The sequence below is a fragment of the Rutidosis leptorrhynchoides genome, chromosome 11 (genome assembly GCF_046630445.1).
Source record: "Rutidosis leptorrhynchoides isolate AG116_Rl617_1_P2 chromosome 11, CSIRO_AGI_Rlap_v1, whole genome shotgun sequence".
In the NCBI taxonomy this organism is placed as follows: Eukaryota; Viridiplantae; Streptophyta; class Magnoliopsida; order Asterales; family Asteraceae; genus Rutidosis; species Rutidosis leptorrhynchoides.
The window spans coordinates 291,754,856-291,826,944 of NC_092343.1; the positions used below are offsets into that span (position 1 = coordinate 291,754,856).

A 72,089-nucleotide genomic window follows, 5' to 3' on the forward strand; every position below is an offset into this window, starting at 1 on the left:
TCTATGATCTGATACCACTTGTAACGACCCAACCCGTTATCCAACCAATTACATAGCAATTGTTTTTTATATACAAAAGTGGTGCGCGACGCGCAGCCCCATATGTGCGCGGCGCGCACATGGCCTGACAGCTTGTTGTCCAAAATTTCCATTTTTTGTTTAAAGATCTCCCACTTCCCGACACTTTTTGATGAAACAGTTTTCACAACACGTAATATTAGATAAAACTAACACGATCCAATAATAAAACGAGTTTTATGACACCGGGCCCACATCAGCCATTTTACGACTTTCGTACAAAATACAAGTTTCCGACCACGTGAGTTTTAACACAAAAATAAAGACCGAGCATGGTGATTGGGGATACGCTACCCAATCCTAATCAAATCCAAAAGCACATCTTCTAAGTAACTACGCGAGTCCACTAGTTCCCACGCTTACCCGAGCCACAGCCTCCGTGCGAATCTATAAAAATGTAAACAACGAGAGGGTAAGCTAATGCTTAGTGAGTGCAATAGTTACACACATACATATATAATTTACCTACTTGCACTCCCTTACCCAAACCACGAGATAAACCCACATGTCAATGTATAAGTAACTAGCATCGTCAATCTTACCACAATAATCTCGTATATCAACGCGTAAAAGCTAGTAACATCAATCGCACCATAATTACATCGTTTATCAATTCGCACAAGCTAGTAACATCAATCGTACAACTAGCATAAACCTTAGCATATTTTCGCATATCATCGTAACAAAAGCTAGCATCGTCAAAATCGTACAACTAGCAACATCATTAGCATAATAATCATAATAACAATTAAATGCTATCATCAATAATTATAAACCATGGTTAACCAATCATACAAGAGAATGGTACTCGAATTTACCACCGGTGTTCATAACAACCGTTAGTGTACAACGAAATATATCACTAACCCCTGGGTGGTTCGGAAAACACATATACATTCATAACAACCGTTAGTGTACAACGAAATATATCACTAACTCTTGGGTAGTTTGGACAACGCATATCCATTCATAGTATCCGTTAGTGTACAACAAAATATATCACTAACTCTTGGGTAGTTTGGATAACGCATATCCATTCATAGTATCCGTTAGTGTACAATGAAATATATCACTAACTCTTGGGTAGTTTGGACAATGCATATCCATTCATAGTATCCATTAGTGTACAACGAAATATATCACTAACTATTGGGTAGTTTGGACAATGCATATTCATTCATAGTATTCGTTAGTGTACAATGAAATATATCACTAACTCTTGGGTAGCTTGGATAACGCATATCCATTCATAGCAACCGTTAACGCCCAAAACGACTATGGTATGCTAAACCCCAAGGTGTTCCAAAACAGTTATGGCATCACCCCCAAGTGTTCCAAAACGGCTATGGCATCACTTAATCATCATATTAGTATAGATAAGCTAGTACTAACACCATGTGCACAAAACGGCTATGTGCACAATTATTAAATGTGGACAAACGGTTATGCCTCACATCTATAGTCATGAAACGGCTATGTAACTCATGGTCAATTAATAGCATTATAATAAATATATCGGGTCCACAAACCTTATGTCACATGTAGTGCACAAAATCCGGCTATTGTGTCACTATTCCCAAAGGTGTCCAAACGGCTATCGTCACATCGATGTGCATCAAAACTCGGCTATTGTGGACATCACGCACAATGATATGGTCGAAACGAACGGTTTTTATTTGCGCGGTGTCGTTAGGCCGCGGCTCGCCAGGATCAGCCTCTCGTGGGAGAAGGTACTGTTTTAAATTTATATTTAGCAGGGCCTAAATCTTACTACTCCTTATAAGTATGGGAAGTATGACCTAGAGTCGTATTTTTGAGATATCAGTAACATCGAACCTATATTTTAGCCTAAGATAGTTAGGGAGTAGTGAATATTTATTTTGGGATTTTCTAATTTATAAGATTGATAAAGTAAATGCGATAATATTTTTAATTCAGATAAGGTTAAAGTAAGTGCATACTATGACTTCATCAGTTATTCTACCGAGATTATGGAATGCTGGCTCATGAATAGGCAGAGGCCCTGTTTCATTACACTGGTCCTAAACGCCCCTGTCATAAGACATGTCACTGGGTACTGCGTTAGGCTTGAAGATTCTGAATAGACAGCAACGTCCCTTACCCACGACACCCGTGCAGTCTGACTACAGGCATACACGTTCAGACGGCTCATCCAATTGAGCGACTCGGTTGGGTGACGTATTAACATTCCAAAATGGTCTAAACTTTCTTAAGCATAATAGAATACATGATTTACCATATCCGAGAGACGTGATGTGTTTCAATGCTTTCGTTAATGATTGGTAAAAGATAGTTAGGCCCTTAAAAAGAGTTCAACCATAAAGAACACCATGGCCAAGTCAAGTCTGACTTCCATGAACACGTTCGGTTATCCTAATGGTCCAATCCTTTATGTGTCTAAACAAACAGTTCCTTAATTAACTAAGAATCCCTCAAGCAGGGTGCAATGCTTGAGACCGCGTTATGGTGTAGTGTACTGTTCAATACTAACCGTGTTCCATGGCCTTACTTAGCAGAGGTACAACTTACAACAATCGCTGTGCTTCAGCGTGCACGTACGAAGTTTATATGCTTGGTGACTACACTAGCATGGTCTAGGACCGACAATGTAATAAGGGTCTAGTCAGATGTTTCACTACGAAAGAGTCCTCAGTCGGAATCCAAAGCTCGATAGACTTACTACAACCGGTGTGCCTCGGTCGATCTTACGTTGTATCCGATAGACTTCTCTTACCACGGGGTGACACAGATAGTGTACTCTGGATCAGGGTTCGCGACTTCCCAATAACAGAGCCTATAACTACGTTCTATTAGTTGAAAAAGCGATCGAGTTTAAAGCATAATCGGAAAGCATTTCGACAACATACATAGACCATAATATTATTTTGACATAATAACTGCTTACATCATAGCATACACTAAAGATAACTACTCGGAAATCATGGCAATAATATCATAAAACATTATATAAGATAAAGGATAGAAGTACCAGTAGATTAAACGAGTTTCGAATACAAAAGTGACAACTTCAAGACTCCAGACCGCTCCTAATACAATCTTCAGTGTTCGTCTCCGGGTACTTAATTTCCTGCTCGGAGGTGAGAAGGCCTTGAAAGTATGACTAATATTGTACAAGAGAGAGAAAGAAGTGAATTGAAGTGTGTGTTGGAATGAATGACAAAGACCCTTTAAATAGACTTGAAAACTGCCAAATACGCCTGGCAGGCCGTTTGGCAGGCCGTATGGCAGGCCGTTTGGCAGGCCGTTTGGCAGGCCGTTTGGTGGCTCGTGTGGTGGCACATTTCTGGCAGGCCGTTTCCATACTGGTAGGCCGTATGGCAGGCCGTATGGCTTGCTGGTCAGCCTGAATTCCCTGGATCGTAACTTGATTTCTTATCTTTCACCGTTTTCGCTCTAGAATCTTCGTTTTAGCTCCGATTCTCTTGATTCTTTTTGCACCATCTTCGTAATTACTTGTTCTTCAATTCTAACCAATGAAGTGGGTATTTTGCCGACAAAGTTCGAATCTTTCTTGTTTTTGGGCCTTAATACCGGGGTGAAAACGTGACTTTTTAGCCGATATCAAATATCCCACACTTAGACTTTGCTTGTCCTCAAGCAAACTCTTATTTTAAAGAATCTTTTCGGCGTTTCTTTTCTAATAGCCTAAGCGGTTTGCTTTTATTATAAGAGCAAAAAGATAAGGTGAGTCATCTATGTTAGGATTGAAATTATCTCTGCAAGCATGCGAGGAGGTTACATGACATAGGCTAGCTTTCACGGGTCACTCAAATTACTCAAGTGTTTAGGGTTCCCTATAGATCTAAGAAATGAATACACTCATAGTCAGTCATGCTGCTTCCATCGTCATAGGCTTGATAAAGACTCAAATCCTTGCTGCTAACGCGAGAACGGTAGTAATCTCAGCTTTATGGGTTATTTGTCAATGTTGGAAAGGAATTTTGGAGTGGTAGTGAAGTTGTTTTTGAAAGGTGAGATAAAAGGGTAATGTAGTCTTTATACAGACTTTTATTCGGATAGATAGGAGTGCTGAAGTATTTTGAGAAGCACTTTTGAACTTTTCTTCGTTTGATAATCATTTTCGGTCGAGTTCTCTTCGGCATTTCTCTTATTTAGTTCTGCTCCTTTTTCAATTTTTTTCTTTTTTTTTTGGAGACTTCATCTCGAGAAACTTTTTGCCGGTAAACTTTTTCAAGACCTTCGCCATGATACTTGAGAGGTTTATAACATTGGGTTTTTGGAAGGAATCTCATTTTCTGGGTTTTCAGAGAATTAGTAAAGGTGATATAGATGTGGTGGTAGAGTAGAAGTAGTGGAGGTGTGGAAGGCTTATGTTTGACAAATGGGTAGCTATTTTGATTACAACCGAACCACGCTTTGCTACTTGGAGATGTAGATCTAAAGCAAGTTCTGATTCTGAGCACAGACATCAGCACTCTCAACGGAAAATAGTGAAGCATTAAAGATGAATGTTGGTCTTATTTGGGGTGCCTCACCATAATCAATTTAGATCGATAATGCCTTAGTCATGCAATGCTCTATTAGAGATTTCAATCTAACAAGATTTTCACCTTACTTAAGCCTTATTTTTAATGACAAACGTTTTAGGTTTTCAAAAATGCTTTTTCAAAAAGGGTTTCTTTTGCAAAAAAATTGAAATTTGGCTTAAGGACTTGGAATCTTCGTAATGGTTTATTATGATATAGCATAAAAAGATACCAACATCCTACACTTAGACAAACACTGTCCTCAATGTTCCTAGTGTATCCTGTAGTGACCCGAACTTTTCCATGTTTATATATATTAAATGAAATTGTTATTTATATGATTAAGTGTTTCCAACATGTTAAGCAATCAAACTTGTTAAGACGTGATTAATTGAAATAGGTTTCATATAGACAATTGACCACCCAAGTTGACCGGTGATTCACGAACGTTAAAACTTGTAAAAACTATATGATGACATATATATGATTATATATATAGTTAGCATGATATTATGATAAGTATGTATCTCATTAGGTATTTTAACAATGAGTTATATACATAAAATTGTGTTTATTGAATTAAGAAACTCGAAACGATATATATAACGATTATCGTTATAACAACATCTTACTAATTACATATGAATCATATTAAGATATTGTTACACTATGTTTAATAATGATAAATGATAAGTAAACATGTCATTATATATATTAACAATGAACTACATATGTAAAAAAAAGACTACTAACTTAAGGATTTCGAAACGAGACATATATGTAACGATTATCGTTGTAACGACATTTAAATGTATATATATCATATTAAGATATATTAAGATATCATAATATCATGATAATATAATAATTTAACATCTCATTAGATATAATAAACATTGGGTTAACAACATTTAACACGATCGTTAACTTAAAGGTTTCGAATTAACATTTACATGTAACGACTAACGATGACTTAACGACTCAGTTAAAATGTATATACATGTAGTGTATTAATACACTTTTTAAAGACTTCAAGACACTTATCAAAATACTTCTACTTAATAAAAATGCTTACAATTACATCCTCGTTCAGTTTCATCAACAATTCTACTCGTATGCACCCGTATTCGTACTCGTACAATACACAGCTTTTAGATGTATGTATTATTGGTATATACACTCCAATGATCAACTCTTAGCAGCCCATGTAAGTCACTTAACACATGTGGGAACCATCATTTGGCAACTAGCATGAAATATCTCATAAAATTACAAAAATATGAGTAATCATTCATGACTTATTTACATGAAAACAAAATTACACATCCTTTATATCTAATCCATATACCAACGACCAAAAACACTTACAAACACTTTCATTCTTCAATTTTATTCATCTAAGTGATCTCTCTCAAGTTCTATCTTCAAGTTCTAAGTGTTCTTCATAAATTCTATAAGTTCTAGTTTCATAAAATCAAGAATACTTCCAAGTTTGCTAGCTTACTTCCAATCTTGTAAAGTGATCATCTAACTTCAAGAAATCTTTTTTATTTACAGTAATATATCTTTCTAATACAAGGTAATACTCATATTCAAACTTTGATTCAATTTCTATAACTATAACAATCTTATTTCGAGTGAAAATCTTACTTGAACTTGTTTTCGTGTCATGATTCTGCTTCAAGAACTTTCAAGCCATCCAAGGATCCTTTGAAGCTAGATCTATTTTTCTCATTTCTAGTAGGTTTATACATAAAACCTGAGGTAGTAATGATGTTCATAACATCATTTGATTCATATATATAAAACTACCTTATTCGAAGGTTTAAACTTGAAATCACTAGAACATAGTTTAGTTAATTCTAAACTTGTTCGCAAACAAAAGTTAATCCTTCTAACTTGACTTTTAAAATCAACTAAACACATGATGTATATCTATATGATATGATAACTTAATGATTTAAAACCGGAAAACATGAAAAACACCGTAAAACCGGATATACGCCGTTGTAGTAACACCGCGGGCTGTTTTGGGTTAGTTAATTAAAAACTATGTTAAATTTTGATTTAAAAGTTGTTCTTCTGGGAAAATGATTTTTCTTATGAACATGAAACTATATCCAAAAATCATGGTTAAACTCAAAGTGGAAGTATGTTTTCCAAAATGGTCATCTAGACGTCGTTCTTTCGACTGAAATGACTACCTTTACAAAAACGACTTGTAACCTGTAATTCCAACTATAAAAATATACTTTTTCTGTATATATTCATAAACTTAAGTTCAATATGAAACCATAGCAATTGGATTTACTCAAAACGGATTTAAAACGAAGAAGTTATGGGTAAAACAAGATTAGTTATTTTTTCTTGTTGTAGCTACGTGAAAATTGGTAACAAATCTATATTAATCATATCCTAGCTAACTTATATTGTATTATACATGTATTCTAATATATTATGTAATCTTGGGATACCATAGACACGTATGAAAATGTTTTGACATATCATATCGACCCATCTATATATATTATTTGGAACAACCATAAACACTCTATATGCAGTAATGTTGGAGTTAGCTATACAGGGTTGAGGTTGATTCCAAAAATATATATATTTTGAGTTGTGATCTAGCCTGAGACGTGTATACACTAGGTTGTGGATTGATTCAAGATAATATATATCAATTTATTTCTGTACATCTAATTATGGACAACTAGTTGTAGGTTAATAACAAGGACAGCTGACTTAATAAACTTAAAACAGTAAAACGTATTAAAAATGTTGTAAATATATTTTGAACATACTTTGATATATATGTACATATTTGTTATAGGTTCGTGAATCGGCCAGTGGCCAAGACTTACTTCCCGACGAAGTAAAAATCTGTGAAAGTGAGTTATAGTCTCACTTTTAAAAGCTAATATTTTGAGATGAGAATACATGCAGTTTTATAAATGTTTTACGAAATAGACACAAGTAAATGAAACTACATTATATGGGTGAATGATCGAAGCCGAATATGCCCCTTTTGCTTGGTAGCCTAAGAATTAGTAAATCGATCTACTAATTGACGTGAATCCTAAAGATAGATCTATTGGGCCTAACGAACCCCATCCAAAGTACCAGATGCTTTATTACTTTGAATTCGTTTTTATCATGTCTGAAGGATTTCCCAGAATGATAGGGGATATTCTTATATGCATCTTGTTAATGTCGGTTACCAGGTGTTCACCATATGAATGATTTTTATCTCTATGTATGGGATGTATATTGAATTATGAAATCTTGTGGTCTATTATTATGATTTGATAATATATAGGTTAAACCTATAAATCACCAACATTTTTGTTGACGTTTTAAGCATGTTTATTCTTAGGTGATTATTAAGAGCTTCCGCTGTTGCATACTAAAATAAGGACAAGATTTGGAGTCCATGCTTGTATGATATTATGTAAAAACTGCATTCAAGAAATTTATTTTTGATGTAATATATTCTTATTGTAAACCATTATGTAATGGTCGTGTGTAAACGTTATATTTTATATTATCATTATTTGATAATCTACGTAATGATTTTTAAACCTTTATAGATAAAATAAAGGTTATGGTTGTTTTAAAAATGAATGCAGTCTTTGAAAAACGTCTCATATAGAGGTCAAAACCTCGTGACAAAATCAATTAATATAGAACGTTTATAATCAATATGAACGGGAGATTTAAGTTGGTATCCGAGCGTTGGTCTTAGAGAACTAGAAAATTGCATTAGTGTGTCTTACCGAGTTTGTTAGGATGCATTAGTGAGTCTGGACTTCGACCGTGTTTTTGTTCATCTGTGTTTCTTGCTATAACGATGAACACGATGTAATGCCAGCGATTTAATTTTTAAAATCTAGATTTGAACACGATGAACACAATGAACACGATGAACATCAATTTTGGGGACGGGGTTTGAATTCAAGTTTCAAGAACATCACTTTATATTGGACTCATAAATCTGCATCTGTGAGTGTGTAGATGGAAGGAGCTCAAATGTGATGTTTTAATTGATAAAATGAACACCAATTTATATTGGACTTATAATTTAATTTATAAATCTAAATCAAATAAATGATGGTGGGGAGTTAACGAAAATTTGTCCCTTACATCCCAAGCTGATCACTTAACGAAATTTCACTAACGATCATTAATGAATTTGACAATATTACCTTCAATTTCACACTTTTTCAAATCATAATACTTTTCGGGCAAAAATTGAAACACGTTATCCTTTTCGGGAATCTGGAAAAGTCATATTACCTTTATTGGCAAATTTGGTAAAATAGGTTACCTTTTCGGGCCATTTGCCCATATTATTAACATGTAAATATTATGTGATATATTAATCTCTTAACGTGTTTGATATTGTGTGATATATGTCTACCTCTAGTACAAATCCCATTGATTCACCTAATAATAATGAAGAGTCGAATATATTTTGAGAAGATTCACAAATTCCCGAAGAGGAACCGGAAGAGGAGGAATCGGAAGAGGAGGAACCGGAAGAAGAGGAACCAGAAGAGGATGAATCGAAAGAGGAGTAACCAGAAGAAGAAGAGGTTCCGGAGGAAGAAATATTAATACCTATAGTAAATCGATTAAATAAAAGAAAATCCTCAACCAACAGACCAAAGTTAATAATGGTCAATGGTGTTTCCGCCGAGGAAGCAAAATATTGGGAAGATTACCAATTTTTCGATGAATCGGATCCCGATGAAGATTCCGATGATGTTATAAAAATTACCTCGACCCAATTTAATAAAGCGAAAGAAAATAATAAGGGAAAAGGTATAAAAATAGAGAAACCCGATTCCAACCCCGATGAACTTTATATGTATCGACAACATCCATATTTCCTAAAATGTAACAATGACCCGGGAACCTCTAAAGCACCAGGTTTTTCTAAAACATTATGGAAAACGACGGCTCGTATTAAAGGAACACCATATATTTCTAGAAAATTAGGAAAACGAACCAAGTCCGAAGAAGAAGAAACCAGTGATTCAGATTAGAGGGTTGTAATCATGTTGTGTATTATATGTATTGTAGTGTGCTTGTACTTTTATGTTCTATGTAAAAATTGCTTGTATTGTTTGTTAATTATCTTTTACGAATCTAATCCTTGTCTATTTTACAGTATAAAAACAAAATGGACGTTAAGGGTAGACAACCGAATATTTTAGAAGACCTACCATAGGATATGATTGAGAAAATCTTGTCTAGAGTCGGTCAGAATTCATTAGCACATTTAGTTATGGCGAAATTAACTTGTCAAACATTTGAAAGACTTTCCAGAAATGCCTTAGTTTATAAAAGGCTTTCCTTTGATAGGTGGGGTATATCACATTGGGGAGACCGTAAGTTACGCCGTGTTTTCTTTAAAGCGTTAAATGCGGGGAACCCAAATGCAATTTTACGCTACGGGTTAAGAACCTATTTTGACTCAGCATATCCCAACATAGGATTTCATGAATTAGAAAGAGCTTCTAACATGCAACATAAAGAAGCATGTTATGCTTACAGGTTAGTGATGTTCGCTTCTTGCCAAAGTGAGAAAAAGAACATTGGATTGCAACTTTTAAATAAAACCTTCCCACAAGTGATGGATTCAGTAGTTGGGGTGAGAAACAAGGTTTTTAGATTATTACGGGGCTGTTGGACATTACGAAACCCTCATCCTTTTGACGACATTACAACATGCTGCCTAGTCAATGGTTATAACGGTTGTTTTTCACAAGACCAAGGATGAGAAGTCATCTTAGTAAAACCAGAATGCATGACTTGTTTCTGGACTTATGAATTACGTGTCTTTATTTCCTTTGCTGAACAACTTGCGTATTAACTAGATTTATCTTCAAAACTGTCCTGTATCAAAGTGTACTATATTTCATGTTATATGTAATATAACGATGTTGTAAGTTTGAAGAATATTTATATGTGATATATTATTATAATCAGTTTTTCATATGAAATTGTAGTAGTTGAATTGTATATTAGCTACTAAGTATGAACTTAACGGGTAGGTAGTACCCGAATTTAAACTTATAAAATGATAATATGAAGAAAAAACTTTTATAAATGAGTTCATATTATGCTACAAAATACTATTGACTACTCTTAATATTCTGTATGATTAACTCGATTCAGTTGGCTATTTTGAAGGAAATGGCACCGACTATGTGACAACCCGTAAATTTTCGGCAAAATTTAAACAAAAATCTTTATATGATTTCATTTAACCTCGACTAATTCTAACGATTCACGAACAATTATTTGTAAATAATTACGCATTAATTTGATATATTAATATTATTATTATTAATATCCTTTTTAAACAAGATATCAATAATTAATATCTTTATTATCAGTATTGTTATTATGAATAAAAAAAATTGACAAATATTCTTGGAAAAGTAGTAAATCAATTTGTTTATTTAAAAAAAAAATATATATATATATATATATATATATATATATATAAATCCTTAAAATAAATGATTTTTTTAATAAAATAAATAAATAAATTACTTTTTAATTAAAAATTATAATGGAAAACTACTTTTATTATTTTATTTTGTGCATTATCTCATGACTTAACATTTAATACTTTTGAATTTTAAAATCTCATTAAAAATTAAAATATTTCTTTTTCTTTTAATTATTTTATTCTTTTTACCTAATTTTTTCAAGTATAAATACCCCTCATTTCTCATTCAAACTCACACCAAAATTTCTCTCATTATCTCTTTGAAGAATTACTACTAGTAAGTAATCTTTTCTTACTTTTTACTTTTTACTTTTTACTTTTTACTTTTTACTTTTTACTATTTACTTCGGTTTATTATTTTTTTACCGAAACATGTAAATAATGTTATAAATTATATGCAATTAAAATTAAAATAAATAACATGTTATAATTAGTAATATATGTTACTAAAAATTATAAAAGTATTTTTATGAATTAATATATAGGAGTTATAATTAAAATCGAATTAATGAATATATATGTATATACGCACCTAACGTGAAGGTTATAATTAAAGATAGCGTACAAAGACTACAAACATCACCGCTACTTGTGGCCTAGGATGATCCTTGTTACCATTATGGGACGCTTGTGGATCTCGAATGCCAAGACTTAGATTCTGGTCAAGAGATCCTGGGTCGCTCGGTAACAATAGATCATTCGAGTGACTTGCATGTTAGCGACGAAGTTTGGGCGAGATTGTACAACATCTTTGTTAAGAATTATAACCCGAACATTCTTAAACTAGAAGCTTACTATAAGTGGAAGTTTTTCATAAATAGTAGGTTTCCAAAAATAGAAACTTTTGAGAAATAGGAACTTTTTTCGAAAACCGTCACTGTCAATATAGTTGCTATATTAATAAACATACTTTATGTCAAGTTAGACATTAACTAATCAAACGTTATACCTCAAGGTTGATATCCAGATCACTTACTTGCTTTACTTTCCTTCTTGCGTTGAATACTTCAACTGCTATTTAATGTGATTTTCATATGATCCCTTTTACTCTTTACATTTTTGGGCTGAGAATACATGCGCAACTTTTATAACTATTTTACACGTATCAACTATTAAGCTGTGATATGTTGGGCTATGACCAGCAAGTCCCCAACCGACAAGTATAAATGATAACTTGTACGGGGCAAACTTGAAAGTCTAGTCTAAATACAAGTACCAACTATTAAACTGTAATATATTGGGCTATGACCAGCAAGTTCCGAACCGACAAGTATAAACGATAACTTGTTACAGGGCAAACTTGAAAGTCTAGTCTAAATATCAGTACCAACTGTTAAAAACTATGTTATACCCGGCTATGTCCGACCAAGTCCCTACAGTGATATTTTTAATTGATGCGGCATTCTTAATTATTGGGGGTAGGCCTATCGGGAGTAACGTCCCCGATACATTTGACTAAGTCTTTGTATTACTTAATAATGAAGTTAAACTGACAAGGACAGACAACTTTTCACGGGGCAAACAACGTTTAGTCTAAATATCATGCACTGGCATAACTTTTTGATCCTGCTGGAGATCAACTTGACTGGATCTGAGTGATCTACTTTTGAAAACAAATCTTGAGGTCTAATACTATTACTGAAATCATTATTTATGACAAACCTATGAACTCACTCAACCTCGTGTTGACTTTTTAAGCATGTTTATTCTCAGGTACTTAAATATTGCCTCCGCTGTATATCTGCTGCTTTGATGATGATTGCTTACCATGCTTGGAGTCTTCATGCATTACTTTCCAATTCATTTAAAAACATTTAATGTAATCTATTTATCTTCCGCTGCAAAACTCAATAAATTGTCTCATATAGAGTCGTTCTCGTTTATACAACTGTAATTTGATATAATTAGTCACAAATACCACAGGCCCTATTTGGGGGTGTGACAGATTGGTATCAGAGCAGGTTGTTGTAGAGAACCAGGATTGCATTTTATGTGTGCCTTATACAATTAGGTACCTTAGCAATGTAGGACTACAACTTTCCTAGACCATAGTGCCTTTAATTGTTAAATGCTATACTATACTTTAGAAACTTTACTTATCTTAGAATGCCGAGCCAACATAAGAACTGTGCTCACTTTCCTAAGTACTATCCAATTCCGCCACCACATTTAAATATGACACGTCATACTGCCATTATTGCATTAGTGGAGTATAGACACATCATATCTTATCATATCTATCTCAATAGACTTTGTCTAACACTTTTCCTAAATTTCTTCCGTAAATGACGGAAATCTCTTTGCTATATATACTATTCGAGGAGTCGAAGATATCATTCAATATTCAATACCCATTTCATATCAAACCCTATTCCAAACACATAATATGAATTTCTCGAACTCCTCGAGCTCCAACGGCAGCGTAACCGGAACAAACGAACTAATCAGCCATCATCTATTCTGGATGAATTGGGGATGGGTTCGTAGCCGACTCAATCAATGGAGGCAAGAAGAAGGTGATCCCTTCCACCAACCGAATTCACCTCTTGGCGAAGAACCTGAAGCGCTTACCGGCGAACCTGTCCAAAACACCATTTTCTCTCTTCTTTCCAGGGTATCCCGTCACGAATATATAATATCGAAGATTTTAGATCTTATTCACCCCTTGTTCCAACCGCCAATCATCCCGGAATAGTAGAAGAAGTCAACGAGCTTCGCGCTCGAGTGGTGGCACTGAAGAATACGGTGCGATATCTACAAGCATCAGCAGCACCAGCAGCATAACCAGTACCATCAGCATCACAACCAACATCATCAGCTTCATCAACAGCAACATCCGCATCTCACTCAGTACCTCGGATATCAACATCATACGTCCCATAGATACCAAGGAATATTAATAATAATGAGTTAAGATGTATTGAATCATTCTTCGTGAAGAATTATATATGTATACTTTATATATATATATATATATATATATATATATATATATATATATATATATATATATATATATATATATATATATATATATATATATATATATATATATATATATATATATATATGATTTGGAACAATAATAAATCTTGTCGTACTAAGCAATTATGTGAGAATCTCAACTAGTATGTACTACTTGGTTAATTCATATCACTAATATGCTATGATGTAATCCCTTCGTTAATGACTTAACAATTGTTAATCACTGCTTCAACACAATAAACTCCATTTCATAATAAATCAAGTGTAATGATGAATGTATTGATTCATAACTTCATTAGCGAAATATTTCGCGACAATTATGAAATCTCTAAGGTTTTGGAGATTATTTACTCTCGTTCCAAACCACAAATCAGATGAGTTTAATATATATTAACTCATTAAATCCATGATTATATCTGAAGAATACATATATGAACGTATATCTTCATAAAGATTATAAATTCTGTTGTACAAACTGTTAACTGTGAAAATATTTTAACGGATAGGTAATACCCGAGAAATATTTACATCTCACATTAATACATTGTACATTCTTCAATTTTGATTCATAAATCATTAATTATACGCACTACCTTCACAATGATACACAATCTTCTTCATACAAAATCAATTACACATTCTGAAATTAACATATCGGAATTCAAGTAAAGCTTTAGCAGGTGTTATCTTCCTAAAGATTACTACATTCATGAATTATATTCATTCGTATTCTATGATGAATTATCACATCAAACCACCAAAATTATCATTCATTACTTTTGAAATCAACAACACCTATTCGTCAACCATTAGATCCGTTGACGATTACAGTCAGCGTTTAATCATCTAAAAATAAAATTTATTGAAACCATTGATAACCGATGATTCAAATATAGATGCATTAAATAAAGAGGAAACATTGTAGAAGGTCTTAAGGGCCACAAGTTTGATGATAAAGAATGGTATAAGATCAGATTTTGGACTGGAAAACGGATTGAGCAAAGTATGAAGGAGGCTGTGGATAAATCACAAAGATTAAACCTGCCTTCAAAGAATCCAAATGATTCAGTATCTGCTGAGGTCATTAACGAATACCATGCTCCTGACTCTAAACCTTTACGGACAAATCTTCTTTATCATCCTTCGATCTTAGAAATTCTAAGATATCACTGTATCTTTCGTTATAAATATCCTCTATATTTCTGAAGATATCTTTATAACGATTCTTGTCCGCAATTAATTATCTCTTTGCAATAACTTTGTTACATCATAAAGGAAACTGTATTAGTTTCTATATTCTAAAAAAAATTCAAGTTTAAAATGTTTTGAAGAAGTGTTGAGAATTGAAGCATGAGATAGTATAATATAATGATGTCAGGCCAACGTTATTATATTACAGTAAGTCATGCTAAATTTTTAATGGAAGATGATGATTCATAGACTTTATAATCATCATTTGCCATGTTACACGACTCCTACATTCTATATAATCTCTAAACATATCAAGAACATATATTCTTGATAGTTTTATCTGGTAATTTGACAAATCAAGATCGTGCTATTGCTTTCTTAGAACATTAAATATGTTCATTCGAAACTTCATACCTACAAATTCTGGACCATTACTCGCTTTACATAGAGTTGAGAGGAGAATAAAAAGGCAAAGAGCTCCGACATATAAGGGAAAATATAAAGCCCGATAACAACACCGAAATTACAAACCGTGTATATCAATGTGTATAGCAATATAAAGTCACGGTAGAACTAAAAACACAATAAATCCTAGAGCATAATAGAAGTAAACAGACTCCTCTGGTGGGAGTTGGAAAAGAAGGAAGATTGTGGCGATAACCAATATAAGGTCAAGAACAAGAACTGGATTGACCATATTAACAAATCTTTTGGAAGTATGGATTGAGGAAGAAAGTATAGAAGTGGTGAAGATAATGAAATGGAAGAAGCTAATTTATAGCGAAATTCCAGACACAACAATCGAGGCAATTCACCGCATTTAATTAAAGAAAATCCTAATTTCCTTAATTACCGGAGAATCAAATCTTATAAAGATTATGAAGATTTCTTTAAAACCCTTAAATTCCGGAAATCAACTTTAGCTATGTCAAAAGTTAAGACGAACATTTAATTTCCTCATTTCAATCTTTTACGATAGCTTCGTTTATACTCTTTCTATAATCGAATTACTTTATCCATATTATTAAATGTCGATAAAACTCTAATTTTCAACTCATATTCATCATTCTTGTTGTAAAGAATGACGATCTCTATCAAATTTCATGACTATGATTTTCATGAACTCTTCTCTGTTTTATCTACCCTAATATTGTGACATAAACGCTCAAGGTTTAAATAAGCTCACTATTATTCATCACACATTTCATGTATATTGAAATGCTTGCATAACGTCATCATCTCTTTCTGAGGAAAACCTAATCAATGACACTCTTGTTAAATCCTTTAGATAACCTCCGCATTAATAATAAAATGCATTTCGTAGAATTTATGGATCGTAAGATTTAAACGCTAGAAACAAAACAATATCCTATTAGTTGGAATTCACGAAAGGCCCCGAGCATACTTAGGAACGTGAAGACCAAATAAAACGAAAATATCCTCACCTGTTTACAAACAACGCCGACTGATGGCAACAACTAAATTTCGGGACGAAATTTCTATTAACAGGGGGATACTGTGACAACCCGTAAATTTCCGGCAAAATTTAAACAAAAATCTTTATATGATTTCATTTAACCTCGACTAATTCCAACAATTCACGAACAATTATTTGTAAATAATTATGCATTAATTTGATATATTAATATTATTATTATTAATATCCTTTTTAAACAAGATATCAATAATTAATATCTTTATTATCAGTATTGTTATTATGAATAAAAAAATTGACAAATATTCTTGGAAAAGTAGTAAATCAATTTGTTTATTTTAAAAAAAAAATTATATATATAAAAAAAATCCTTAAAATAAATGATTTTTTTAATAAAATAAATAAATAAATAAATAAATTACTTTTTAATTAAAAATTATAATGGAAAACTACTTTTATTATTTTATTTTGTGCATTATCTCATGACCTAACATTTAATACTTTTGAAATTTTAAAATCCCATTAAAAATTAAAATATTTCTTTTTCTTTTAATTATTTTATTCTTTTTACCTAATTTTTTCAAGTATAAATACCCCTCATTTCTCATTCAAACTCACACCAAAATTTCTCTCATTATCTCTTTTAAGAATTACTACTAGTAAGTATTCTTTTCTTACTTTTTACTTTTTATTTTTACTTTTTACTATTTACTTCGGTTTATTATTTTTTTACCGAAACATGTAAATAATGTTATAAAATACATGCAATTAAAATTAAAATAAATAACATGTTATAATTAGTAATATATGTTACTAAAAATTATAAAAGTATTTTTATGAATTAATATATAGGAGTTATAATTAAAATCGAATTAATGAATATATATGTATATACGCACCTAACGTGAAGGTTATAATTAAAGATAGCGTACAAAGACTACAAACATCACCGCTACTTATGGCCTAGGATGATCCTTGTTACCATTATAGGACGCTTGTGGATCTCGAATGCCAAGACTTAGATTCTGGTCAAGAGATCCTGGGCCGCTCGGTAACAATAGATCATTCGAGTGACTTGCATGTTAGCGATGAAGTTTGGGCAAGATTGTACAACATCTTTGTTAAGAATTATAACCCGAACATTCTTAAACTAGAAGCTTACTATAAGTGGAAGTTTTTCATAAATAGTAGGTTTCCAAAAATAGAAACTTTTGAGAAATAGGAACTTTTTTCGAAAACTGTCACTGTCAATATAGTTGCTATATTAATAAACATACTTTATGTCAAGTTAGACATTAACTAATCAAACATTATACCTCAAGGTTGATATCCAGATCACTTACTTGCTTTACTTTCCTTCTTGCGTGGAATACTTCAACTGCTATTTAATGTGAGTTTCATATGATCCCTTTTACTCTTTACATTTTTGGGCTGAGAATACATGCGCAACTTTTATAACTATTTTACACGTATCAACTATTAAACTGTGATATGTTGGGCTATGACCAGCAAGTCCCCAACCGACAAGTATAAACAATAACTTGTACGGGGCAAACTTGAAAGTCTAGTCTAAATACAAGTACCAACTATTAAACTGTGATATGTTGGGCTATGACCAGCAAGTTCCCAACGGGACAAGTATAAACGATAACTTGTTACGGGGCAAACTTGAAAGTCTAGTCTAAATATCAGTACCAACTGTTAAAAACTATGCTATACCCAGCTATGTCCGACTAAGTCCCTACATTGATATTTTTAATTGCTGCGGCATTCTTAATTATTGGGGGTAGGCCTATCGGGAGTAACGTCCCCGATACATTTGACTAAGTCTTTGTATTACTTAATAATGAAATTAAACCTCCAAGGACAGACAACTTGTCATGGGGCAAACAACGTTTAGTCTAAATATCACGCACTGGCATAACTTTTTGATCCTGCGGTAGATCAACTTGACTGGATCTGAGTGATCTACTTTTGAAAACAAATCTTGAGGTCTAATACTATTACTGAAATCATTATTTATGACAAACCTATGAACTCACTCAACCTCGTGTTGACTTTTTAAGCATGTTTATTCTCAGGTACTTAAATATTACTTCTGCTGTATATCTGCTGCTTTGATGATGATTGCTTGCCATGCTTGGAGTCTTCATGCATTACTTACCAATTCATTTAAAAACATTTAATGTAATCTATTTATCTTCCGCTGCAAAACTCAATAAATCGTCTCATATAGAGTCGTTCTCGTTTATACAACTGTAATTTGATATAATTAGTCACAAATACCCCAGGCCCTATTTGGGGGTGTGACAGACTACTCGACACACCATGAATATGAGCGAAGAGGAATTCCATACCTTTCTTACTGCAAACATAGCCGCGGTACAGGCTGCGCTACATACCAACAATAACTCTGAATCTAGCAATGCAGCTAACGGCGCAAGAAATCATGTAGGATGCTCCTACAAAGAATTCACTGCCTGCAAACCTTTGGAATTTGATGGAACCGAAGGACCAATTGGATTGAATCGGTGGACCGAGAAAGTCGAATCGGTGTTTGCCATAAGTAAGTGTACTGAAGAGGACAAAGTTAAGTACGATATGCATACCTTCACAGGTACTGCGTTAACGTGGTGGAACACCTATCTTGAAAAGGTAGGGCAAAATGCTGCTTACGCACTACCGTGGTCGGCATTCAAGCAATTGATGAACGAGCAGTACCGTCCTAGAAACGAAGTCAATAAACTCAAGGCAGAACTTAGAGAGTTACGAACACAAGGGTTCGACGTTACCACATATGAACGACGATTCATAGAGTTGTGCCTATTGTGTTCGAGAGCATTTGAAGATGAAGAAGAGTAGATCAACGCGTTTGTAAAAGGGTTACCAGTAAGGATTAAAGAAGATGTGAGTTCACACGAGCCCGCTTCTATACAGAAGGCAAGTCGAATGGCTCATAAACTCATAAATCAGATTGAGGGAAGAATTAAAGAGCAGGCGGCCGAAGAAGCCAACACAAAACAACTCAAGAGGAAGTGGGAGGAAAACGGTGACAAGAGTCACCAGTACAACAACAACAACAACAACAACAACAATTACAACCACAATCGCAACAACTATTCCAACAACCGCAACAATCGCAACAATAACTGCAATCCTAACAATAACTACAACAAACATCCCAACAACAACAACAACAACTACAACAACCGTTTCAACAACAATAACAATCCCAACAACAACCTCAATAACAACAACGGCAACAAAAACAAAAAAAACCATGTCATAGGTGTGAAGAAAATCATCAGGGGTTTTGCACGACATTTTCCAACAGGTGTAAAAGAAATGGTCATAGCACGACAAAGTGTGAGGTCTACGGACCAAAGTTTAACAGAACTAAAGGAACAAAATAATGTCGGAACAAGTAATGCCGAAACGAATAGTGTCGGAGCAAGTAATACCAACGCTGTTTGTTATAAATGTGGAAAATCGGGCCACATTATTAGAAATTGCCCGAATAAGGGGAATACTAATGGGCAGGGCCGTGGAAGAGTTTTCAATATTAATATGGCAGAAGCACAGGAAGACCCAGAGCTTGTTACGGGTATGTTTCTTATTGACGATAAATCTGCTTATGTTTTATTTGATTCGGGTGTGGATAGAAGCTATATGAGTAGAGAATTTTGTGCTAAATTAAGTTGCCCATTGACGCCTTTGGATAGTAAATTTTTACTCGAATTAGCAAACGGTAAATTCATTTCAGCAGATAATATATGTCGGGAGAGAGAAATTAAACTGGGGGGATGAAACGTTTAAAATTGATTTAATACCAGTCGAGTTAGGGAGTTTTGATGTAATAATTGGCATGGACTGGTTGAAAAAGGTGAGAGCAGAGGTCGTTTGTTACAAAAATGCGATTCGCATTATGCGTGAAAAAGGAAAACCTTTAATGGTGTATGGAGAAAAGAACAACGTGAAATTAAATCTTATTAGTAGTTTGAAGGCGCAAAAACTAATAAGAAAAGGTTGTTACATCATTCTAGCACACATCGAGGAAGTTAAACCTGAAGAAAAGAACATCAGTGATGTTCTCGTCGCAAAAGAATTTCCCGATATATTTCCGAAAGAATTACCGGGATTACTCCCACATCGATCCGTTGAATTTTAAATAGACCTTGTACCAGGAGCTGCACCAATAGCTCATGCTCCATACAGACGCGCACCCAGTGAAATGAAAGAATTACAAAGTCAGTTACAGGAACTTTTAGAGCGTGGTTTCATTCGACCAAGCACATCACCATGGGGAGCTCCTGTTTTGTTTGTCAAGAAGAAAGATGGTACATTCAGCTTGTGTATCGACTACCGAGAGTTGAACAAACTTACCATCAAGAACCGCTACCCACTACCAAGAATCGATGACTTATTTGATCAACTATAAGGCTCGTCTATTTATTCGAAGATCGATTTACGTTCTGGATATCATCAAATGCGGGTGAAGGAGGATGATATTCCAAAGACAGCTTTTAGGACACGTTACAATCATTACGAGTTTATGGTTATGCCGTTTGGATTGACTAACGCACTAGCTGTGTTCATGGACCTCATGAACCAAGTGTGTGGGCCATATCTTGACAAGTTTGTCATTATTTTCATCGATGACATACTTATTTACTCGAAGAATGATCAAGAGCACGAAGAACATTTGAGAAAAGTGCTAGCGTTGCTGAGAAAAGAAAAACTGTACGCTAAGTTTTCAAAGTGTGCATTTTGGTTGGAAGAAGTTCAATTCCTCGGTCACATAGTGAACAAAAAGGTATTCAGGTAGATCCAGCAAAAATTGAAACCGTTGAAAAGTGGGAAACCCCGAAAACTCCGAAACACATACGCCAATTTTTAGGACTAGCTGGTTACTACAGAAGGTTCATCCAAGACTTTTCCAGAATAGCAAAACCCTTGACTGCATTAACGCATAAAGGGAAGAAATTTGAATGGAAAGATGAACAAGAGAAATCGTTTCAATTGTTAAATAAAAAGTTAACTACGGCACCTATATTGTCATTACCTGAAGGGAATGATGATTTTGTGATATATTGTGACGCCTCAAAGCAAGGTCTCGGTTGTGTATTAATGCAACGAACGAAGGTAATTGCTTATGCGTCTAGACAATTGAAGATTCACGAGCAAAATTATACGACGCATGATTTAGAATTAGGCGCGGTTGTTTTTGCATTAAAGACTTGGCGGCACTACTTATATGGGGTCAAAAGTATTATATATACCGACCACAAAAGTCTTCAACACATATTTAATCAGAAACAACTGAACATGAGGCAGCGTAGGTGGATTGAATTGTTGAATGATTACGACTTTGAGATTCGTTACCACCCGGGGAAGGCAAATGTGGTAGCCGACGCCTTGAGCAGAAAAGACGGAGAACCCATTCGAGTAAAATCTATGAATATAATGATTCACAATAACCTTACTACTCAAATAAAGGAGGCGCAACAAGAAGTTTTAAAAGAGGGAAATTTAAAGGATGAAATACCCAAAGGATCGGAGAAGCATCTTAATATTCGGGAAGATGAAACCCAGTATAGGGCTGAAAGAATATGGGTACCAAAATTTGGAGATATGAGAGAAATGGTACTTAGAGAAGCTCATAAAATCAGATACTCAATACATCCTGGAACGGGGAAGATGTACAAGGATCTCAAGAAACATTTTTGGTGGCCAGGTATGAAAGCCGATATTTCTAAATACGTAGGGGAATGTTTGACGTGTTTTAAGGTCAAATCGGAGCATTAGAAACCATCAGGTCTACTTCAACAACTCGAAATCCTGGAATGGAAATGAGAAAACATTACCATGGATTTCATCACTAAATTGCCAAGGACTGCAAGTGGTTTTGATACTATTTGGGTAATAGTTGATCGTCTCACCAAATCAGCACACTTCCTGCCAATAAGAGAAGATGACAAGATGGAGAAGTTAGCACGACTGTATTTGAAAGAAGTCTTCTCCAGACATAGAATACCAATCTCTATTATCTCTGATAGAGATGGCAGATTTATTTCAAGATTCTGGCAGACATTACAGCAAGCATTAGGAACTCGTCTAGACATAAGTACTGCCTATCATCCACAAACTGATGGGCATAGCGAAAGGACGATATAAACACTTGAAGACATGCTACGAGCATGTGTTATTGATTTCGGAAACAGTTGGGATCGACATCTACCGTTAGCAGGATTTTCCTACAACAACATCTACCATTCAAGCATTGAGATGGCGCCGTTTGAAGCACTTTATGATAGAAAGTGCAGGTCTCCGATTTGTTTGAGTGAAGTGGGGGATAGACAGATTACGGGTCCGAAGATAATACAAGAAACTACCGAGAAGATCATACAAATTCAACAACGGTTGAAAACCGCCCAAAGTCGACAAAAGATCTACGCTGGCATTAAAAGAAAAGATATAGAATTTGAAATTGGAGAAATGGTCATGCTTAAAGTTGCACCTTGGAAAGGCATTGTTCGATTTGGTAAACGAGGGAAATTAAATCCAAGGTATATTGGACCATTCAAGGTTATTGATCGTGTCGGACCAGTAGCTTACCGACTTGAGTTACCTCAACAACTTGCGGCTGTACATAACACTTTCCACGTCTCGAATTTGAAGAAATTTTTTGCTAAAGAAGATCTCACTATTCCGTTAGACGAAATCCAAGTAAACGAAAAACTTCAATTCATCGAAGAACCCGTCGAAATAATGGATCGTGAGGTTAAAAGACTTAAGCAAAACAAGATACCAATTGTTAAGGTTCGATGGCATGCTCGTAGAGGACCCGAGTTCACCTGGGAATGAGAAGATCAGATTAAAAAGAAATACCCACACTTATTTCCAGAAGATACGTCAACACCTCCAACTGCTTAAAATTTCGGGACGAAATTTATTTAACGGGTAGGTACTGTAGTTACCCGAACTTTTCCATGTTTATATATATTAAATGAAATTGTTATTTATATGATTAAGTGTTTCCAACATGTTAAGCAATCAAACTTGTTAAGACGTGATTAATTGAAATAGGTTTCATATAGACAATTGACTACCCAAGTTGACCGGTGATTCACGAACGTTAAAACTTGTAAAAACTATATGATGACATATATATGATTATATATATATAGTTAACATGATATTATGATAAGTAAGTATCTCATTAGGTATTTTAACAATGAGTTATATACATAAAATTATGTTTATTGAATTAAGAAACTCGAAACGATATATATAACGATTATCGTTATAACAATGTCTTACTAATTACATATGAATCATATTAAGATATTGTTACACTATGTTTAATCATGATAAATGATAATTAAACATGTCATTATGTATATTAACAATGAACTACATATGTAAAAACAAGACTACAAACTTAAGAATTTCGAAACGAGACATATATGTAACGATTATCGTTGTAACGACATTTAAATGTATATATATCATATTAAGATATATTAATATATCATAATATCATGATAATATAATAATTTAACATCTCATTAGATATAATAAACATTGGGTTAACAATATTTAACAAGATCGTTAACTTAAAGGTTTCGAATCAACATTTACATGTAACGACTAACGATGACTTAACGACTCAGTTAAAATGTATATACATGTAGTGTTTTAATATGTATTAATACAATTTTGAAAGACTTCAATACACTTATCAAAATACTTCTACTTAACAAAAATGCTTACAATTACATCCTCGTTCAGTTTCATAAACAATTCTACTCGTATGCACCCGTATTCATACTCGTACAATACATAACTTTTAGATGTATGTACTATTGGTATATACACTCCAATGATCAGCTCTTAGCAGCCCATGTGAGTCACCTAACACATGTGGGAACCATAATTTGGAAACTAGCATGAAATATCTCATAAAATTACAAAAATATGAGTAATCATTCATGACTTATTTACATGAAAACAAAATTACACATCCTTTATATCTAATCCATATACCAACGACCAAAAACACCTACAAACACTTTCATTCTTCAATTTTCTTCATCTAAGTGATCCCTCTCAAGTTTTATCTTCAAGTTCTAAGTGTTCTTCATAAATTCTATAAGTTCTAGTTTCATAAAATCAAGAATACTTTCAAGTTTGCTAGCTTACTTCCAATCTTGTAATGTGATCATCCAACTTCAAGAAATCTTTCTTATTTACAATAAGATATCTTTCTAATACAAGGTAATACTCACATTCAAACTTTGATTAAATTTCTATAACTATAACAATCTTATTTCGAGTGGAAATCTTACTTGAACTTGTTTTCGTGTCATGATTCTACTTCAAGAACTTTCAAGCCATCCAAGGATCCTTTGAAGCCTGATCTATTTTTCTCATTTCCAGTAGGTTTATCCACAAAACCTGAGGTAGTAATGATGTTCATAACATCATTCGATTCATATATATAAAACTACCTTATTCGAAGGTTTAAACTTGAAATCACTAGAACATAGTTTAGTTAATTCTAAACTTGTTCGCAAACAAAAGTTAATCCTTCTAACTTGACTTTTAAAATCAACTAAACACATTTTCTATATCTATATGATATTCTAACTTAATGATTTAAAACAGGAAAGCACGAAAAACACCGTAAAACAGAAATACGCCGTTGTAGTAACACCGCGGGCTGTTTTGGGTTAGTTAATTAAAAACTTTGATAAATTTTGATTAAAAGGTGTTCTTCTGGGAAAATGATTTTTCTTATGAACATGAAACAATATCCAAAAATCATGGTTAAACTCAAAGTGGAAGTATGTTTTCCAAAATGGTCATCTAGACGTCGTTCTTTCGACTGAAATGACTACCTTTACAAAAACGACTTGTAACCTGTAATTCCGACTATAAACATATACTTTTTATGTATAGATTCATAAACTTAAGTTCAATATGAAACCATAGCAATTAGATTTACTCAAAACGGATTTAAAACGAAGAAGTTATGGGTAAAACAAGATTGGTTATTTTTTCTTGTTGTAGCTACGTGAAAATTGGTAACAAATCCATATTAATCATATCCTAGCTAACTTATATTGTATTATACATGTATTCTAATATATTATGTAATCTTGGGATACCATAGACACGTATGCAAATATTTTTGACATATCATATCGACCCATCTATATATATTATTTGGAACAACCATAGACACTCTATATGCAGTAATGTTGGAGTTAGCTCTACAGGGTTGAGGTTGATTCCAAAAATATATATATATATTGAGTTGTGATCTAGCCTGAGACGTTTATACACTAGGTCGTGGATTGATTCAAGATAATATATATCAATTTATTTCTGTACATCTAATTATGGAAAACTAGTTGTAGGTTACTAGCAAGGACAGCTGACTTAATAAACTTAAAACAGTAAAACGTATTAAAAATATTCTAAATATATTTTGAACATACTTTGATATATATGTACATATTTGTTATAGGTTCGTGAATCGACCAGTGGCCAAGTCTTACTTTTCGATGAAGTAAAAATCTGTGAAAGTGAGTTATAGTCCCACTTTTAAAATCTAATATTTTGGGATGAGAATACATGCAGTTTTATAAATGTTTTATGAAATAGACACAAGTAAATGAAACTACATTATATGGGTGAATGATCGAAGCCGAATATGCCCCTTTTGCTTGGTAGCCTAAGAATTAGTAAACCGATCTACTAATTGACGCGAATCCTAAAGATAGATCTATTGGGCCTAACGAACCCCATCCAAAGTACCGGATGCTTTAGTACTTTGAATTCGTTTTTATCATGTTCGAAGGATTTCCCAGAATGATAGGGGATATTCTCATATGCATCTTGTTAATGTTGGTTACCAGGTGTTCACCATATGAATGATTTTTATCTCTATGTATGGGATGTATATTGAAATATGAAATCTTGTGATCTATTATTATGATTTGATAATATATAGGTTAAACCTATAACTCACCAACATTTTTGTTGACGTTTTAAGCATGTTTATTCTCAGGTGATTATTAAGAGCTTCCGCTGTTGCATACTAAAATAAGGACAAGATTTGGAGTCCATGCTTGTATGATATTATGTAAAAACTGCATTCAAGAAACTTATTTTTGATGTAATATATTCTTATTATAAACCATTATGTAATGGTCGTGTGTAAACGTTATATTTTAGATTATCATTATTTGATAATCTACGTAATGCTTTTTAAACCTTTATAGATAAAATAAAGGTTATGGTTGTTTTAAAAATGAATGCAGTCTTTAAAAAATGTCTCATATAGAGGTCAAAACCTCGCGACGAAATCAATTAATATGGAACGTTTATAATCAATATGAACGGGACATTTCATATCCCACACTTAGGAGTTTTAGTTGAAGATTTGGGATTGTTTGTCTAGTGTTTTTATTGGGTGTTATCCCACACTTAGTGATAAGCTAGGATGTGGTATGGTTTGAATCTTGAGCTAGTAGCGAAAAGAAAGAAACATCCCTACCAGATGCGGCTGGCTTCCTTGCTTCTTTATCGGTTCATTTGTCATCCTTTATTCTTCTACTCTACTTTATTGCACAGGTTGCCTCCCGAGAAGCGATTTTGTTTAAGGTCGTTGGCTCGACCGTAGTGATTCTTCAAAAAGCAAACATTCCTCGTTGATGGTTGTCATCTTGGTCTTCTTGAGGGAATGTGAGTCTTGGTGGATAAGTTCTGAGAAAGTGTCGGACCAATTATGGTAACAAGTTCGGTACTTTTCTTGAAGATCTTCTGACCGATAAGTAGTGCGCAGTTTCAGCTCTTGATAAGTCTTGAAGTCCGATGAGAATATGATCCACAGCTCTGCTGGTTGACCCATGAATGTCAATCATGGTCGCAGTGCTAGTGTTGATGATTTCTCTGATGGGATGCTCATTTCGGAGGTCTTCAAACAATGTAAGAAACTGTATCTTTAGAATTTTGAAGTCTTCGGAACGGTGATCTCCACAGTAAGAGTCTGTAGCTTTGCACAGATTAGTTAAAAGACAAAGCTGGAAAGAAGTGAACATCAATCCTGATCCGAGTATTAATTTCACCGTCTTTGAGTATATCTCCCAACATCCAGCTTTAAATATGAAACTAGGATCTGTGGACTCGTGGAAGATACGTGATAACAGCTTCGTAACATAGGTGGCAATGTTGACTCGATCTGGTTTAAGATGAGAAAATGGATTGTTTCGCCTTGCTTCCTCTATAACAGCGTCTTGTAACTCTTTGATAATCAGATCAACGTGGTGATCAATTGTTACGTAAATCACTAGTCTGTCCGGTGTGCTTTCGAAGTTATCTCTATCCAGAAGAGCGAAAAGACTGTGAATATCCTCGATCATTTGGAAATCAGAGTGATAAGTCAGGCGGCCGGTGGAAAGATCCATATGCTTCTGGATGAGAGTCAGTAGTGCTCGTTCGTTTCATGAGAACGGAAGTGCAGATCTGGCTAAGGCGTTATAAACCTTAGAGTAAATGATCTTCTGATCTCGACAGAATCTTGTTTCAAGAATAGTGCGAACCACTGAATTATGCTCTCGTTGCCTTTCTTCGTGATAGATATGATCGTGAAGAGAATTGATAAAGTCTTGAATGCATTCTTCTAGGATTTCAACATCATTGTCTTCTCTTCGGAGATAGAGGTGGTGCTCTTCTCTGATAGCCATGATTCGTTCTGTTAAGCGTAGCGAAAAATCAATGGTTGACTTTCGAATGGTGTCACGACCCCATTTCGATCCCGAAATGTGATGTGATAGGTGTCCCAGTTATAGTTAACGATTTCTAAAGACGACAGCGGAAACGTTTTTATTTCAACACACAAGTACAAGTTTTGAGTTACATGTCGGGACTTAAAAGTAAAGTACAACAATTATAACCATAACATAACAAAGTACAACACTTAAACATAGTGCATGATGATTTATTTTTAAAACGACGTCCCGACATCATGACGACATCCCAAAAGCCAACCTGAATGTATGCGGACTCCTGCTTAAGGACCTGAGAAAACACATGCTTAAAAACGTTAACAATAATGTTGGTGAGATCATAGGTTTAATGTATATAAATGTATGGACCATAAGATTTTCAAGTATAAACAGTTGTAAATATATTCTAAATAAACATGAGCTCCCGATATCGAACTTAACAATCAAGAACCCAAAATCATGTAGTCTCACTTAGCTAGAGCTACAAAGTCGAAGGTTATGCATTCTCTAGCCTGAAGACTATGCCAGATGTGAGGAGTCACCCTCAAATAGATCTATCCACATTATTCGCGTTTACCATAAACAAGTAATTAACGATATCAGAATCGGGGTTTAAGCTAAGTCACAAATTCAACACAATAGAATATAGTTTTAAGCACTTATGTCCATAATGTAAAACATAAAAGAAGCATGTTTCTCATCCCAAAATAGTAAGTTTTCTAAAAGCAAGTAAAATGGGACTATGATACTCACAGGTGATGTTATGCGGTATAAAGCTTGGATTTGTGGTTTAAGTACTTTGATGTACTTCGAGCTCGGGACCTAAATACATAAGTTAAGGTCAGAGGTGTGTTATTACTAATATTAGTAATACTAATGATTTGATTTATGTTGAAATGTAACATAGTGTACTCGGCTTTTAAAAGACGGTTTCTCAGTTTACAAGTTAAGGTTTCTATGTGGACTTATTTTACAAGTAGTTTTAGAAGTTGATTTCTTATTTAAAAAGTAGTGATATAAGGTAATTCTTATTTTATATGTGAAGGTATATGTGTTGGAGGTATACAAATATAATATTTGTAATTTATATCATAAAAATGAATTTTATAGAATTATTTTACTACAAGTGGACTGTTTTGACTAGTTCAAAGTTTAATATCACTAAAAATAGTAAATTAATTTATTTAGACTTATCCTTTTGAAGTCTTACTCCAATATAGTTATATTTTAGTTCAAAAATTCTTTTTGCTCAGAAAACATAAGTTGTGTATGTTTTCTTTATATTCTAAGTGGTGACAGTTTCAACAAGTTTAAAACCCATTATTTAAATGTACAAGACCATATCCTAATCATTTCTTAAGCTTTTTATACGATTCCAAAGCCTAAAATGTTCTATTTTTAGTCTATTTTATAATGAAAATCTCTTAAGTTTTCATATCTAAATGTTGGTACCTCATTTTTGGTGATACATGTGTGTTGGACAGATTATGTCCAAATCAGTACCCATAAAAAGTAAAAATACAAAAGAAATACTTAAACTACTTTATAAATCATGGGATTTTTACAGAAGGTCTAGGACTCATAAAAGTTTTAGAATCTATAAAATTCCAGTAGCAAAAGTGAGTGTAAGTATTTTCTAAAAATTCCACCAAATGAAGACTGATTTGGTTTCTTTGTAAGTTAAGAACTAACTAGTAATCTTAATACATTTTAGCTATATCCCTTTTCATTTTAAGTTTATTTTAGGTCGTTAAACATATGTAAAACATATTTTTAGTTACTTATGATCAAGATTAGAGTTAGCCATGTAATCATCATTGAGCGTTTTTAACACTCTAGATTAAGCTTTTACACCCATTTCTCTTGAAAGTAACTTGGTAAGAAATAAAAGAAGTGTTCTTGGTAATTATACCTTGAGTAATGATGATGTATGAGTTGATGAAGATGAAAAAAGAAGAAAGAAATGGCTGTAACTTAGAGAGGATTTAGTGAATGATTAAGATTAGTAAGTGAGTTCAAGAGTTACCAATTTGATCTTATGGGAATGATGATGATGGCATGTAACATGGAGAAGAAAAAGAGGTTAAATGACAAAGCACACTTACTAGCTAATCATGCATGGAAGTGACATGTGTATGTATTGTGGCATAAGGAGAAGAAAAGAGAAGATGACTAATCAATCTTTACTTAGTTAATTATGCATGGAAATGACAAGTGTTTGTTATATTTGCATGTAATTAGTGCTAATTAAGTAATGTTAATTACATGTAGTCTTTTGGTTAATCTTAGATTAGTTTTAAGTTTAGATGTAAGTATATAATTAGGTGTTATAATCTTAAGTAAGACTTAGTTAATGACTAATGTTGTAGTATTTTACTAACTAGGTGGATTAAGGATGATTACTTAATCAATAATACTTGATCATGTTATATACTTAATTTCACAAGTATACAAGTGTGTAGTTTTTTTCAAGTCTTAGGATTTATGGTGGTAAACTAGGGTTTCTAGGAATTGTGTATATGTATAACAATCCTCGATCAATCAAGACTTAAATGTAAGACCAGGGTTATACAAACCCTAAAATAAATCAAGACGTATTTTATTAAATATACTAGTCAAGAAAAAAAATTCTAATTTTGAAAGGTTAGATTAAATAACCTAGTAGAAAAAGTTAGGGTTATGACATTACCCACCCGTTAATAAAAATTTCGTCCTCGAAATTTAGGTGGTACTTGACGTTTGTGTGATATCGGTGAAAAGATGTGGATACTTCTGCCTCATGTGGTCCTCCCGTTCCCAAGTAAACTCCGGTCCTCTACGAGCATTCCAACGAACTTTGACAATCGGAATACTACTATGCTTTAAGCGCTTAACTTCGCGATCCATGATCTTAGCTGGTTCCTCGATAAAATGAAGTTTATTGTCTATACGAATCTCTTCCAATGGAATAACGAGAGTGTAATCAGACAAACACTTCTTTAAGTTTAAGATATGAAAAGCATCATGGATACCACTCAATTCTTGAGGTAGTTTCAAACGATACGCCACAGGACCAATCCTTTCAATTATCTCGAAAGGTCCAACATATCTCGGGCTTAGTTTTCCTCGTTTCCCAAATCGAATCACACCCTTCCAGGGAGACACTTTAAGCATGACTTTATCTCCTACCTGAAATTCTAAGGATTTTCTTCGAACATCAGCATAGCTCTTTTGTCGGCTCATGGCAGTCTTCAATCTCTCTTGAATCTGAAAGATTTTCTCTGTAGTCTCATGTATGATTTCTGGACCAGTTAGTTGTCTATCACCCACTTGACTCCAACATAGAGGTGATCTACATTTTCTACCATAGAGAGCTTCAAATGGTGCGGCTTTAATACTCACGTGATAACTGTTGTTATATGAAAATTCTGCTAATGGTAGATATTTATCCCATCCATTACCAAAATCAATAACACATGCCCGTAGCATATCTTCTAGGGTTTGGATGGTCCTTTCACTTTGTCCGTCAGTTTGCGGATGGTAGGCGGTACTCATGTCCACACGAGTTCCTAAAGCTTCTTGAAAAGATTGCCAAAATCTTGACGTGAATCGACTATCACGGTCGGATATAATAGAGACAGGCACAACGTGTCTTGAAATAACTTCTTTCAAATATAATTGTGCCAATTTATCCATCCTATCCGTCTCTTTCATAGGTAGGAAATGTGCAGACTTAGTGAGACGATCGACAATCACCCAAATAGTGTCGTAACCACTCACGGTTCTTGGTAGCTTCGTTATAAAATCCATGGTTATTCTTTCCCATTTCCACTGTGGGATTTCCGGTTGTTGTAACAACCCTGACGGTTTTTGATTCTCCACTTTGACTTTCGCACAAGTCATACATTGGCTCACATAAGTGGCAACGTCAGCTTTCATGTTAGGCCACCAATAAAATTCCTTGATATCGTGATACATTTTCCCAGTTCCAGGGTGAATTGAGTATCTCGTCTTGTGCGCTTCATCTAACACAAGTTTTCTTAATTCACCATACTTTGGTACCCATAGACGTCCTGCAAAGTATCGGGTCCCATCACCCTTTACTTCAATTTGCTTAATCAATCCTTTAATCGCCTCATCCTTCCAATGTTCCTCCTTCACAGCTTCTAACTGAGCATCTCGGATTTGCGAAACAAGATTTGCACGAATAGTTATATTCAGTGCTCTAACTCGAAGAGGTTTAATCTTTTCCTTTCGACTCAACGCATCGGCAACCAAATTAGCCTTCCCAGGATGATAACGGATTTCGCAGTCATAATCATTCAACAATTCAACCCAACGCTGTTGTCGCATATTTAATTGTTTCTGATCAAAAATATGTTGAAGACTCTTGTGATCCGTAAATATAGTGCATTTAGTTCCAAACAAATAATGTCTCCACATTTTAAGGGCAAAGACAATAGCTCCCAATTCTAAATCATGAGTTGTATAGCTCTGTTCGTGCACCTTCAGCTGTCGTGATGCATAAGCAATGACCTTCTGTCGCTGCATTAAAACACATCCAAGTCCTTGACGCGAGGCGTCACAATAAACCACAAAATCTTCATTTCCCTCAGGTAAAGATAATATGGGTGCAGTAGTTAGTTTATGCTTCAATTGTTGAAATGCAGACTCTTGTTCCTTTAACCATTCAAACTTCTTTCCTTTGTGAGTCAGTGTAGTTAAAGGTCGCGCAATCTTTGAAAAATCTTGGATAAACCTTCGGTAATATCCAGCAAGACCTAAAAATTTTCTCACTTGAGTTGGAGTCTTAGGAACTTCCCAGTTTCCAATAGCCTCGATCTTGGCAGGATCAACATGAATACCTTGGCTACTAACCACGTGACCCAAAAATTGTACCGACTGCAACCAAAAATCACACTTTGAAAACTTGGCGTATAATTGCTCTGTCTCTAGCAATCCAAGAATTATCTTCAAGTGTTCTTCATGTTCTTCTTTACTTTTAGAGTAGATCAAAATATCATCGATGAATATGATAACAAACTTGTCCAAATACGGCTTACACACACGGTTCATGAGATCCATGAATACCGTAGGTGAATTAGTCAAACCAAATGACATGACTAAGAATTCGTAATGGCCATATCGCGTCCTAAAAGCTGTCTTAGGAATATCATCCTCCTTGACTCTTAACTGATGATAACCAGATCTCAAATCAATCTTCGAATATACACTAGATCCTTGTAGTTGATCAAATAAATGATCGATTCTCGGTAGTGAATACCGATTCTTAATCGTCAATTTATTCAACTCTCGATAATCTATGCACATCCTCATAGATCCATCTTTCTTCTTTACGAACAAGATAGGGGCACCCCAGGGCGATGAACTAGGTCGAATAAATCCCTTATCCAACAGTTCTTGTAATTGGTTCGACAACTCTTGCAATTCTGAAGGTGCTAATCGATACGGTGGTCGAGCAACGGGTGCAGCTCCCGGAATTAAGTCAATTTGAAATTCAACTTGCCTATGTGGAGGAAGACCAGGTAAATCTTCAGGAAAAACTCCAGGAAAATCCTTTACTACCGGTACATCCTCAAGTTGCTTCTTCTCTGACTCTATCTCTTTTACGTGTGAGAGGATGGCTTGACATCCTTTCCTTATACATTTATGAGCCTTCATGCAAGAAATGATGTTGAGTTTCGCGCCACTCTTTTCTCCTTGAACTACCAAAGTTTCACCATTCGCGAGAGGAATACGAATGGCTTTCTCCGCGCAAGCAATGTTCGCATGGTTCTTTGATAACCAATCCATACCAATAATAACATCAAAACTACCTAACTCAACAGGCATAAGATCGACTTCAAATAGTTTATCAGCTAACATTAGAGCACAACCTTGAAAGATCTTATCTACTTTCAAAGTTTTGCCATTAGCCAATTCTATGATATACTTAGTATCTAAAGCAGTTGGAGGTACGTTAATTACGGTACTAAAGTCCTTAGAAATAAAACTTCTATCAGCACCACTATCAAATAGTACATAAGCAATGCAGTTTTTAGAAGAAATGTACCCGTGACTAAATCAGGATTTTCACGAGCTCCTTTTTCCGAGATATTAAATGCTCTACCTTTTGCATTTCCATCCTTTTTGGCATTCGGACACTGATTCTTCATGTGTCCCACTTGTCCACATCCATAACAAGTTTTAGGTTTGTTTCCAGTTGGCTGTGCGAGATTGACTTTACAATCTTTGGACATATGCCCCACCTTTTTGCACCTATCACAAACAATAGTACAAGCTTCATAATGATGCTTATAACATCGATTGCAATAAGGTTTCTTGCCATTATAATTCTTCTTGGCACTAGCATTCTCAAACTTGGTGGTATCTTGTTTCTTCTGGTGAGAACTATTTCCTTGGTTCTCGTTCCACTGCCTGATGAGCTCTACCCTAGCATAAAGGTTATCATAGTCATCCCTAAGCCCATTAACAAAAGCCTCTAATGCCTCTTGCTTACCGGAATCATACAACGTCTGAACAGAATGAAAAACCCTAGAGATACAGTTATCAAGACGACGAATTCGGGCAATAACGGTAAAAAGAGTGTCCCTAACAGTTTGGCCAGTCAAGATATCAACACCTCCTCAGGAAGGTGGAACGTGTACCTCATGATAAGGTGTACCTTCCTCATGTACCCAAGAGGAAATCATGGTTCTAACCCAACCCCAACGTCTCCAAAATGGCTGGTAAACGTTCGCGTCTTTGTCGGAGTTATCATCACCAGTTGAGCTTGAGTTCACTATCGGGTCGGGATAGTAGTTGGAAGACATAGAGCTTTGTGAGGCGGCCATCCTAAGTCATCACATAAAAACATACAAGTTAACATATAGAAGTTTCGATAAGCAAAATGACAACAAAAGACTAAAATACGTGAAAGACGAAAATGACTCCGTTATAGACCTGACTCACTAATGCATCCTAGAATCTTAGATACACTAATGCAGTCCTAGTTCCCTATAACGTGGGCTCTAATACCATGTCTGTCACGACCCCATTTCGATCCCGAAATGTGACGTGATAGGTGTCCCAGTTATAGTTAACGATTTCTAAAGACGACAGCGGAAACGTTTTTATTTCAACACACAAGTACAAGTTTTGAGTTACATGTCGGGACTTAAAAGTAAAGTACAACAATTACAACCATAACATAACAAAATACAACACTTAAACATAGTGCATGATGATTTATTTTTAAAATGATGTCCCGACATCCTGACGACATCCCAAAAGCCAACCTGAATGTATGCGGACTCCTGCTTAAGGACCTGAGAAAACACATGCTTAAAAACGTTAACAATAATGTTGGTGAGATCATAGGTTTAATGTATATAAATGTATGGACCATAAGATTTTCAAGTATAAACAGTTGTAAATATATTATAAATAAACATGAGCTCCCGATATCGAACTTAACAATCAAGAACCCGAAATCATGTAGTCTCACTTAGCTAGAGCTACATAGTGGAAGGTTATGCATTCGCTAGCCTGAAGACTATGCCGGATGTGAGGAGTCACCCTCAAATAGATCTATCCACATTATTCGCGTTTACCATAAACAAGTAATTAACGATATCAGAATCGGGGTTTAAGCTAAGTCACAAACTCAACACAATAGAATATAGTTTTAAGCACTTATGTCCATAATGTAAAACATAAAAGAAGCATGTTTCTCATCCCAAAATAGTAAGTTTACTAAAAGCAAGTAAAATGGGACTATGATACTCACAGGTGATGTTATGCGGTATAAAGCTTGGATTTGTGGTTTAAGTACTTTGATGTACTTCGAGCTCGGGACCTAAATACATAAGTTAAGGTCAAAGGTGTGTTATTACTAATATTAGTAATACTAATGATTTGATTTATTTTCAAATGTAACATAGTGTACTCGGCTTTTAAAAGACGGTTTCTCGGTTTACAAGTTAAGGTTTCTATGTGGACTGATTTTACAAGTAGTTTTAGAAGTTGATTTCTTATTTAAAAAGTAGGTATATAAGGTAATTCTTATTTTAATGTGAAGGTATATGTGTTGGAGGTCTAAAAATATAAGATTTGTAATTTATATCATAAAAATGAATTTTATAGAATTATTTTACTACAAGTGGACTGTTTTGACTAGTTTAAAGTTTAATATCACTAAAAATAGTAAATTAATTTATTTAGACTTATCCTTTTGAAGTCTTACTACAATATAGTTATATTTTAGTTGAAAAATTCGTTTCGCTCAGAAAACCTAAGTTGTGTACGTTTTCTTTATATTCTAAGTGGTGACAGTTTCAACAAGTTTAAAACCCATTATTTAAATGTACAAGACCATATCCTAATCATTTCTTAAGCTTTTTATATGATTCCAAAGCCTAACATGTTCTATTTTTAGTCTATTTTATAATGAAAATCTCCTAAGTTTTCATATGTAAACGTTGGTACCTCATTTTTGGTGATACATGTGTGTTGGACAGATTCTGCCCAAATCAGTACCCATAAAAAGTAAAAATACAAAAGAAATACTTAAACTACTTTATAAATCATGGGATTTTTACAGAAGGTCTAGGACTCATAAAAGTTTTAGAATCTAAAAAATTCCAGTAGCAAAAGTGAGTGTAAGTATTTTCTAAAAATTCCACCAAATAAAGACTGATTTGGTTTCTTTGTAAGTTAAGAACTAACTAGTAATCTTAATACATTTTAGCTATATCCCTTTTCATTTTAAGTTTATTTTAGGTCGTTAAACATATGTAAAACATATTTTTAGTTACTTATGATCAAGATTAGAGTTAGCCATGTAATCATCATTGAGTGTTTTTAACACTCTAAATTAAGCTTTTACACCCATTTCTCTTGAAAGTAACTTGGTAAGAAATAAAAGAAGTGTTCTTGGTAATTATACCTTGAGTAATGATGATGTATGAGTTGATGAAGATGAACAAAGAAGAAAGAAATGGATGTAACTTAGAGAGGATTTAGTGAATGATTAAGATTAGTAAGTGAGTTCAAGAGTTACCAATTTGATCTTATGGGAATGATGATGATGGCATGTAACATGGAGAAGAAAAAGAGGTTAAATGACTAAGCACACTTAATAGCTAATCATGCATGGAAGTGACATGTGTATGTAATGTGGCATAAGGAGAAGAAAAGAGAAGATGACTAATCAATCTTTACTTAGTTAATTATGCATGGAAATGACAAGTGTTTGTTATATTTGCATGTAATTAGTGCTAATTAAGTAATGTTAATTACATGTAGTCTTTTGGTTAATATTAGATTAGTTTTAAGTTTAGATGTAAGTATATAATTAGGTGTTATAATCTTGAGTAAGACTTAGTTAATGACTAATGTTGTAGTATTTTACTAACTAGGTGGATTAAGGATGATTACTTAATCAATAATACTTGATCATGTTATATACTTAATTTCACAAGTATACAAGTGTGTAGTTTTTTTTCAAGTCTTAGGATTTATGGTGGTAAACTAGGGTTTCTAGGAATTGTGTATATATATAACAATCCTCGATCAATCAAGACTTAAATGTAAAACCAGGGTTATACAAACCCTAAAATAAATCAAGACGTATTTTATTAAATATACTAGTCAAGAAAAAAAATTCTAATTTTGAAAGGTTAGATTAAATAACCAAGTAGAAAAAATTAGGGTAATGACAGATGGCTTCGAGAATGTCTTCAAATTCATCGGTATCATTGATGAAGGTAATCATGTCTTCATGTGTGGATATAATCGGAATTTGATCTGAAGAAGAGTCCGGCTCCCCTTAATCTACTTCGGTTGGAGAGTGTGAGTTAGTCAGAATGTCTTCGTGATGCTCTTCCTGAAGGTTTTCGTATGCCCGAGAGACATATTAAATTAATGTGGCTAGTGTGTTATGATCCAAGTCGGGTCATACCCAATAACAAGCTTACCGACACCTTATTCATATTTGATCTTAACGATTGGATCGTTGATTAGAATACGTGACACTTGGATTTTAGAAAATGGTTTCTAAAATAATATCACTTGATATGTGTATATATAAATTATGGATTAATTTATATGATAAGGAATTAATTATTTATAGACTAAATAATTAATAAGTTATGTTTTATTTATATATAAATAGGTTTTATATATAGTAATGTACACATAACAAATTAAAATGGAAGTATTATATAATACATTTTATATAATCTAATTTTATTAATTTTATTTAATAAAATTATGGGTGGCCTTGGAAGTAGTAGTTTGCTTCCCCTAGACTCTTTTGAGTGGTCACTTGAATCCCACTTCCATATGTATGTACCTAGACTTCTTTTGGGCACATTACACATACATACACATTTCAAATCTTGAAAAATCTCTCCATTTTTCTGCATGCTGGCCGAAACTTTTGGGGGTGAAGAGAGGGTTCTTGAGTTAATTTTTCAAGCTATTTTCAAGTGTTAATCAAATCCTAACTAAAGTACAAGGTGTTGGTGATAAGCTTTGGGTATTACAACTTGAGGTTTCATACTTTTGAAGCTCCATTTCATCATCCTTTTCTTCATCCTCTTGATTAACCCTCAACTTGCTTGAGGAGGTAATACTTCTAATCCCACTTGTTATTTGTAAGCATATCTTCATGACTTGATCTATTATGGAATTTGTCTTTTAAAATGGTTAACTTGTAACATGGTACTTGCATGCTTCCGCTCACTTTATCTTCATAAAATGGGTTTATGAACTTGTTAAAATGTAGAACATGTTATTTTAAAGGTTTGTCAAATTCCAACAATGGTATCAAGAGCCAAAGTCTTGTTAATATGCTTCTTGTTTTTGGCTAGTAAACTCATTTATTTTACAATCTACCAACATGCATGAAAGTAGAATGTAAAAATCTTGAGTTTTGGTGGGGTTTTTGGTTTTGGCCGAAATTTTGAACCCAAAAATGAGTTTTGGGACTTCAAGTTTGGCCAAGATTTGTTGTTGTTTTGGTTCACAATCATGCCTTGACCTTGTGGTTGGATTTGTGTGTGATTTGGTTGATTATTCATTCTTATGGTTTGTAATAATTATTCATTCATTTTGGTTTATAATAAGTTGTAATTAATCTTGTAATTTCTTGATGTAATTTATTCTATTTGGTTTGTAAAATAGAATAGGTTGTTATTTCATTTTCTAGAAAAGAATTGTATTAGGATATAATTTTGTAAAGAGAAAATGAAGATTCATGAAGAAGATTACAAGATGGAGCTTTGAAGATTACAAGATTAAGTGGGAGATTTTGTTTAAAATCTCTTACTTGTTTTAACCCTTTAGGTAACACTTGTTTTGGCTAAACAAGTGCTTACCACTTAGGCATGATTGTGGACTTTTATTTTGCATGCTTGTATGGTTTTGTGTATGTGTTTGGTTGCTACAACAATTTCACATGTTTACAACTTGCAAAATACATTTTAAATGGTTATAATAAAACATAACATGAATGACACTAATAATTGGTTATTAGACCTAAATAAAATAGTTTATTTAAAAGATAATGAAATGGTTTATAACTAGTAATTGGTTTACTAAAAGGACATGAAAATAGGTTTTTCATAAAACACTACACACCAAATGCATGTTGGTGTATAGCATTTTTTTTCTAAAACTAGAATGTAGAAAACATAAAATCCCTTTAACTAAAACAAGGTAAACAAGTTAAACGCCATCCTTTTGTATGAACACTTAGACATATTAGGAAACTCTTGATGGGATAAAGGTCACCTAACCATCATGAGTGAACTAATATGAATAAGGTACACTTCGCATACATGTGGGATAAAGGTCACCTAACCACTTGTATGTTAAGTCTACATGTTCACGCAAGTAGGACGACTTGATTTGGGAATCATGAACTTAGGGTCACTGAAGCATGAGGAACAAATAGGCGTTGATGGGATTAATATGCCATGCAAAAGGATTGCATGATCCCATAACTTAGAAGTTGCAAAAGGATTGCAATTGTCATTATGACTACCTAGCTAAATCAAATGACGGGATAAAGGTCACCTAACCGAAATTTGATTTACCGTTGGATTCTAATATTTAATAAAACAAATTAAAAGGGTATTGTTTATTAAATTTAAAATCGATACTTAAAAGGACTTTGTTGTATTTTGTAGATGGCCGCTAATAACAACAACAACATGCAAAACGCACCACTTAACATGAACAACCTATCGTTACGGTCTCTCCTCAAGAAAGACAAACTCAATCATACCAACTTTATGGATTGGTTCCGCAATCTTCGGATTGTCCTCAAACAAGAGGATAAAGCGTATGTACTTGAGGACCCCATTCCCGATCAACCGGATGAGAATGATGTGGAGGCAATGGCCTCTTACGATAAGTATTGCCACGACTCCCTTCAAGTCTCATGCCTAATGCTTGGGACTATGATACCCGAACTCCAAAAGGATTTCGAGCATCATAGTGCATACGACATGATAACGCAATTGAAGGAGATGTTCCTCCAACAAGCGCGTGTCGAGCGCTTCGAAACGGTTCGGGCGCTACATGCTTGTCGTATGGACGATACCCAATCGGTTTCATCTTATGTACTTAAGATGAAAAGCCTTATCGATCGTGCCAACCGTCTTAACCTAAACATATCTAATGAGTTAGCCACCGATCTTATCCTTAACTCCCTATCAAAAAGGTTTGATCAATTTGTAATTAATTACAATATGAATGGGATGGATAAGAGCATAGGTGAGCTTCACGGTATGCTTAGAACGGCGGAAACTAGCATGGGTAAAAGGGCTTTACCCATGTTAGCAATCGATCAAGGTGGATCCAAAGGTAACACCTCTAAGCCAAAGGTGGCTAAGAGAAAAGGACCCGCCAATCAAGGCAAAGGGAAGGGCAAGATGGTTACCCCAACCATCAACAAGGCTAAGAAGCAAAAGGTAGCCGAGAAATCAAACCCCAAGGAATACCCATGTTTCGGTTGCGGTGAGATGGGTCATTGGAAACGAAACTGTCCGGTCTATCTTAAGGAGTTGAAGGACAAGAGGGATGCAGGGCAAACCTCAGGTAATATATATATGGTATATATAGAGCTTAGTATTACTTCTTCTAATACATGGGTATTAGACACTGGATGTGGAACTCATATTTGCAATTCTTTGCAGGGGTTCAAAAGAAGTGATCATAAAGCGGGAACATCAAGTCTCTATATGGGCAATGGTGCAAAGGTGCATGTTAAAGCTCAAGGAGATTTTATTTTGAAGCTTCCAAGCGGATTGGAACTTATTTTAGAAAATGTTTTGTATGCTCCGGATTTGTGTAGAAACATTATTTCTATTTCTCGCTTAAAACAATGTGGTTACGTTGTTAATTTTATTGATGATGATATTCATGTTTCTAAAGATAATGTATTCTATTTCAAGGCTTCGCCTTCAAATGGAATTTATGAATTGGTTCATGATGACGCATCATCGAGCTCTATATACCATACTAGCACCAAGAAACTCAAAAGGGATTTGAGTGATTCCTATTTATGGCATTGTCGCCTTGGTCACATAAATAAGAACCGAATGCATACACTTCAAAGGAATGGACTTTTGAAATCAAATGAAATGGATTCGTTTGATGTATGAGAATCTTGTTTACAAGGCAAGATGACTAAAGCACCTTTCAAAGGGACTTATGAAAGGGCTAAAGATTTATTGGGATTAATACATTCGGATGTATGTGGACCCTTTAAACCCATGACTAGGAATGGTGAAAGATACTTTGTTACTTTCATTGATGACTTTAGTCGTTTCGGATATGTCTACTTATTAAGACACAAGGACGAAACGTTTGAAGCATTCAAAGAATATCAAAACGAAGTACAAAATCAACTCAATAGGATAATTAAGGTACTTCGTACCGATAGAGGAGGTGAATACCTAAGCGATGCCTTCCAAGATCATCTTAGGAGTTGTGGGATTATCTCACAACTTACTCCACCCGGAACACCCCAACTTAATGGAGTTTCCGAAAGGAGGAACCGAACCCTAATGGATATGGTTCGATCTATGATGGCAAGAAGCTCGTTACCTCTATCATTTTGGGGTTATTGTCTAAGCTCCGCGGCTCGTATTTTAAATATGGCCCCAACCAAGAAAGTGGAACGAACTCCTCATGAGATGTGGTTTGGAAAACCACCTTCTCTTTCATACTTAAAAGTATGGGGATGTGAAGCTTATCCTAAGCGTTATGTAGCTAATAAGCTACATGCTCGATCCACAAAGTGTATCTTCATAGGATATCCCAAAGATGACATGGGATATTACTTCTATGATCCATCCAAACAAACGGTATTTGTTGCTCGAAAAGCGGAATTCCTTGAAACCAAGTTCCTTATGGAAGGTGATGGTGAAAGGAAGATAGATCTTGTAGAGGTACAAGATCAAGCCGATGATACACAATTGGTTGGCACTAGTACTCAACATGAGGATGTTGAAAATGATCAAGTGGATGATCAAGGTACACAAGACGTTCGAAGATCTAGTAGGATTAGTAATCCTCCCGAGAGATATGGGTTTCTCGTGGATGGTTGCTATACGGTTGATTTGGATGAACCGACAAACTACAAAGATGCTTTATCAAGGATTGATAAAGATAAATGGCAGGAAGCCATGAACGCAGAGATGCAATCCATGTATGAAAACCAAGTTTGGGAACTTGTTGTGCAACCTCCTAGCTCCAAGCTAGTTGATTGCAAGTGGCTTTTCAAGAAGAAAACCGACATACATGGAAACTTGGATACATACAAAGCTAGACTTGTAGCAAAAGGTTTCACTCAAACTCAAGGGGTTGATTATGATGAAACTTTCTCGCCAGTGGCAATGCTAAAGTCTATTAGGATATTATTTGCCATTGCTGCTCACTATGACTATGAAATATGGCAAATGGATGTCAAAACCGCTTTCCTAAATGGATATCTTGAGGAAGATGTCTATATGGTACAGCCCGAAGGTTTTGTTGATCCGAAAAATCCTAAAAAGGTATGCAAGTTAAAGAAATCAATCTACGGATTGAAACAAGCATCTAGAATGTGGAATCATCGTTTTAATGAAGAGGTAAAGAAATTTGGCTTCATTAAAAATGGTGATGAAGCTTGTGTATACAAGAAGGCTAGTGGGAGCTCTATAATGTTCCTTGTGCTATATGTGGATGATATATTATTATTTGGAAATGATATTACCACAATGAAAGAAGTCAAAACTTGGCTAAAGAGTTGCTTCTCCATTAAGGATCTTGGAGAAGCACAATACATATTGAGGATTGGGATCTATAGGAATAGATCCTAGAGATTGATAGGTTTAAGTCAAAGTGCATACATTGATAAAATCTTGAAAAGGTTCAAGATGAAAAACTCTAAGAAAGGTTTGCTACCTATTCAAAAGGGAACCGTTCTCAGTTCATCTCAGTGTCCTATCACGAAAGATGAACAAGAGAGAATGAAGAAAGTCCCATACGCATCTGCTATTGGGTCTATCATGTATGCAATGATATGTACTAGACCGGATGTGTCATGCGCTCTAAGCTTGACAAGTAGATACCAGAATAACCCAGGAAATAGTCATTGGACTGCGGTTAAATGTATATTGAAATACCTTAGAAGGACTAAGGATATGTTTCTAATATATGGGTCTTGTGAGGAGGAACTCGCTGTAAAAGGTTACGTGGACGCGAGTTTCCAAACTGATCGAGATGACTCTCGATCACAATCCGGTTATGTCTTCATGTTGAATGGTGGTGCGGTCTCTTGGAAAAGCTCAAAACAGGAAGTTGTTGCGTTATCCACCCAGGAAGCTGCATGGATGAAGAAATTCATCGACGACTTAGGAGTGGTCCCTTCCATTCAGGACCCTCTTGAGATCTTTTGTGACAACGAGGGTGCGATTGCTCAAATCAAGGAACCTTGTGCTCATCAAAAGACTCGTCACATTGAGCAGAGATTCAACTACATTAGGGATGAGGTTGAAAAGGGAAAGATATGTATTCACAAAGTTCACACAGATCATAATGTTGCGGATCCACTCACGAAGCTTTTACATGGGCCAAAACATGAGGGACATGTTTGTGCATTAGGGCTTCGATATTCTAGTGATTGGAAATGATCTATTTTATGTATTGTATCGGAATGAATTAGTTCAAACTCATTAATATAATTATGGTATTAATTTAATTTTGAGTTATGTTCCAATTTTGCATATTTTATCCATGAATAAACTATTATTCTAAATTCCGTAGTTGATCACATTTGTGGGAACAAGTGTGAGGTCTAGACTATTATGAACTTGGATTGGTTAACATTTAAATGGTGAATGTGGGGCAAGGTTGCAACCAAGGTTCATAGATATTTGTGGGACACAAATATTGGAAGATCCGCTCTCAAGATTTACTATATGGAGCCTTTGTGGTTGATCACATGTAATCTTGAGTAAAGGAGAATATCATTATATCCTCTGACCTGAGACACATATTGGGTTCAGACATTCACCGAATATTGTGCCTTGATTCTTTCCTTCGCTATTCTGAAATATGGTAGTACATAAGGGAGGCTTCAGGTATGGTACGAAGTGTAGTGTCTAGGACGTATGTAGTCAAGATGGAATTTGTCCCTCTTATTCGTTGAGAGTCGGATGTCTAAGGCCTGATTAAGTTAAATCTATAAGAGAGTGATCATTCTATGTCTCTTGGATTTAACATGACATCTAGGACAAAAGGATATATTGAAAGATTCACCTATTCATATTCGAGAGGGAACTCGAAAGGGATGATGTTATTGAATGGCACTAAGTCATAACATATTGGGGGTGATGGACGGTCGTTAGGTGGTATCCATCACTTGCATTAATTTCTTATGTTTCTCGTGCAAGTGGGAGATTGAAGGTTTTCGTATGCCCGAGAGACATATTAAATTAATGTGGCTAGTGTGTTAGGATCCAAGTCGGGTCATACCCAATAACAAGCTTACCGACACCTTATTCGTATTTGATCTTAACGATTGGATCGTTGATTAGAATACGTGACACTTGGATTTTAGAAAATGTTTTCTAAAATAATATCACTTGATATGTGTATATATAAATTATGGATTAATTTATATGATAAGGAATTAATTATTTATAGGCTAAATAATTAATAAGTTATGTTACATTTATATATAAATAGGTTTTATATATAGTAATGTACACATAACAAATTAAAATGGAAGTATTATATAATACATTTTATATAATCTAATTTTATTAATTTTATTTAATAAAATTATGGGTGGCCTTGGAAGTAGTAGTTTGCTTCCCCTAGACTCTTTTGAGTGGTCACTTGAATCCCACTTCCATATGTATGTACCTAGACTTCTTTTGGGCACATTACACATACATACACATTTCAAATCTTGAAAAATCTCTCCATTTTTCTGCATGCTGGCCGAAACTTTTGGGGGTGAAGAGAGGGTTCTTGAGTTAATTTTTCAAGCTATTTTCAAGTGTTAATCAAATCCTAACTAAAGTACAAGGTGTTGGTGATAAGCTTTGGGTATTACAACTTGAGGTTTCATACTTTTGAAGCTCCATTTCATCGTCCTTTTCTTCATCCTCTTGATTAACCCTTAACTTGCTTGAGGAGGTAATACTTCTAATCCCACTTGTTATTTGTAAGCATATCTTCATGACTTGATCTATTATGGAATTTGTCTTTTAAAATGGTTAACTTGTAACATGGTACTTGCATGCTTCCGCTCACTTTATCTTCATAAAATGGGTTTATGAACTTGTTAAAATGTAGAACATGTTATTTTAAAGGTTTGTCAAATTCCAACACTTCCTCGTCATTATCAGTATCCGGTTCCTCTGAGGATGCGTCTGATGAACGGGTTTCTTCAGTATTCTGATTCTCTACTTTGATACTTACAGGATCAATTTCTATATCCTTAACCTCAGCCTTGTCGGTCTTCTTCTTGAAGCGAATGATTAAACTGTGATCTGCCGTTTCAAGCCTCATTATTTCTTCATGACGCTCAGTGCTTGGAACGAGTGTTGTCGCAGTTTCTTTTACGTCTTCCATTTCCTCTTCCTCTTCACATTCCTCCTTTTCCTCTATTTCTTCGCTGGGATCCTCTTCTTTCATTTCTGGGTCATCTACAGAGTGTGATTCGACACCCATATCGATATCATCGGCTGGTGGTGATGACTCATCATCGGAAGTGATCCATCTGGTGGAAATAGCAAACATCTCCGCCTGTCCAGAAAGATCGGTTGGTCGGTCAATTTTGAAGGTAACGCTCTCCCCATGTGATCGTAAGATCATGGTTTGATTGTACACATCAATGACAGTCCTAGCCGTATTCATAAAAGGTCTCCCTAACACTACTGGGGTGTGTAGGTCTTCCTTAATATCCATTACTACGAAATCCGTAGGATACAAGAATTTGTCGAGTTTCACCAAGACGTTCTCAACTATGCCCTTAGGATATCGAATTGTATGATCGGCAAGTTGGATTGTCATTTTAGTTGGTGACAAGTCTCCTAACTCTAATCTCTTGTAGAGAGAGTAGGGGATTAGGTTGATACTTGCTCCTAAATCTGCGAGCGCATGAATGGTTCCAGATTAGTAGATTAAACACGAGAAAACGAATCGACCTGTATCTCCTAGCTTAGGTGGTAGAGAGTTTCTGAGTAATGCAGAGCATTCTTCACTCAGTGGAATTTTGTTAGAGTCTGATATCCTCTCCTTTGTAGATAGCAGCCTTCGGATGTATCTCTTCTGGTTGGGAACTTTGGACATAGTGTCCAAGAATCTTCCATCAAGTTTGAAGGAATCAAGCTTGGTTGGTTCTTCTTGTAGCCTTCCAGGAAAAGGTATGCGAACTGGAGTTTCAGGGGTCAGCTTCTGAGTATATGTTGATTTATTCTTGAGCCTAGTTGACCTTCTCCGTGGTTCTTCCTCTGGGATTACGGAATCCATTTGCTTTGCTTCTTCTATGTGAGGATTCTGGATAGTATTACTTGGCAATCTTTCCTGCGGTCGGGTTTCAAGGCGTTGTGATAACTGTCCGAGCTGCGTTTCCAAACTTTTGAGGAGAGCCAATTGATTTCTCATTAGTATCTCCGTCTGATCTTGTCTGGTTGCAGTTCTCTGATTTAACTGTTGTTGTCCTTGGATGAACTGAGTTAACTGATCATCAGCTCCGAGAGTGGGGTTAGTTGCTTTTGTAATCTGGGTGGTAGGGGAATTTTCCTCAACTGGGGGACCAGTGAGTGGAAGTGGTTGATCGTAGGTCAATTGTGATTGTTGGGCTGGATAAGGTGGATACCGATAGCGGAAAGGTTGATTGCTTCACTGAAATTGATTAACCCTTGGTGGTTGATTGAATCCGGGATTTGGTGGACGAGCTGGGTATTGAACGTAACAGACTGAACCATTAGGGTTTTCGTACTCAACTTGATAGTCTTCAGTGGGTTGCGGGTTGGTACAATTAACACAAGCCTGAGCTTGGTTAACCTGCTGCGGTTGTGTCTTCAATTTTCCGAGTTGCTTTGCAAGAGATTCCATCTTATCCGTGAGGGATTTGATGGCCTCCGTTTGATTGTTAAGTGCAGAGAGTGGGGCAGATGATGAAGTTGTTTCACCACTGTTCCAGTCATGATGATGCATCGTCATGTTCTCGAGAAATTTACATGCTTCATATGCAGTTTGGTTAATCAGATTCCCTTGAGCTGCTGCATCGATCGTCATCCTATGATTTACCGTAAGACCATTGTAGAAGGTATAGATTTGGGCTGACCGTTCTAACTGGTGATTAGGGCATTTCTTCAGCAGGGTTTTGAAACTCTCCCATGCAGTGTAAAGAGATTCATCATAACTTTGTTTGAAGTTAATGATGTCATTCTTTAGTTTGGTTTGTTTTGAAGGAGGGAAATATTTGGTTAGGAATTTAGTCGCCATCTTTGTCCATGACGTGATGGAATATTTTTCCAGTCCTTCAAACCAAGTTTGAGCATGATGAGTGAGAGAATAGGGGAACAAGTATAGCCGGACTATATCTTGTACTATCCCTGGCTTTTTGTAGGAGTTCGAAAGAGATATGAATTTATCAAGGTGAGAATTAGGATCGTCATTCGGTAATCCATGAAACTGACAGCTATTCTGAATGAGCTGGATGATGTGATGTTTTAACTCGAACGAGTGTCCTTGAATCTCTGGAAATCTGATTGGTCCTCCTCGACCTTCAATCAAGGGTTTCATGTTTTCTGCTAAAGTAACGCGTAATGCCATTTAGTTTCTGATTCGTGCTTCCTTGCGTGCTTTAGAGATTATTGCATCTGGATCAGGTACGAATAACAACGGCCCTGGTCTAGATCGGGTTTGGGTAATACACTAGGTATGCCTTTTTGTTTTTAATTTTTGCAAATAAATTATGATAAGCGTGCACGTACGAAGTTTATATGCTTGGTGACTACACTAGCATGGTCTAGGACCGACAATGTACTAAGGGTCTAGTCAGATGTTTCACTACGAAAGAGTCCTCTGTCGGAATCCAAAGCTCGATAGACTTACTACAACCGTTGTGCGTCGGTCGATCTTACGTTGTATCCGATAGACTTCTCTTACCAAGGGGTGACACAGATAGTGTACTCTGGATCGGGGTTCGCGACTTCCCAATAACAGATCCTATAACTACGTTCTATTAGTTGGAAAAGCGATTGAGTTTAAAGCATAATCGGAAAGCATTTCGACAACATACACAGACCATAATATTATTTCGGCATTATAACTGCTTACATCATAGCATACACTAAAGATAACTACTCGCTAATCATGGCAATAATATCATAAAACATTATATAAGATAAAGGATAGAAGTACCAGTAGATTAAACGAGTTTCGAATACAAAAGTGACAACTTCAAGATTCCAGACCGCTCCTAATACAATCTTCAGCGTTCACCTCCGGGTACTTAATTTCCCGCTCGGAGGTGAGAAGGCCTTGAAAGTATGACTAATATTGTACAAGAGAGATAAAGAAGTGAATTGAAGTGTATGTTGGAATGAATGACAAAGACCCTTTAAATGGACTTGAAAATTGCCAAATACGCCTGGCAGGCCGTATGGCAGCACGTATTTGGCAGGCCGTATGCAAGGCAGGCTGTTTGGTGGCTCGTGTGGTGGAACATTTCTGGCAAGCCGTTTCCATACTGGCAGGCCGTATGGCTTACTGGTCAGCCTGAATTCCTTGGATCGTAACTTGATTTCTTGTCTTTCACAGTTTTCGCTCTAGAATCTTCGTTTTAGCTCCGATTCTCTTGATTCTTTTTGCACCGTCTTCGTAATTACTTGTTCTTCAATTCTAACCGATGAAGTGGGTATTTTGCCAACAAAGTTCAAATCTTTCTTGTTTTTGGGCCTTAATACCGGGATGAAAACGTGACTTTTTAGCCGATATCACACGAGCAAATAAATTATATACATACATGTATAATTATTCCACTCACCTTGTAATCTCGATGAAAGCAAGCCAAATCCGTTGCTCCACCAATGAAAGGTACCTATTCCATTATCATAATAACAAACATCACAATTAGGGTGGATTACAAACCAACCTATATTGACACCTATTGCAAATCTTGACCCAATAGTACTTCCAAGCCCAACCAAAGTCCAAACTCACCAATAATCACTAACTAGAGTGATAATCGTTCAAATAACGCCAATCAAACCCAATGATAAGTGTTAAAAACCTATCTTGCCCAAGATGACATCTAAACCCTATTTTTGACCCAATTCAAAATCAAGCTTCCAATAACACCCATTTGGGTTCTTTCAACAACAAAATCACTAATCATAGTGACTACTCCCAAATTAAAGCCCTAATCATGGCTAAGTCATCAACCAACCCAAAACCTACCAACAACAACAATAAACTCAATTACAAGCATCAATGAACTCACTTCAAGAGTTTAAATGAGTTTCTCTACAAATCAAGTTCAAACCCTAACTTTGAATATCAAATCAAACAATGAAATTCGGAGTTAGAACTTACCACAACAACCAAAACATAGCTAGGAACGAGGTAAACAACTTTAACACTCGAGCTTTTGATCGATTTAAGCTTCTTCTTCTCCAAAACCCCAAATCTCTCTCTAAAAATCTCTCTCTCTCTAAGAATGGATGAGAGTGTTTAGTAGATGTGAAAGTGATCCAAAGTTGGATCCAAACCAGCTGATATGCCCACAGATCCGTCCTCAAGTGAAATGACCAAAAACCCCTCATTTAACTCTAATTAAAACGAAACAGGAAAACTGTCACAGGTGAGGTGCGCGGCGCTCACCCTTGACCCTGCGCGGCACGAACAGAGGTCAGAACAACCTGCCATTTTATAAATTTGTTCCACACTTCACACACTTAAAGTACGCCATAAATACTCTATGTATAATAAGTATTAGGGTCTTACAACTCTCCCCCACTTAGAATCGATCACGTCCTCTTGATCCTTGTCACTTAATCGATCGGACCCACACTCTATGGTCCTCAAACATACGTTTAAAATGACTTCTACCACATTTATCATTAACTCGAAGATTATCCCATTTAACCATTACACACTTGCACGCTATGACAACCCGAAAATTTTCGACTAAAATTAAACTTAATCTTTATATGATTTCGACTGTTTCCGACGATTCACAAACAAATAATTGAAAATAAATATGTATATATACATTTAATAATTTGAAATATAAATTCAAATATGATTTAATTAAATATGTAAAATATACAAGATAATATAGCTATTATATTATTACTTTTATTATTATTATTAATATTAATATTAATATTAATATCAGTATTAGTAATATTATTATTATAAGAAAACTTGATAAATATAATTTGTTATAATACTATTATATAAAATATTATTTTCAGTAGTAATGTTAAATATTATTACTAATATCACAAATATAATTAACATAATAATATTATCATGATTGTTAGTGTTATTAATATCATCATCATCATCATCATCATCATCATCATCATTATGATTATTATTATTATTATTATTATTATTATTATTATCAAAATTATTATTATTATTATCATTTTTATAATTATTATTATCATTTTTGTTATTATTATCATTATTATTAATTATTAATAAACTTATTACAATTATCATTATCATTAGGTTTATTATTATTATTATTAATATAATTATTATTATTAGTATTATTATTCTTAATATCATTATTAATATAATAATTATTAATTTGTATTATTAGTATTAATATATTTATTAATTATTAATATTAATTAAAAATAAAAAGTGCAGATAACAAAATTAGGTTATGTCACTAACTGATTTTAAATTTTATCTAACTGATCGTGATCTGCATTATGTGATCTTAATGTGCTTCTTTTTTATCCATCGTGAATTTGCTTTTTATTTATTTTTTATTTTTTTTTTGTTCTTAATTGAATCACGTCGACTACTTCTTATCTATATAACAATCATTTGACTTATGTATCAGACATGAGTTATTCAATTTTCCATCATCATTATCAAAATCAAATACAACTAATTCAATTTATTAAACTAAAACAGAAAAGAAGCTTAAACCTCTGTTCTTGTTCATTTATTCAAAAACTCGAATTCGTGTCATTTTCAAAAATCTAAAAATGCAAAAGGGGTCTAAATCATGTTGTGATACTTTCTGAAAAGTTTCAGTTATTAATTCGAAAAATCAAAAACGAAAATTTGAGTCAAAGTTTCGGTTTTTCAAAGTCAAACTTTTGTTCTTGGAGAAATTCGAGTTCGTTTTTAAGTTTCAAGTTCAATTAATGATCCAGACACTTTCTAGAGGTGATCAGAAACATATTTGGTGTGATAATCTTTTGCTAAAACATTCCAAAAATCAAAATCAATTATTGAGTTCTTTATTTTTTTTTCCTTTTTCGAACAGCAGGTATTATTTTTTTTTATTTTTTTGTTCCTGATTAACAAGGATTACCCACTACAAGATCATTTCTAATTCAATTTCAAGTCTAAATTCAAATTAGTAATACGCTGTGTGATTATTTGGTTTATGGTTGAATTGGTATTGTAAAGAAGATGAAGAAGAAAATAAGAAACAGAAATCGGGTTATATACAATTAAAGGGTAATTTAAAACGGAAAAACAGATTTGGTGGAGTGGTCTTGGGTGTTAGCCGGTTAGCGAGAGGTCTCAGGTTCGAGCCTGGTCTGAGGCACTTCTTTTTAGGGGACGTTTTTAAAGGTAGTTTCACTATTAATACATTAATTATTATTATTAATAATAATTATTATTATTATTATTATTAAGTATTAGTATTATTATCGTTAGTATTATTATTACTAAGTATTATCATTTAGAATTATTATCATTATTATTAAAATAATTATTATTATCAAAATTATCATTAAAAACTAGTATTATTATTGAAAGTATCATTTTTATTAAAAGCTATCATTTTCATTATTATTAAAAATCTATCAATATCATTGTTATTAAAATTAACATTATCATTATTATTACTATTATTATTATCATTCTTATTATTATAAGTATTAAAATTATCATTTGTATTAAAATTATCACATTTAATAAGATTACCTTTATTATTAAAACTATCATTATCATTATCATTATCATTAATAGAATCATTAATATTATTATCATTATTATTGATATTAATATTAATATTATCATTATTATTATTTTTATCATTACTAATATTATTTTAGTATTATTACAATACATATTTTAACAAACAAATTATATATATATATATATATATATATATATATATATATATATATATATATATATATATATATATATATATACACACACATAACATAATAAAATTTATATTCTTAACTATTTAGAATATATAAAATGAATATAAGAACTTATATGTTATTAATATAAAAATGGCATAACAAATAAATTTATATATATATGAAATTGTTCGATTACGAATATATGTGTTAATATATATACTTGATATAGGTTCGTGAATCCGATGCCAACTCTGCACTTGTTCAGTACCATCATACACATATTTACTACAAACTATCGTATCGTATCGTGAGTTTTCATAGCTCCCTTTTTATATATATTTTTGGGCTGAGAATACATGCGCAACTTTTATAACTGTTTTACACGTTCGACACAAGTACTCAAACTTTTATGCTATATACGTGCTTTGTCATGCTAAATCTCTGCCGTAATATCGTTAATTGCTGAGGTATAAGATGCAAGCTTAGTTATTGTGAGTAGCGCTACCGAGAGTGACGTCTCTGTCCATTTGACCGTTGGTCTTTGGATACATAATAATGATTCAATGACACTGACAGTACAAGGTGTCAACGGGTAACTTTTGTTTAGTCACAATATTACAAACAGCAACTCTTTCGATTGATATATTTGGTATTAATCAACTTTAAACTGAAATCTTGTGGTCTAATGCTATACTGAACTATTGATTTATGATAAACCTATGAACTCACTCAACCTCGTGTTGACTTTTTAAAGCATGTTTATTCTCAGGAACTTAAATATTGCTTCTGTTGTATATCTGCTGCTTTGATTATGATTTCTTGCCATGCTTGGAGTCTTCATGCATTACTTACCAATTCATTTAAAAACATTTAATGCTCTAAATACAATGTAATCTATTTATCTTCCGCTGCAAAACTCAATAAAACGTCTCATATAGAGTCGTTCTCGTTTATACAACTGTGATTTGATATAATTAGTCACAAATACCCAGGCCCTATTTGGGGGTGTGACACACGCATTCTGGAACATGCAATGCATACAATATCCGAATCTACTACAATAGTTTAGCATACATGGAATCATCATGCGTTTCTCCAACTTCTCTAGGCAATTCTTCCCAATGAATCACCTTTATCACTCCATCGTCAACCGCGATTTTATCAAATCTCCGAATCCGAGCACTAGAACTCGCTCAATCCCATACGTCAGGAAGAACCCAACTAAAATTTCAAACCGAGACATCGTCTCTATCGTATACCCTTAACAAGCATAATGCTATAGTAACCACGTCCCCAACATGAAGTCAACAAACCAACCGATGAAGATCGACAAAAAGTGAATCCTTACGGGTAACACTTACAACCTAACATTCCTTTTAGTGTGCATACCCGGCTAATATGCAACTACAGCAAATATGTGATCAAAACACGGCTATCGTGATATATCCGTAGTGTGCAAAAACGGCTATTGCAACACTACCAACGATATGTGAGTGAAACATGCCTATCGCATCACTATTACCAATGTGTGAGTAAAATCGGCTATTACTCACAACCATGTGCACAAAACGGCTATGTGCACAATTCATACGGGCAATTAAAATCATAAACATACAAGTAACGGTTCTTTCTGGAAACCGCTTACCATCAATCACAACCAAGTGTGGTTAACGAAGAGCTAATCCTTCCGGATATCACTCATCACCCATCACAAGTCAAACGTGGTCAACAGAGAGATAACCCCAAATAAACACATACACGTAAATACCTCGTAGTACACAAAATGGCTATTATGTAACTACTACCCAAAGTATTCGACAATGAGGCATCGTACCCTTTCTCAATGTCCCTTTACGCTTCCTCGGTAGGAATATAAATCCTTAATGAAGTCGATAAAATTTCTTTGATATAACATTACCAACTTCCTCGTGTGGTAGTGCAAACTCCCCCACTTAGAACTTCGTTCCTCAATCAAATAGCCAAGATTACAAAGTCAAGCGATTTCACTATTTACCGACGACACGACCATACTTGGCGCCGGTCCCTCTTCCTAAATTCTCGAGAACTCCGTTCAATAATAAGAACTAACATCTATCGTCACTCGTTTGCACCACTTAAGCGATGACACAATGTCAACGTAACACGTACCCTTTTTAGAACAAAATTACCGCTACTCGAAAGGTAGACCTTTCCAACTATCAAATTCTTTCTACCCGTCACCACTACAAAATCATCCGGTCGACGATACACACATTCTCACCCTCCTGGAAAAGAGTGACTATTGCTCCAGCAACGAATGCCTACCGTCTTGCATCCCATAACACATAAGTCATCAACCTTGCTTTAACACTTAGCATATAAAAGAATTTCGGATCATCCTTCGCCACTTCATACCAATCATTCATTAACACGAACACAAGCATCACTCTTGCAGCCGTCCGATTGCTATAGCTCGTAAAATTTCCACTTAGTCACTCATGTACATAAGGGTTTCAGTAAGGTACCCTAAGTACATTGTAACCATAACCATCGAAGCCGCACATCACGCCTGCAAGTATGAGAAGGCACCTGACATCCGTTACATAGACTCCATTACCAACATACAACGAGGTCAAATAACTCGATCTCTAGGATTTCATTCGGCCGATGAACCTCATGGTTCACCATCTTCACTCCAAAAGCGAACATACGCTAACAGCCTAACACCGAAGCCTGTTATCATGGCTTGGTAGAATCATTTACTCAATCACTAAGGAATGCTTGGTTTCACCAAGTCTTACGCCCTTCGTCCGTGAATCCAAATGTCACTATAGGGTAATTCCATTAGGAATGTCACCCCTAACAATGATACGTACGACGCAAAGCATTCAACAAACCCAAACTCAAATCGGCACATTATAAATGTTCAAAGGACATATTATTTATTAAAATGAAAAGTACCTTAACGTCTTCTCGCCACACCCGGTCCCGCTAACTCGGGACACTCCGAATTTCGATGTCCTTCTCCTTGGCAATTGAAGCACACCGTGCCATCGCCCTTTGGCAACGAACATTCCCAACACTTGTGACCTCTCAAGCCACAATTGTAACATTTGGAAGTATCAATGACCGACACTATCTTCCTCTTTCTTCCGACACCTTCGGTCGCATTACCTGCTTTCATACTAGGGCCACTTCTTGATTCGAACTTTCTCTTACCCAAAGGGTGATCAACAAATTTTGGAGCATGGAATTTAATAACCATAATCGCTCCTTCGTCACCGTTATCTCGAGGTTTAGGAAACCTCTTTTCGAACTCCTCCCTTACGACTTTAACCACTTGGTCTCGGACCATTCCCGTTATTCGTCCTTCAATCAACTCCTTGGTTACTTCCCTAACTTTGTCGGTGAAAACCGAGACATATTGCTCGAACACGGCCTCAATCCTTAACGTTAACTCATCCTTCCCCTCATGAGTAGGCTCACTCGTTCCGCATCCATCTTCCGTCTTCATTCTAAAGAATGCAATCGATTAAGCAATGAACGAGTACAATCATACGTATAATCCCGACCCATCTTGCTCGGAAATCATCTTACATCACTTGTCAAATACGATTTGCACCCGTAAAAATGGTAGCTAATCATTATTACACGTACACGCCGTATCCACTCGTTACTACCACGACCTCTTTGCTCGATGATATAACCCAACACAAACACAAAATATATTAATAATGTCCGCATATTAATATAAACGTTAATCCACCCATAAACTAGAACACTAACCAAATTCCCATTCTTACCCATAATCCTACAAGTCCCACAACAAACAAATGCACACAAAAGTCTAAGTCTAGGCACCTATCTCAAATCACCTAAATCCCTTAGACCATGCTCTGATACCACTTGTAACGACTCAACCCGTTATCCAACGCAACAATTATTTTTATATACAGAAGGGGTGCGAGACGCGCAGCCCCACATGGCCTGACAGCTTGTTGTCCAAAATTTCCATTTTTTGTTTAAAGATCTCCCACTTCCCGACACTTTTAGATAACGTAATATTAGATAAAACTAACACGATCCAATAATAAAACGAGTTTTACGACACTGGGCCCACATCGGCCGTTTTACGACTTTCGTACAAAATATAAGTTTCCGACCACGTGAGTTTTAACACAAAAATAAAGACCGGGCATGGTGATTGGGGATACGCTACCCAATCCTAATCAAATCCAAAAGCACGTCTTCTAAGAAACTACGCGAGTCCACTAGTTCCCACGCTTACCCGAGCCACCGCCTCCATGCGAATCTATAAAAATGTAAACAACGAGAGGGTAAGCTAATGCTTAGTGAGTGCAATAGTTACACACATACATATATAATTTACCTACTTGCACTCCCTTACCCAAACCACGAGATAAACCCATATGTCAATGTATAAGTAACTAGCATCGTCAATCTTACCACAATAATCTCGTATATCAACGCTTAAAAGCTAGTAACATCAATCGCACCATAATTACCTCGTTTATCAATTGGCACAAGCTAGTAACATCAATTATACAACTAGCATAAACCTTAGCATATTTTCGTATATCATCGTAACAAAAGCTAGCATCGTCAAAATCGTACAACTAGCAACATCATTAGCATAATAATCATAATAACAATTAAATGCTATCATCAACAATTATAAATCATGGTTAACCAATCGTACAAGGGAATGGTACTCGAATTTTCCACCGGTGTTCATAACAACCGTTGGTGTACAACGAAATATATCACTAACCCCTGGGTGGTTCAGATAACACATATCCATTCATAGCAACCGTTAGTGTACAACGAAATATATCACTAACTCTTGGGTAGTTTGGACAACGCATATCCATTCATAGTATCCGTTAGTGTACAACGAAATATATCACTAACTCTTGGGTAGTTTGGACAACGCATATCCATTCATAGTATCCGTTAGTATACAACGAAATATATCACTAACTCTTGGGTAGTTTGGACAACGCATATCCATTTATAGTATCCGTTAGTGTACAATGAAATATATCACTAACTTTTGGGTAGTTTGGATAATGCAAATCCATTCATAGTATCCATTAGTGTACAATGAAATATATCACTAACTCTTGGGTAGTTTGGACAATGCATATCCATTCATAGTAACCGTTAATGCCCAAAACGGTGATGGTATGCTAAACCCCGAGGTGTTCCAAAACGGTTATGGCATCACCCCCAAGTGTTCCAAAATGGCTATAGCATCACTTAATCATCGTATGAGTATAGATAAGATAGTACTCGCACCATGTACACAAAACGGCTATGTGCACAATTATTAAATGTGGACAAACGGCTATGCGTCACATCTATAGTCACGAAACGGCTATGTGACTCATGGTCAATTAAGAGCATTGTAATAAATATATCGGGTCCACAAACCTTATGTCGCATGTAGTGCACAAAATCCGGCTATTGTATCACTATTCCCAAAGGTGTCCAAACGGCTATCGTCACATCAATGTGCATCAAAACCCGACTATTGTGCACATTGCACACAAGCAAATAAATTATATACATACATGTATAATTATTCCACTCACCTTGTAATCTCAATGAAAGCAAGCCAAATCCATTGCTCTGCCAATGAAACGTACCTATTCTATTTTCATAATAACAAACATCACAATTAGGGTGGATTACAAACCAACCCATATTGACACCTAATGCAAATCTTGACCCAATAGTACTTCCAAGCCCAACCAAAGTCCAAACTCACCAATAATCACTAACTAGAGTGATAATGGTTCAAATAACGCCAATCAAACCCAATGATAAGTGTTAAACACCTATCTTGCCCAAGATGACATCTAAACCCTATTTTTGACCCAATTCGAAATCAAGCTTCCAATAACACCCATTTGGGTTCTTTCAACAATAAAATCACTAATCATAGTGATTACTCCCAAATTAATGCCCTAATCATGGCTAAGTCATCAACCAACCCAAAACCCGCCAACAACAATAATAAACCCGATTATAAGCATCAATGAACTCACTTCAAGAGTTTAAATGGGTTTCTCTACAAATCAAGTTCAAACCCTAACTTTGAATATCAAATCAAACAATAAAATTCGGAGTTAGAACTTACCACAACAACCAAAACATAGCTAGGAACGAGGTGAACAACTTTAACACTCGACCTTTTGATCGATTCAAGCTTCTTCTTCTTCTTCTCCTCTAAAATCCCAAATCTCTCTCTAGAAATCTCTCTCTCTCTAAGAATGGATGAGAGTGTTTAGTGGATGTGAAAGTGATCCAAAGTTGGATCCAATCCAGCTGATATGCCCACAGATCCGTCCTCAAGTGAAATGACCAAAAAGCCCCTCATTTAACTCTAATTAAAATGAAACAGGAAAACTGTCCCAGGTGAGGTGCGCGGCGCGCACCCTTGACCCTGCGCGGCGTGCACAGAGGTCAGAACAGCCTGCCAGTTTATAAATTCATTCTACGCTTCACACACTCAAAGTATGCCATAAATACTCTATGTATAATAAGTATTAAGGTCTTACAGAATATCAGCTTCCCTGTCTGGATCGGGTTTAGGTCATGCCTAGTTAGTTATTATAAGGAATCCTAAAGGATTCTATATTATATAGATAGATTTTAGCCTAGAAAGGTTTAACTAAAAAGAAGTTTTAGTTCTTACTGTTGTTTCTCTGATATTTCAAAAACAGAGTTTCTCTTAACCTATTTCACAAAATGAGTGGCCAAATCGACTACATTGAGACAGGATCCTTTTGGTTCCAATATAATTGGAGACTGTTCGGAAAATCCAACAACCAAGTCCGTGTGTAGGAACTAGAGGGGGGGTGAATATTTCCGAAACAATTTATTAAAACTTTTTCAGTTTAGATGATACCGCGGTCGACTCTACGGTCGACCGTGGATTCATCCGTGCAAGTTATGTTTAACAATGATGTTTTGTTTCAAATTCAAAATACTAGTTTTTGACAAAATGGTATGCTTGTGTTTGTTAGACTATATATGAAATAAAGTAAAGTGCTCAAACACAAAGATTTATAGTGGTTCGGGTGGATGTTAACTAATCTACCTTAATCCACTTGTCGATTCACTTAATCGAGAGTTAGCTTCACTAGCTTTTCTCCAAACCCGGTGGAGATCCGATTACAACAATTGTTCGCCAATAAGCCACAACAATAATCCTTTTATCCTGTCGAAAGATTAAAGACTACTTCAATCACCCATATCTCTAATGAGATAAGTATTGTTCTTATACAACAACAACAATCAATTTCCTAAGTCCCTTTAAGGAAATTGGTAAGCTAAGTCGAATGGTATTCTTATCACAAGAACAATGCCACTAACTTGATCACTCTAAATTAGTAGCATACAATCACCTAAGTTTTATTTTAAGTGAAAGTAGATGCTACTTCTTTGATTACTTCAAAGAGTATCTTACAATGTAAACGCACTAATGATAATGAAGTAAGATTAGAGTTTAAACTAATTCTATCATGGGTACAAGATAGAATATTTCTCTAGCAAATCACATATCTAAATATAAGAATATGGAGTGCTATATGATCTTTGATGTACTTGAATAGAGTGTGGGAGGGTTATTTTCAAATGTCTTCAAGCCTTTTCTTTTATTGATCAAGAGTCCATTTGAATTATATCCGTTAGTGTTTATATGGATACTTAGCTTTAATGCTTGATATGGATCTTACAAAAGCATGTAAGAAGTACGACATCTTTTGTCTTGCTTCTTATGTCTTGAATATATCCGTTGATGAGATTTCTCCATTTGCCATTGACAAGATTCCATGAAACCAAAGAGAAACAAACAAATGTTTTCTCTTACTTTTGATGACACCATTTTACTAGCCTTGTACTACATACTTGAAGTCTTTTGGATTTATTTCATGAAAGTGACTTGTTGGATTTATTCTATGAAAGTAACTTGTTGGATTTATTCTAAGAAAGTGACTTGACACCAACCAAATGAGTAAGTCCTCCATTATTGACTTTCCATCTTATTTACCAAAAAAATTAAGTACATAACTTTGTCACCATATGAGCCAAAGTAATGGCACAATCTTGAACACAAATGGCTTTTAAGTTTTCAACACAATACCAAAGAGGGAGGCATATTTTCTTGGTTTACTATTGTCATAAGCTTGTTCAGCCAAAGAGGTAAGTAGATGTCATTGTTCTCTGACAAATAGCAACCTTCCAAAACTCTTTTTGTAAGACTTACATGCATGTGTCAACATTTAATCTTGAAAGCATGCATGTGATTATTTGACTCAAGAAAACATATTTAATTAAGCTTAATAATGAAAGTATCAATATTGACATGTCATGCCCTTGAGATCAAATACGATGCATTAATTAACCATTGAAGTATAATGTCATCAATAGATAAATAAGCATATGTGAACATTAAGTTCATCTCAAGAAAGCAATCATTCATCATATTAAAGTTTACAAATCATGCTAGATAATTAATGACCTTTTATAGATATTATAAAGCACACTTTGTCACACAAGTCATTTAAATAAATTAAGCATAACGTACACTCAATATTCCGATACATGTTAGGGAGGAGCATCTCTTAATGGGACTTGGTGACCATCCTAAAAATCTCTAAATATATTTTAAGAACAAATGTTTTCTTATAACATTGATGTTTTATCCTTAATCAAGGTTAAATCATCATTAAAGTGTCATTAAGTGTGATTAACCAAGATTAGCCGTCTAGTGACTAAAACTCTTTTGAATATGAATGCTGAAACTATTCTAAGCATGTTTAAACAAGTTTCATAAATTATAGAAGCCCCGAAGTGGTCAAACTAAATTTGATAAAAATTTGGACAGAACCTTCTACGGTCGACCCATGGTTGACCGTGGAGTCGACCATGCACTCTTGGTTTCACAAACCAGGGTGCAGGGTTCCACGGTCTGACATGCGGTCGATCGTGGACCGAACCGTGAAGCTTATGCTCTCAATTTAGGCTTTGTTTGGTTTTTGTCTTTTGCTAGAGTAAGTGTGGATTAGTGAACATGTATATTTATGCCAAGATGTCTACAATCTCCTTTAGCTATGTGCTTGTGTCATCATCAAAACACTTATTATTATGGGTTAAGATTAGTATGATCATTAAGCATAAACCCACATTCTTCCCCTTTTTGATGATGACAAACACATAATTGATGGTGGACATTTATCTATAAATACGCACATACGCATAAGTGTTAACATAACTTATCCAACTTTCTCCCCCTTTTGTTGAAGCAAAAAGGTTAGCTCCTCTTGGAACTAAGCGCGCCCTTGAGAATGCTCCCCCTTGAACCATACATGGTGGTAAAATTTTTAAGAAGAAGTGTACTTACCTTTGGATGCATTGAAGTTTCCCTTGCATTATTGGAAACTTAGGCATTTAGATCATGAAAGATTTGCATGACAAGGTAAACATATAATCCTTATGCAAGGACACCACATTAGTTGTCAATTATAGCATGATATCACAATAAGCATGTGCTAATATGTAAGATTCACATTAAGGTAATCAATCAAGCCTATTAAGCTAACAATGTAAGAATAATATGCAAAATATAGCATTAAGCATATGATGAGTGATAATGATAGTTATTGAGCAATCAAATACCAAGTAGTTTCAAGCATAGCATGTTAAATACATATCATAGAATGGAAAAAAAGTAAGAGTAGCACACGTAATCACATCATGCAATACTATAGATACTATCATAGTAGTTTCAAACAAGCATGTAAAGACACAAGCATGGCATACATATTGCACATATCATAAGCATAGCATGTCAAAGATATTGCACATAATATAAGTATAGCATGTTGAATAAATATTGTTAGAACATAAGTAAGAGTAGCATGTTGAAGCTAATATACGTAATCATGCATAACGATCTAAAATATATATATGCATGAGACATATCTATTCAACATTATGAGCATACTAGCCAAACCATGTTAAATAATAGTGATCAATAGGGCACATATGATAAATCAAAACGTTATCCACATCATAAGTTATCATTGAAAAAGCATACACTAAGTTATAGGTTATTCAACTAAGAGCATATCTCTTTGTTTACTTAGTGATGAACATATGTATAACCTAAACATATAGAGCATGTTAATATTTCACTTATCACATAATGATCAAAGCTAAATTGGTGTTCAACTAATCACTTATTAGGTTGACTAGTCCAATTTTAGAACGAGAATGCACACATATATGAGTTTCGGAAGAAATGATACCGTAATCGTGGAAAGTTTATTTCATCCACAAGCCTTGAGCACATGATCGTTCAATCGCTACATACTTGACTTTGGTAGTAGAGAGAGCTACATGTGTTTGTTCCTTTGAGAGTCAAGAGGTTATGCATAAACCAACTAATGCACATACACCACTCTTCTAAATGGTAGCGATCCACCATCATTCGAATCTCTAAGGCACATGACATCCATGATGCATAGAGCCCTTTAGATTTCTTAAAAGATCCTTTTAACGGCTCGAAAGTGTGACATATTGGGACTTTCCTTTGCATGAGTGATGAGCATAACAGTGCATTTGAAGTCTCACATACATTGTTAGAAATATATGCATACATAGAACTCAAGAATAATTTTCATTATAGTAAGCATTTATCACATCAAAACAAGCAATCATGCGTAATAAACTCAACTAGAATTCACACCACAAGTAACAATCATGCATAGCAAGCAAGTAATCATGATAATCAAATAAAGGCATGTTCCATAACATGAATATTGATGAGCATATAAGTAACCTAAATAACTAGATCATGTAGGCATTTAATCTCACAAATTAATATCAAAATATGACATACGTTAAATCACTACTTATTTAGTTATCTTTTCAAATATAGCTCCAAAGTGCACTTAAATGATATAACGTAACAAGCAATCACAGAACTCATGGCAAGCAAGCTAATATCAAATTACTTATCAGGCACTCAACAATTATGATCTAAGACATGTATCGTGTCAACATATGTTAACTTGACTATGAATAATGTTAACTAGTTAACATTTTCCATGTATCATAGTTAACAATTTGGAGTATTCTATTAGATCATGAGCATAAAAACATCCAAACATAATGTTAATAAATTATAAGCATGTAAGCACACACGCATGATGAAAAACATATGGCATCTTGGATGTAGCAAATATTAAGCACAATGCCCTCACAAATAAAATTCAATTAGCACGTAAATAATCCTTAGGTGTGTAGAGTAACATTTTTTAAATTGATTTTAAGCAACATAGGTTCCAAAAAGATAACTCAAGTTGTCAAGCATGAGGATCATATGAGCATATGAGTATGACAAGTAGATTTGTACATATAAGCATACAATTATGACAAGTAGATGTTGCACACATAATCATACAATCAATAAAACATATATGGCATATGTGAGAGATAAAACAAAGATTATGCGATTTACACCTAGTGTATAATGAGCGAAAGCCTAGAGTGAAACCTAGAGTGTAAAGCACACAATAAAGCATTTTATCAAGCAACAATTCAAGTTTTCCTTCTAATGTGTATCCTAGAGACGTACATACCTTTGGAGTCAAACGTACACCTTTGAGTGATAATCTAGCATTGATTTCCATAGGTGTGTCTAATGCGTTAGCACTTATCTAAAAAGTTTGTGAAGCTTTTTATTTCACTCGTTTGTTTTAGGTGTTCGTTTGATGCAAACCTAATCCTAGTTTAAAATTAAGAGCATGAATTATTCTTAAAGTATTTTAACATCAAAGATTTAGAATCAACCGTTCTAATATGTCTAAGTGTGTTTTAGACATTTTAACAACTCAACAAACGCTTATGCGTTTAACTAACAATTTTTATCAATGAGTACTACTATAGCAATTTAGACAAGAATAATATCATTTAAGTGCAAGCTTAGAATGAGCTCTTTCATCACAAATGTATCTCATTAAACATAAATGATAGAAATCATATATAACCCCTTTAGTAAGACTACAAGGTTGAACTTTGGAAATCTACACTAAACCTAGAAAACGGAGAACTTGGACTACACATTTAAGATCTAATTTGTCTCCTATTAATGTCTACTAAGATTTGTTTGTTATGATTCTTTTTGTGATCTTGTCATTTATCCACTCTTAATGCTAGCATCTTTTCTCGAGTATTTGCTTTGTTGAAGCAATTTAATGAGAATGATCTTTTTAACACTTTAGCTTACTTACTGATCATCGTACATTACTTTTAGGTAGATCTCTAATGATTAGTTTCATGGTCGTGTGATCTAACCTTATATGCTATCAAATTGAAAAACATGTATTGATGCAACACATATATTGACATGTTTTTATCTTTTCACCAATTTCATTTGCAAGCATATAAGACATCCTATCTAATTGTAACATGTTCTCTTCTTTCAAATGAAATATGACTTAACTAGCATGTTAGGATATTTGCATATTAAACATTTATTATGATAGAAATCAAATAACACACTTTTAAGAGTATTTAATTTGTAAGTAAAGTTACCTCCACCGATGATTATTCATCAAATATGTCCATCTAATATTACGTCACCATCATCATGTTCTTTGTGCTTGGTGTGGCATATTTATCATGGGTATGTGTTTTGAGTACTTGTGATTACATCTTCTTCCACCATACTTGTTAACAAACCTACAACTTAGCTTGTTGGTGATACAAAACTTGGTACCCAATGTTTGTTGGGTCCGGAGTTGCTAACATTAAATACTCTCGTCCTAACCCATTTTAGTACCTTTCTCAAACACTAAAGTTTATCCTTGTAGATATGTTTATATTTTAAGATTTGATAAACCAAGTTCATTTCTTGAGTGAGACTAATTGATCTTGTACACTTATAGTTGTTTGAGAATCACTATCACTTATGGGTTAAAAACTTGACATCTAAACAAGTGTCATTTGATGACACTAAATAGCTTTACATTAGCAAATGCTTAAATCTTTCCAATAAACAATATAAAACTAATGTTATAACCATTTTAAAAAGATTCAACATTGTCAAACCACGACCGATCTTAATATTTCGAAAGCACATTTTGATCAGAGCCTATGCGGTCGATCCACGATCGACCGTAGGTTCGATTGCCGACAGGTTGGCACTATGTTGAGTTTTATAAAGTGTGTTTTCAAAATTCTTGTGATAGGTTTACTCAAGGTGTCTTTTATAGCCAAGTATTGGTTTATCATTTGGTATCTTTGACTTTAAAAATCGGTTTTACTATATCACCACTTTTTATCATTTTCAAAGAAAGGTAATTCTTTTTCTTGTTGAAAATAGTCACAAGCTAGTGATTTTTGGTTTCATGTTATTATTACCCCTAAGTAACCTTTTGTTTGACTATATGAGTTTCGAGAATACTTATTTAGATGCTTAGAGTCTAATCTTAGATATTATGTCAATCACTTAAGGCTCTAAGATGTGTGAAAACCTACGTATTCTAGCATCTAAGATCAGTAAATCAAGAACACATCAAACAATAACTCATGTAATAGTTCATGCAAGAATTCAAGGCACAAGTAATTTCAATTATCACATACATTGCATTGATCTAAGTTTTATGACAAGTTTCAATGTGCTTCTATTATGTACATTATAGTTGTGATTTTGACCCAACCCCACATTTTTCTTTACATACTTTACTTTTCAAAAATTAACTTGTTTTATTCAAAGAATGTTTCTTTGTTTAAGCTTTTCTTTTCAATCAATGTTTTGTTAATTATCACAACATTTAGAGTACACAAAAATTAAATAGACTTTTACTAAAAACAGTCAAGCTTACCTCACCATGTGAATGGTGGTATTTTTTGTGAATGTAATGGATGTAAGTTTGAGCATCCGGGTTCTATCTTTTGACTCCACATCACGCAAGTGTCTTGAAGTTGCTTCTCATAAGAAAATTTTCATCATGATTCTAGACTAACTCATTCATAATCTCTTTTGCGTTCTCCAAACAAGTAGAGCTTAGTTCCAAGATCTTTGACTCGAATTTTTGCACAAATAGTTTTAGACATGACAAAAACATTTTTTTGAGCAAAGATTAGAGCAACCGCCCTGATACCAATTGTAGGAACTAGAGGGGGTGATGAATAGTTTCGAAACAATTTATTAAAACGTTTTCAGTTTAGATGATACCGCGGTCGACTCTACAATCAACCGTGGATTCGACCGTGCAAGTTATGTTCAACAATTATGTTGTTTTGTTTCAAATTCAAAATACTAGTTTTGAGAAAATGGTACGCTTGTGTTTGTTAGACTATATATGAAATAAAGTAAAGTGCTCAAACACAAAGATTTATAGTGGTTCGGGTGGATGTTAACTAATCCACCTTAATCCACTCCTCGATTAACTTGCAAAGTAAAGTCGAGCTTACAAAGTAACTAATATAATAAAGTAAGGGATTTTTTATCTGAACTCATATGTATATTCTTAGTAAGTTACATGTGCCAAACAAGTAAAACATTTTTAAAAAGTATGCATCTCATCCCTGTAAAAACATAGTAGGGACTGTAGACTCACCTTAGCAAAAGCACTCGTAAAGATCTTAGCAAATCGTACTGTTGTCGAAACTCTCGACTAACAACGCAACCTAATCAAGTAAATCATCTTAAGTATACACTAATAGGTCAAACTTCGTCAACCCATAGTGTACGCAAAGTCCTAGTGCTCAGAATGACTCAACGAACAAGTAAAAGTCAACTAATCCAAGCAAGTTAACAAAAGTCAACCAAAGTCAACCCTAAAGTGAACTCGGTCAAAGTGGTAAACTAAAGTCAAATATCTCAGTAGGTCATGCAAACATAATCAATAAGTCAAACCTAGGTCAAGTATCACTTTACAAGTTATAATTAAGCATATTGCACATTTGCACCTTAAAGCACGTCTTAGAAATTTGTACGCCGTAAAAAGATCCAACTATAGCTCATAGCACATAAATCATTAAATCATGAACAACTCCAGATCATAACTAAACTTAAAATTGATTCCAAAAAGTCTAGCCAAAGCCTCATACAATAAATAAAAGTCCAATATCAGAAAGGGTCTATTCATAGTTCATTACAGAAATTTCTGCCCGCGCTTCAGTTTTTAAACATTTTTCATAAAATATAGAAAATATATTTTGAAGAACGGCCAATTGGAGTCATCTAAAAACATCTCAAAGTTTTAGTGATAAAATAATCAAAAACATTGCTCTAGCCAATTTGTACAGTTTTTCAAATCTTTACAGACTCATCAGTTTTTAATCATCAACCGGACACATCACTTAGACGAAAATATATCTCATGGAAAATCACGTTCTCGCCAGTTTGCATACAAATTAAACATGTCAAGGAACACTTAAAATAACATATTCCAAAATATCAAAGTCTCAATCAATTCCTAGTTCACTCTAGCAATTTTTATGTAACTTTGAAAAACGATTTAGCTCACTTTAAAAATCAAATCTTCGTTTTGACATAACGGGAGCATTACATAACCTTTTGACGCAAATATTAAGTCTAAATTGCATAACTTTTCACAAGGAATATAGTAGTATACTTTATATAAGCTAAAACACAAAGCATGCAACTCAGAAAATTCGGATCTCATGCAAACCCTAACGAAAACTTTGATTAAGCATATCTTGAGCATACGATAACGAAATCACGCAAAATTGGAGTCTAAAATTTATAACTTTTCGATATCAATCTAATTAAATATATTAAAAAATCAGATCTCATATCAATTAAATCAGATCATTAATATATAAATTCATTTTTCGTACATACAACGTTAATTACGCAACCAAACGATAATTAACAACACATAACACCATTAATTGAGCACTAGACTTGATTACACTATGTAATTGAACAAAAATCAGATCTAATAAGATTAGGGTTTTCAATTATACCTTAGAATCACAAATTGCAAGTACTATTGCGTAGAGGACGAAGAAAGCAACAACTTTAATGCACGAGACTTGTTCTAATTTTGAGTTTTGAGTGGTGTTCTTGTGGGGATGGTGATCGACAATGGTAGAGGGGTTTGGGGGCTGTAAATTTCTTGAATGGGGGTTAGGGGTGGAAGAATGGATGTATTTTCCAATTTAAGGATATAATTAGGGCCTAAATTAAGCCTAATGGACACAAGGGAGCAAGTAGTGGGCTAAAATAAATCATAAAGGATTGGGTTGATGAGAATTTGGCCAAGAGCTATAAAAAGGGAGTTATTGGGCTCACCAATGTTGCTATATAAATTTCCTAAGTGTATCCACTAAGTGTCGTTAGCCGAAAACGCAAACCAGATCGATAAACGTTAATTCGCCGCGTTCTTAATCTATATAAATTCTAATAAATTGAAATTATGTTTAAAACATAATAATTACATAAAATAATTATTAAAAATGAAATACTATTCATTTCGTTATTTTCTTGTACGCGCGTGGTCCGTTTCGAGTGCCGTTAACCGTACCGGATCTCCGGAACGTTAACTAGTCGTTAAAATGAAATCACCGGATTTAATCCATTAATTAAATAATAAATTAAATAAGTTTTTCTTAAAGTCAATAATTATTGAAAATAATTATTTCGTCGTTTTTTCCGAGTTCCGCAAACTGAAAAGCTTTCTAGGCGATTAACTTAACCGTAACGTTTTCTAGTTATTTCGCTATCCGAAATAAGTTCATAAATTAATATAACATATTAATTCAAGTAATCCACTAGGATCAAATATGCATTTAATTCTGTTAAACACATAAGGTTCTAAGTAATCACCGTTAAATATTTAACGGACAAGTAACGATAGTAACGAAAAAAGTCGGGTTGTTACATTACCCACCTGTTATGAAAAATTTCGTCCCGAAATTTTAGTGCACGACCGCCATCGCCGTCTCCTCAAAAAACAGTTGCGGATACTTTAGTCTCATTTGATCTTCACGCTTCCACGTGAATTCTGGTCCTCTACGGGCTTTCCTCCGATCTTTTACAATCGATACGTTGCTCTGCTTTATACGTTTGACCTTACGGTCCGTAATTTCAATAGGTTCCTCTACGAAATGAAGTCTACTATCAACTTGTATCTCATCCAAAGGAATTATCAAACTTTCATCCGATGAGCATTTCTTTATGTTAGAAACGTGAAAAGTGTCGTGAATCTCGCTAAGTTCTTGCGGTAGTTTCAATCTGTACGCTACCGGTCCAATTCTTTCGGTAATCTCAAACGGTCCAATATATCTCGTACTTAGCTTGCCTCTTTTACCGAAACGTACTACACCCTTCTAGGGTGATACCTTGAGCATAACCTTTTCTCCAACCTGAAATTCTAAATCTCGCCTTCTAACGTTGGCGTAACTCTTTTGAAGACTTCGCACCGTATTCAGTTTCTCTTGTATCTGTGCAATCTTCTCGGTTGTTTCATGTATGATCTAAGGACCATTCAATTAACTATCTCCTAACTCAGTCCAACATACGGGTGATCTACACTTTCTGCCACATAGTGCTTCGAAAGGCGCTGCCTTTATATTTGCGTGATAACTATTGTTATAGGGAAACTCTGCTAACGGTAGATGCTTATCCCATCCGATTCCAAAATTGATAACACATGCTCTTAACATGTCTTCTAGTGTTTGAATGGTTCTCTCACTTTGACCATCTATATGAGGGTGCTATGCTGTACTCATATCTAAACGAGTTCCCATGGCATCTTGCATAGCTTGCCAAGATAGTAGATGTAAATCTACTATCTCTGTCGGAAATAATGGATAGCAGCACTCCATGTCGAGTAACCACTTCCTTAATGTTAAACCTGTGCCAACTTCTCCATCTTATCCGTTTCCCTAATCGGTAGAAAATGAGCAGACTTTGTGAGACGATCAATGATGACTCAAATCGTATCATAACCTCCCACAGTCTTGGATAACTTAGTGATAAAATCCATACTAGTATTTTCCCACTTCCATTGGGGAATCTCTGGCTGTGTCCGCAGTCCTGACGGTTTCTGATGCTCAGCCTTGACCTTAGCGCAAGTCAAGCACTTACCAACATAGGTAGCGATGTCAGCTTTCATGTTAGGCCATCAATAAAGTGCCTTAAGATCTTGGTACATCTTGTCGGATCCAGGGTGAATAGAATACCTTGTATTGTGTGCCTCTTCTAGCACTGGTTCCCTTAATCCGCCAAACTTCGGTACCCAAATTATGTCGATGAAATATCGGGTTCCATCGTCTCGAGTAATGAACTTCTGATCGATTCCTCGAAGTGATTCGTTAGTAACGCTCTCTTCTTCCAACGCCTCTAACTGTGCGCCATGTATATGTGAAGTAAGGTTCCTTCGAATAGTCAAGTTCAATGCTCTAACTCGAATAGGCTTAACGCTCTCCTTCCTACTCAAAGCATCATCCAATACATTAGCCTTACCAGGGTGATAGAAAATGTCACAGTCATAGTCATTCAATAGCTCCATCCATCGTCTCTGCCTCATATTGAGCTGTTTTGGTCAAAAATATGATGTAAGCTCTTATGATCTGTGAAAACAGTAAACTTAGTACCATACAGATAGTGTCTCCACATATTCAGTGCAAAGACCACAACACCAAGTTCCA

General features: G+C 34.6%; 1 protein-coding gene and 1 non-coding gene across 2 annotated transcripts; one reads left to right on the top strand and one right to left on the bottom strand.

Moving 5' to 3' along the window:
• Nucleotides 1–31,077: 31,077 nt before the first annotated feature.
• On the bottom strand, nt 31,078–35,369 carry LOC139875574 (uncharacterized). Its single transcript, XM_071862903.1, has 6 exons — nt 35,184–35,369; nt 34,589–35,051; nt 33,878–34,475; nt 32,375–33,274; nt 31,372–31,867; nt 31,078–31,113 (listed from the first exon to the last, which is right to left on the bottom strand). Exons 1-6 carry the CDS (start codon nt 35,367–35,369, stop codon nt 31,078–31,080), a joined length of 2,679 nt encoding a protein of 892 aa, XP_071719004.1.
• A 13,010-nt stretch (nt 35,370–48,379) lies between these two features.
• On the top strand, nt 48,380–48,486 carry LOC139879250 (small nucleolar RNA R71). Its single transcript, XR_011770103.1, has one exon. It is a non-coding gene; the product is annotated as a small nucleolar RNA R71 (small nucleolar RNA).
• Nucleotides 48,487–72,089: the final 23,603 nt, after the last annotated feature.

Excerpts from the sequence above, each read along its gene's own strand:
- LOC139875574 (XM_071862903.1), bottom strand. The coding sequence starts at position 35,369 with ATGGCCGCCTCACAAAGCTCTATGTCTTCCAACTACTATCCCGACCCG. Across the intron at positions 33,275-33,877 it reads CCCTGGGGTGCCCCTATCTT|GTTTATCCAAGATTTTTCAA; the intron begins GTTCGTAAAGAA and ends ATATTACCGAAG. Across the intron at positions 31,868-32,374 it reads GAGAATCAAAAACCGTCAGG|ATCACCTCTATGTTGGAGTC; the intron begins GTTGTTACAACA and ends TAGAAAATGTAG.